Raw genomic sequence first — 51,609 nt, forward strand, 5'->3', positions numbered from 1 at the left:
AGCTGAGCTAGTGTTTGGCTAGCCCCTCCGCGTGCTTGGAGAATTCTTGCCCGAAAATCCTCCTCCCTGCTTCGATCCATCGGTGCTATCTCTCAACCCGCTTTTGCACTCGCTTCGGGTTCCTGGTCTGGTGCACCACTGCGTGCCTGACACTTTTGTTCCAAAGACTTTAGAGACTGCTAAGTTTGTTTTTGTCAGGCATGATGCCCACAGGAAACCGCTGCGGCCGCTGTATGACGGCCCATTCAGGGTTATTGAACCGGGCCAGAAACATTTTGTTTTGGATTTTGGGGGTCGAAGGGAGACTGTGTGTGTTGATAGACTTAAACCTGCACATGTTCTTCCGGACAGTAATGTCCTGCCGGCCCAGGCCCCTCGCCGTGGCCGCCCTCCTTTGATGGGGTTGACAGACTCTGGTTTTCCCCCCAGGACTACCCCCAGACCACCGGCGTTTGAGCCTCCTCCTGCCTTTCCTGCTCGCCTTCACCAGCCTCGTTCACAGAATGGACCTTCCTCTTCCTGTTCTCTCCCTCCCAGGTTCAGTCGTTCGGGTCGTTTGCTTAGGCCCAGGATCTTGGACTGAATAGTCCACTCACACCCAAGTTGAACGGAAGTGCTGGGGTGGAGATTTTGGCGCTTACTACATGTGAAGTTCTGAGAGTCAGTTAATAAAGTTGGAGTGAGACACTGAGACCCCTCCTGTCGTTATTACATACCTCCACAATGTCTACATATGGTAAATGGCCTGTATTTATATAGCGCTTTACTAGTCCCTAAGGACCCCAAAGCGCTTTACATATCCAGTCATCCACCCATTCACACACTGGTGATGGCAAGCTACATTGTAGCCACAGCCACCCTGGGGCGCACTGACAGAGGCGAGACAATATGTGGACACTAGGTCCCAAGAGGTTAAACTAATGTGGGAAAACCAAAACAGCATGTGTGACTTACTTCCCATTTCCAAAATGTTTTACCCCTTTTTGTTTACTGGAGAAAAAAAATGTTTCTTCCTCACAACAAAAGCTTAACCAAGCCTTAAAAAGTGCGTGGGAATACTTAAGGCAACTTTAAATTCATAAAACAACAAAATATATGATCACTTTACACCAACCAAACCTGCCAGGCAGCATTTCACTTCCCCTCTTTTCAAAACTGAAGATGACTACTTGTGCTTTGCATGCCATTCTGAAACTCAAGACAGTAACCACTGAAACAGCCCATTGTTGGCCCTATGACAGCCAGGATAGACTCCATTTTCCACACAACACTGAAATGGATAAGCAATTTAACTGGATGGATTCAACATTATGATAGAGAATTAACTGCATACTAGTGGAAGTGAAAGCAGTGATTACATGGATGTGCGTGTACAAAGATATAAAGCTACAAAAATATTGGTCCCAGCATGTTTCCATGGCTAAACTTTGTGTACAACAAACTCTCCTGACTTAAATGTCCAAATTGGAGTATACAAGATGATTTACTTTAACACCAGTGTTGTATTCTGATCAATGATATAAGTTATCAAAAGCAGGGATGATTTTAGTAATTTTTTTTTTCACATTTGATCAGATACTAAACTTTGGCACTAATCAATATTAAATGTTTTCAGTTTACAGGATTGTATCGGGGTAAATGAAAAAGTAGGGACAATTTAGCAGATTCATGTGTTTTTGTAGCGCCAGACTACGATGACTTGTGCTGCTGCATAAATCATTACCCATTTGGTTTAATTTAATATTAGACAGAAATAAGTCGAGTGTGTAAGTGTTTATTGTAGGAAAATGTTTGTCATTCAAATTTCTACAGCCACAATCAACATTTTTATGAACACAGAAATAAAAATAACACTGTCATCACATTATAAAACAAATTAATGATAAAAGAAATTATACACACATATGTACATAGATACATTTTATGCATTCTTATCCATAGCTGCCATCTGGAGGTCTGTAGAGTTTGGGGAAGGTGAGAAGCTGGACGCTGCTGAAGGCGAACTTCCTGCTGCCAATGTTTTTCTCCACGTTCTCCATCCTGCAGCCATCCCTGCATACATTCAATTCAATTCAATTTTATTTATATAGCGCCAAATCACAACAACAGTCGCCTCAAGGCGCTCTATATTGTACAGTATATCCTATAATAATAGATACAGAGCAAAACCCAACAATCATATGACCCCCTATGAGCAAGCACTTTGGCGACAGTGGGAAGGAAAAACTCCCTTTTAACAGGAAGAAACCTCCGTCAGAACCAGGCTCAGGGAGGGGCAGAGCCATCTGCTGCGACCGGTTGGGTTGAGAGAAGGAAAACAGGATAAAGACATGCAGTGGAAGAGAGACAGAGGTTAATAGCAGGTATAATTCAGTGAAGAGAGGTTTATTAGTTCTCACATGAGTGAGAAAGGTGATTGGAAAGGAAAAACTCAATGCATCATGGGAATCCCTTGGCAGCCTATGCCTATTGCAGCATAACTAAGAGAAGATTCAGGGTCACCTGGTCCAGCCCTAACTATATGCTTCACCAAAGCGGAAAGTTTTAAGCCTAATCTTAAAAGTAGAGATAGTGTCTGTCTCCCGAATCCAAACTGGGAGCTGGTTCCACAGAAGAGGGGCCTGAAAACTGAAGGCTCTCCCTCCCATTCTACTTTTAAATACTCTAGGAACAACAAGTAGGCCTGCAGTGCGAGAACGAAGTGCTCTAATAGGGTGATATGGTACTACAAGGTCATTAAGATAAGATGGGGCCTGATTATTTAAGACCTTGTATATGAGGAGCAGGATTTTGAATTCAATTCTGGATTTAACAGGAAGCCAATGAAGGGAAGCCAAAACAGGAGAAATATGCTCTCTCTTTCTAGTTCCTGTCAGTACTCTTGCTGCAGCATTTTGCAGCATACAGAGCAGGGCAGAAATAGACACAAATACACAAATTAACATTGAGGCATGGACATACAATGGTTTAAGATTAGCATTTTTCATAAATATCTAAAACCAGTGGCAGTTTTGTTTAGTGCCGCTTATTTAAAAGATTCAAAATCAAGAGGAAAAATAAAATAAAATGTAAATCGCTGACAGATAAGAAGAATACAAATACAATACAAATTAGAAAAGTAAATAATCACTCAACCATGAATACATTTTCAGGAGAGAATAGAAACAAAGACACTGGACCACATGAAGAACCACTTCTATTCATGTGATGTTAGACATAAAAGAGATTTAGGAGACTTTCACCACTTTCCTCATCGATCTTGAAACAACTGTAACCTCATTATTTACTCAGGGATTATTAAACTATTCTGATTCTGATTCATAACGAGGTTCACACCTTGTACTCAAAGACATTCTTGGTTTTTTGTGTAAAATGTACAAGGATAGAAGTGTAAGCGGCCAAGAGCAGCAGGTATGAGAGAGGTGGAAATAACTGTGCCAAAGACAGTCGGCAGCATTAAAGATTTGAATCCAACTTGTGTGAGAGACAATCGGGGGTAGGGGGCTGATGGGGAATGGTCATAAACAGAGTTCAGCCTTCTGACAACCTGTTGAATGAAGCTGTGCAACAGTGTAGTGGAGCGAGCCTGAACGCTCCGGTACATCCTCTCTGAAGGCTGAAGAGGGAGTGTGAAGGGTATATACTGATTAGAGCAGGGCGATATGACCAAAAATATTTATCACGATATACATTTGAAAATTTGTGATAATGATATAATTGACACTAGACAAAATACTTTACAACCCCACAACTTTATTAGTGCAAAAAACAAAACAAAACAACCCATCAATGTATTTTCACTTGAACAAGCAGCTGTTTTTTTATGTGCATTAAAGTTATATAAAACTTTAACAGTGCAAATGCAAATCCTATCTGACAGTTTAACCAAAAGGCATTTCCAGTGGAAATTGTCCGACATATCCTCAGCATAACCATGTATAATATCCACAAAACTTAAACAGAGGTTATACACACACAATACGGTAATAGTATGTTGAAACACAGTACGTATCACTCCGCGAGGCTCCTGCCTACGATAGCCGTAATGCTCCGACAATCCATCAAGCGGTGCGGGTTTGTAGCTTAGCAAAGTTGAGCCCCGTGTACAACATAACATCGTTTCGAGGTCAGTAAACACAACCAGAATTCATACATAAGGCACACAGGATTATAAGGGGCACTGTTGATTTTCAGAAAAATCAAAGGATTGATTTTAAGTGTGCCGTATTTTCCAAACAACATGGTAATAACGACGGCCCGCTAGCATGCTCTACCAAAAATAGTGGTTTGTTTATCCGATGGATGAAAGCTAAACCAGTTCCACACCACTGAAGTTGCACCATTTTTACAAACCAATTCTGGTTCATCTGTTTCATTCAACGATCTGCTTTCACCCTTCTCATTCTCTGTCTCCGCCATGCTTTTTCCGCCATGTGCGTATGAAAACAAAGGCACTGCGCAAGCATGTTTTACCCATATTCTATTGCGATATTTGATTTTCTTACCGTTGCCCAACATTATACCGGTATTACCATGAACGGTATGATATGGCCCAGCCCTAATACTGATCATGTCTGAGTTAAGAAAAATAAATACATAAAATAATAAAATAGCTTAAAAATAAAATTGTTAAAAAACTTTTCTTGGCAGACCTTACTGATCTTGTGAGAGTGTGTAAGTACAACAACGAGTTTCCACAGCAAAATTGCTGGAAATACGAAAAGTACCATCAGATTTCGATTCACTGCACCCTGCGATACCATCAGCAAAGCATCTGATTGGCAACTCCTTCATTTTTCAGAATGACATTGATCCCAAACACACTACCAGTGCAGTAAAAGCAAATCTGGATAAATCAACACACTTATCAGTCATGGACCTCAAATCCAATTTGGAATAACCCAGACAGAGAATAGAACAAAAGCCAACATCCAAAGAAGAGCTTTGAATGTCCTTCAAGTAGCCTGGAGAACTATTCCTGAAGACTTTACAGAAATTACAAGAAAGCTGCCTAAATGAGTTCAGATTGTGCTGGTCCCGCAGTCATTTCTGGAAACCTTCTGGGCCACAGCAGAGGCATGCCAGTGGCCTGCCATGGAATGGGCACCATGGTTGCTGCTACTGCTGTCAGGAGAGGCTCAGATGGCGGCTTTGAGCCTGTCACCTGTTACGGGGCAGTTTTGAGGACATCAGCCATGTGGAGCTCAATTACTTGGGCCTCTCCCTGGAGGATCACTGCCAGCGGTTCTGGGTTTGTCAGCTGTACCTGTGTCAAGAAAGAAGCTTCCTGGGCCCACTCTGGTCAAGCGGACGCCAACCTGGTGGCCAACTAACCCGTTTGTCTCCACTCTGCCTGCCAAGGACCCAGAAGCAACCCGAACCTTTCCTGAGCCATGGACAGCAGCACAGACACTGGAGCAGAATTGCCTGAAGTGTGGACTGCCAGGACACCTGAGGCAGGAGTGTCCGCTGACTAAGGTGGCACAGGTGTTCCGCATTGCTGGGGCTCGTGAGTCGTGACACAGAGGACGAACACCCAGTTTTTGGTGCCTAAGAGCCGCTTGGAAAATGATTTCCCGGCAGCTCATTAGCTGGGCCGCCATTAGCTGTTAGCTGGCCTTCCGTGGTCACATGACAGATGGGCGATGCCGACTATGAGGTTTTTTTTGGGGGGGGGTTTTTGGCAACTATGAGGTTGTATGGTCGGATAGGGGAGGAGCCACACAGGTATATGACCTCAACCTCCATAATGCACGGAGAGAGGCTAAAAACCCATTCTCCAATGAGCCTGGTGAAGGAGAGAGATGAGTTGAGGCTGGAGGTGCCAAATTCCACCCTTCAGTGTGATAACCATTTCACACAGGCCCAGAGGGTGTTGTTGCATTGAAACAGCGTTTTGCAGATAGGTTCTCCCCGCCCGACCATTCGTCACTCATTTTAAGATGCAGCCTGGCATGATGGTGCGTTCATCGCCCTACAGATTACCTGAGTATAAACGTTAAAATTTTCAGAAGGAATTGGCCAAGATGCTGAAAATGGGGGTAATAGAAGAGTTGCACAGTGATTGGTGTAGCCCAGGGGTCAGCAACCCTGGGCACGCGTGCCAGCTGTGGCACGCAAAGGGTTAACTGATAGCACCACCATAGGTGGTGCTGGTGGTGATTTTTGGTTTTTATGGGACGATGATTTTTTTTTCTTCCCTTAACAGTATAAACAATGAAAGGTGGTGGATTGGCCAGATGATGGCCGATGTGTAAAATTAAGTCAGTTGTTTGGTGGTGGCTATGGCAGAGCTTCCACAAAGGCTAGCAGGTGGATGAGGGAGGCAGGAGGAGGAGAGACCCGAGGCGGCCGCTGGTCCGAGAGTGTCAGGTGAACTGAACTTCAGGTAAGAAGTTATGACCTGCAGTCTATCTGGGTCAGATATGAACCAAGTTTAGGTGGAGTTTATTTTTGTTGTGTTGACTTTTTACAGTCAGTTACAATAACTCGTACTGCGTGCTAGCTAGCATGACGGAGTTTCTACAGCTGGGTGGGTGCTTTGATGTTACTGATAGTGAACTTTATTTTATTCATAAGGTTAGTTAGTAGAGTTGCCAACCATCCCGTAAAAAAAGAAATCGTCCTGTATTAAGAGAAAAGATTACGCGTTTGGTATTGAGCTGAAAAGGAACAGTTTGTCCCGGACTTCAGCTAGAATGGAAAAAGACAAAGCTGGAGTTATTCTGTCTTTGAGCTGCAGCTGTTTCTTCTTCTCTCATTCTCCCCCCCTCCCTCTCCTGTTGCTACTTCAATCATGAAACTGATCAATGATCAGCTGATCGGCTTTTCTCTCTTGTTTGTTTATCGTCCACTTTGCGCCAGAAAGAGGAAACCAGCGGAGGTCGTGCTAAACAACAGCAGCACGTTTAAGCTTGATCAGCTGTTGTTAGAATTTATTTAATATTAATTTCTAGTATCAGCTGATGTTTACTGGAGCCACAGCTGTAAAGCTGCTGGTCATGATGTCGGTTTGGATATGTGGTGAGATGGAAACATGAAGATGAAACCAGGAGATGTCCTTACTGGATCATCAGAGCTGAACAGGTGATGGAGAAACAGGTTTACCTTTTAGGTCACATGAATGAGTTGAAGGGAAGTTATGAACTGTTTCTGAGAGACAAATAACACCAGGATCCTTTTCTATGTGGCTGACAGCTGGTAACTGTGTAAGGGCGGGTCTAGCAAAGTGTTGCCAGGGGGCCAGGTAGGGCATTAACAGGGAAAGGGGGGCACAAAGAAATGCTTGTCTTTTTTATTCTCATTTAAAATGTCTCACTTTTAATAAATAATTATCTGAATCTTATAATGAAAGTTTTTATCTGATGTAAAATGCAAAGAAATCCTACATATACCAACAAGACAGTGCACATCACTGTCACAACAGCGTTTGTTTTCATTCAAAGGCTTTATGGCTTTCCCTATAATACCTGGTGGGCCGGTCTCTAGCCAATGTTTTTTGTCCTAGTCCAGCCCTGGGCACGACACGCAGTGAATTAATCTGAGAAGGTGTATTAAAAAAATAAATGGCCGGGCCAGCGGTGCACATCGCAAATTAGCTCGCGTACACACATTAGTTGTGCTGCTTCTTAATGACGGTATCTTAGCTAACAACCCCAACTAGCAGATTCAACTTGTAATTGGCTAAAAATAACTTACAGAATTCACAATGCGTTTTCAGGACTTTCAGGCGTATGGACCAATGTTTTCTTTTCTGATCAAACCAGAAAGCTTTAATGAGCAGCTGGATTTGTCTCACATTAACTGGCTGAGTTAATGCCAATTAATGCGAAATCGAAATGCAGCTGATTGAAGTGAAAACCTCAACGCTGTGGGGGTCAAAATTTGCAGAACTATGAACACAGCTGGAATCTATAGCTGTGTGTGTTCATGGAGCTGCATTTTCACCTGCTGGACATCACTACCTGACAAGTTTAACTGTCTTCAGAACATTGCAGAGGCCTTATTGACAGTATTTGGCTCTACATATCTGTGTGAGTAGGGATGGGTACCGGTATTATGGTATGACATAAACGGTAGTAACCAGACCAAAAAGCAGCGCACATTTCGGTGCTTTATTTCTGTGCTTTTATTCCCTGAGATGTCCTACACTTTGAATTCTAGCCAATCGTTTTACCTTTGCAAGCGTAGTAGGCAGGTCCAGGTACGTACGTTCTTTTAGAGCAGAGCTACAGATTAAAAATTCCCAAGGTGAAGCGGTCAAAAGTCTGGCTGTACTTCAAAAGATGCAAACTCAGCTGCCTGCAACAAGTGATTCAAGCTGATACTGTAATACTGTGCAAAGGCGGTAACTCCTCGAATCTGATGAAACACCTGGTGACGCATAGCATTTTGTTAAAAGCCGAGAAATGCACCGTATTTGATAGCTTGCTGTGAGACCTCACACCGAGCACATCTACTGCGGGTGTGGTGCCTGTTACCGGACCCGGAGTTAGCAACTTCCCCGAAGAGGAGAGTCCTGGCCCCTAGCCCTGCCAGTGCAGCCGTTCTTCTCTGCGTGAGTAGCTTAATGTTGTTCGTGTGTCATTTACGTTGAGTAGGCTAACCACGTTATTAAATTAACGCATGTAAGGTGAACTAGCAAACACCGTCGTAGTTACATGCAGCGGTCTTCTTGTTTGATGGCAGATACTCCCTTCACCCTGGCCAAAAAAGCTAAAATGACCAAAGAAAAAGTGGGAAAAGGCTAAACATGAGAGGTTTTTGGACAAAGTTTGTGTTTTTTCCATTGTTTAAGCACTGCTTCCAGCCAAGAGTGATACCATATATGCCCTATAGCTGCAGAAAAGGCTAACATTGTTATCTTTTTACAAAAAAACAGCTAAACATGAGAGGTTTTTGGACAAAGTGTGTGTTCTCCATTCTTTAAGCACCGGCACCATTTCAAACGTACTGGTTTGGTACTGGTATCTGATAAAAGCTAAATGATACCCATCCCTATGTGTGAGCAGATTTTCTCTGACATGAAGAGTGTCCTCAGGTAGCCGCCTGAATGCTGGACACTCGGAGACCTGTGTCTCTGAGTGGAAGACCAGAGATCACATTAACATGTGTGTCTCTGTATTAACAAACATGCCATATTGGCCCAGTTTATTTTTCTTATAATTGTTGTGAGGAGACCATAATTAGCATTTGCATTTTCTGTTGCACAGTTCATTTGCTGTTCTTGTTATGGATAAAAAGTGTATTTTTTGTTTCAAAATAGCTGATAACTATTTGCTGATAGCTGCCAACATCTGTGAACAAATATAATTCTATAAAGTGGTTCTATGTAGTGTGTAACTGTTAATATAGAGCGTTATTAAATGTATTGCTAATGCAATCATATGGCACATTGACTGCTGAGGAAATTTTAGATGGCACCCATCATCAGAAAGGTTGCCTACCCCTGGTGTAGCCCCATAGTTCTGGTAGTGAAAAGGATGGGTATATACGGTTCTGTGTCGACTACCGCAAGGTGAACAAAGTGTCACGGTTTGATGCCTACCATTCCCAGTCACCAGTCCAGGGAAAAGATGGCCCTCCTTTCAGCTTGTTTGGAGCCCCTGACACTTTCGTCAGCGTCACATGGACCAGGTAGGGGGGCACACAGTGCACAGGCTGCCACCTTCCTGGATGATGTTATCATTCACAGTAACACCTGGGTGGAGCATGTGTGACTGCCGTAGGTGCAACCGGATATGGCCCTGACCTCAGTCTGGCAGTGCGTGTGTGTGGTGTAGGGCTGTGAATAAATGACTGAACAGTGACTGAATGCTGTGGGTCCGTGGTGTTCACACCAATCAAAAAAAAAAAAAAAAAAAGGAAAAAAAAATGTATAGTTCAAGAATTTTTCAGTAGTACAGGATATGTGACAGCATGGGATGAGCTGGCCAAACACATGTACTCAGCTGGAATTAACTGAGCTCCAGAGGGGCACTCATTTCTCATGAATGTTTCCAGAAGCAGTTTGCCTGGCTAAGTGCTCAATTTTAAACGCCTGGAAGTGATTGGAACACCCAAATTCATTGATTTGGAAGGATGAAAAGAATACTTTTAGCAATACAGAATATCTTATAATAGTCAGGGCTATGAACTGCAATTTGACTGGTTGGCAATCACAAATAGGTCCATAGGAGCAGATCATATGACCAAGCATCAGTCTTTTACAATTTGAAGGAGTGGTAAAACATTCCAGCAAAGTTCAAACTGATGATAATAAAAATGTAAAGTCATAAATGCTGCTAAAGTTCAAACTGCACCCTGTTCTGTAGTCTAAATGAAACAACCTGTCTGACAGCTTCTTTCTTATTAAAATATCGAGTGTTGCTGAGAGGAGAAATGGAGCAGAAAGGAGTTGAGCTGGATTCAGAGAAATTCTCTTGTTCCATCTGTTTGGATCTACTGAAGGATCCAGTGACTATTCCCTGTGGACACAGCTACTGCAGGAACTGTATTAAAACCCACTTTGATGAACAGGACAGGAAGGGAATCCACAGCTGCCCTCAGTGCATGGGGCAATTCACAACGAGGCCTGTACTGGTCAAGAGTACCATGTTAGCAGCTTTAGTGGAGCAGCTGAAGAAGACTGGACTCCAAGCTGCTCCAGCTGATCACTGCTATGCTGGACCTGAAGATGTGGCCTGTGATGTCTGCACTGGGAGGAAGCTGAAAGCCATCAAGTCCTGTTTAGTCTGTCTGATCTCCTACTGTGAGAAACACCTCCAACCTCACTATGATGCAGCTCCGTTAAAGAAACACAAACTTGTTGACCCTTACAGAAAGACCCAGGAGAACATCTGCTCTCGTCATGATGAGGTGATGAAGATTTTCTGTCGTACTGATCAGCAGAGTATCTGTTATCTCTGCTTGATGGATGAACATAAAGGCCATGAAACAGTCCCAGCTGCAGCAGAAAGGACTGAGAAGCAGAAGGAGCTCGAGGTGAGACGACTAAACATCCAGCAGAGAATCCAGGAGCGAGAGAAAGATGTGAAGCTGCTTCAACAGGAGGTGGAGGCCATCAATGGCTCTGCTGATAAAGCAGTGGAGGACAGTGAGAAGATGTTCACTGAGCTGATCCGTCTCATCCAGAAAAGAAGCTCTGATGTGAAGCAGCAGGTCAGATCCCAGCAGGAAACTGAAGTGAGTCGAGTCAAAGAGCTTCAGGAGAAGCTGGAGCAGGAGATCGCTGAGCTGAAGAGGAAAGACGGCGAGCTGGAGCAGCTCTCACACACAGAGGATCACAACCAGTTTCTACACAACTACCCCTCACTGTCAGCACTCAGTGAGTCTACACACTCATCCAGCATCAATATTCATCCTCTGAGCTACTTTGAGGATGTGACAGCAGCTGTGTCAGAGACCAGAGATAAACTACAGGACATCCTGAGAGAGGAATGGACAAACATCTCACTGACAGTCACTGAAGTGGATGTTTTACTGTCACCACCAGAGCCAAAGACCAGAGCTGGATTCTTACAATATTCACGTGAAATCACACTGGATCCAAACACAGCAAACACACATCTGTTATTATCTGAGGGGAACAGAAAAGCAACAGTAAAAAGACAAAAGCAGTCCTATTCTAATCACCCAGACAGATTCACTTTCTATTATCAGGTAATGAGTAAAGAGAGTTTGACTGGGCGTTGTTACTGGGAGGTGGAGTGGACAGGGAGAGGAGTTTGTGTAGCAGTGGCATACAAGGATATCGGGAGAGCATGGTACTCAGATGAATGTGTTTATGGAGGAAATGACAAATCTTGGGCATTACGTTGTGACACACATAGCTATGATTTTCACTTCAAGAATCTCTCAACTCCTGTCTCAGGTCCTCGGTCCTCCAGAGTAGGAGTGTACCTGGATCACAGAGCAGGTATTCTGTCTTTCTACAGCGTGTCTGAAACCATGACTCTCCTCCACAGAGTCCAGACCACATTCACTCAGCCGCTCTATGCTGGACTTTGCCTTTTAGACTACAAAGTCACTGCAGACTTTATTAAACTGCAATAAACAAAAGTCATTGAGGGACAATTGGTTAAAATGTGTGATTTAGTTTCCAGTTTCTTCGGTCTCCATTGTTGTTGCTGTGAACTCTGTGTCGTGCTACTTCTCTGCACAGAGATCATCTGTCAGTCACACTTCATGTGCGCTACTTTGATGTCTTATCATGTTTCATTTAGATAATGATTGACTTTGTCTGGATGGCTCTACTTCCAGTGTCTCTAACCATTAAGACTCCCCAAGCTCATGGTGAGTTTTTTTCAGCTACACTGAATGAAACCACATACATATGTGAACTTCTCTCTTCTCGAAATGTTTCAGGAATATTTTGGCTAATGTATATTTTTTAAATTCAATTCAATTTATTCATGGACCGTAATAGAAAAACCAGCAGATTCATTAATTCATTGCACAGAATTTGTTCTCATTTTGTAAAACAAACAAAAAAAACATTTAGAATTACATTCACATTTATTTTTAGATTTTGTTGTTCACTGTGATCGTCTCTCGTCATTACTTGATTATTCACAGCTCATATCCTGAGTCATACACACTGATTGTGTGAATGTTGAAGTCTTGAAGTGACTGTTCTGATTTGGTGTTATATAAATAAAAACTGTTTTGACTTTAAACCAAATTGAATGACGTGAATCTAAAAGTTTACTCCATGTAAACATCACATGATGTCAGAGTGAACCATAGGATACAGACGACTTCATGTTAAAGGATGATTCTGCTTTATTTTAGCCTGCTGTATTTCCCATCATGCGTCTGTTGTGATTTAATGAGTCATGAACTTCATCCTCCACCTGTGCTGTGCAGTTACATAAAACAATGAAAGGCCAAGAAATAATAATCATTTTTAATATGAATCATTTTAATGAATTTATTATGACTGAAAACACACACAAATAAAAGGGTTTAAAATGAGGTGTATGAGCCTAAAATATGGAGATGATATGTGTCAGGCACTTTATTCATTGCATTCTGTGTATTTTTATGCATTCGTTTTTTACTAACACTTACCACCCGCAGGGGGTTTACAGGACTTTTTAAATAGAGTGAGGAGGACCCGCAGGGCATCACAATATTTGATTAGTAAAGACAGACGTATTACAATGTGTTACATTGTTGCACAACAGAAATTTCTATTAAATTATTGTTTTGCAAAATAAGTTCACACATAGATCTTAACTATGATTAGTTGTGCTGAATAAATCTTACTCAAGTATGTATACTAAGGTTTTAGGATCAAAATATAAAGTACTCATTAGATTACAGTAACTGATCATCAGTAAGTATGATCACCTCTATAAAAGCAGAAGCTTCGGCAGTGTGCTGCTCACAAACATTCGTGTTTGTGCTGAATGAAAGCACAATGCCACAATCTTCCCAGCAGTGAATGTTTCAGTAAATTCACAGCAATGTCAGACCATCCAAAAAACAGAGAGCTACTCTACAGGCCTCAGTTAGCATGTTAAATCTCTGAGTTGCCAAGTGGCAGCCAAGAAACCTGAAGTATTTAGAGCATTTCTGTAAAGAGGAGTACAAACATCTTACTGCTGAACTTGCCAACAAGGGTTTCGCCACCAAGTAGGAAGTCCTGTTTTGCATGTTCTCAAATACTTGTTTCACTCAGTGACATGAAAATTAATTTATAACTTTTATGTTGTGGTTGTTATGCTGCCTCTCTCCATTAAAATTACAGACTGTTCATGTCTTTGCACTTCAGTAAAGTACTAGAGTAAACGTTTGTGCTACAAATTAATTGTATCCTAATCCTCGCTATAAATTGAAGGGTTAAAAAAAAAAGCATTATCAACCTTGTGTCAGTCACAAACTGTGGTCTGGTAATAATAAAGTCAAATTTCAGATTGCAAAGCCATAACAAATAACCGTCTGCTTTTCATTCAAACTTGTTCCTCTGTTGGTCTCTAAACAGAATGAGCAGCATAGCAGAGAAATGATGTGCGACAGGGAAGAAGAGTGGGGTGGACTTTGAAGAGGGGTGCACATTATTGAGTGAACACTTGAGCACCATCTAAAAATTTTACTTTATCAAGATTTGTAACTTTATATTTTATTAAAGTGAATCTAATTTACTCTTTTTTTTGTAGACATATGGTTCCTATGACTGTATATATACACATATACAGCTATAAATAAGCAAGAACATTTCCCTAAAAATGTAAATACCCCCCCAAACTCTAAAACACGTCCAGATTTACATTAGAGGATACTTACTGACTGACATATTGTTTTAGTCTTTGGTATCATTCTTGTGAATAAAACTTTCCAACAAATGAAAGAGAAAAATAAAGAAAGCCGCCTCTCGTCTCCTTAAGCTGAATTAAATCTCATGAACACGCTTCGTCTGAACAAACCTGACAGAAAATAGTAAGAGTGATAGTGATGCAGTCCACTTCCCAGTGTTCCCAGTCTGTGCTGCTCTACTGGTATTTTGCCAGCAGTATAACGAGGCTGAGGATGAGCCAAAGAACCAGGAGGTGAGAGGTCACCAGGAGAAAGGCCACTGGGTAAAGGTGCCGTCTGGGGGCTTTGGGGGCCAAACACTGTGGGAGTTCTGAGGGAGTCTCCCCTGGATCTAACCCAGAGACAGGGAACCCTGACTGGGTGTAACAGCCAAGCATCTGCCCCCAGGACAGACGAGATCTGGAGGATGAGCAGGGGTGTTTGTGTGCAAGTGTGAATGAAAGCCAGGGGGGGCAGAGAAGGAAGAGATGTGAAGAGAAAGAGAGGGAATTGATGGCATGAAGTAAAAGAACAAAGAGAGAAAAAGATTAAACTGAAAAAGTTTTGCAACATTTACAATAAGTGGAGAACAAAACGGGGAAACAGGAAAAACAAACGAGGCGAACAAACAGAAATAAAGGAAGGCAAGAGGAAGAGGATTGTTGTGTTTTTCAGGAGAAACAAAAACACACCTTCTCATCCAGTCCAGTGCGGTGCTGAAGTGCTGCTGGCTGAGTGTGTGTCGCTCCCGCAGTAAGGCGCACTGCTCCAGCGTCACCGACATCGCAGTGCGGTCCTTCGCACTCTTACAGCTCGTCAGCCGCACACCGTTCACCTTACGACACACCTGCACGTGACAAAAACACTTTGTTCAAAGGCCCAAAGCAGAGAAAACACATTAATATTATGGGAAGTGTTGTAGCAGAGGTCCTAGTGTAAATGCCCCTTGAGTAAGTTCAACATTGACAGTCAGCTGAGCTCTTTCTGTGCGGCTTGGACATTCTTCGCCTGTACAAGTATATTATTGCTTGTGAGGTTAATTAGTGTTTCTAAACTGGTTACATGGAGTAAAGGAGTCCCCATCGGGAGCACTGGGATATTTGCCGGTGGTTCCCACCAGGTGATCCCCACAGAGTCAGGTCTTAAAAATCTTACATGAGTAAGTCTGTTTCAGGTGCTTACCTTAGCAGCGATCCACAGAACCTCCACGTTCTTCCTCTTCTTGGCCTCAATGCTGCGTTCCAGAGAAGACAACAAGTCTGCCAGCGACTGGATACCAGCTGACAGAAGAAGAAGGAAGTTCAGTTCAGTCATTGTTTCACTGTTAGCGATCAGACAACCCTCTGTGAGCAAGCAATTAGCAAGAGTGGGAAGGAAAGCACCCTTTTAACAGGAAGAAACCGCAGTAGTGATAAAAAAGCCTTACCTATGTCCGGCAGTCTGTCCCTCAGTGTGTTACAATAAGCTTTGAGACGCTCACAGCTCTGCTGGTTTATTCTCTCCTGCAACGAACAGTCACCAAACCTGAAAACAAACATCAGCTTCTGAGTATTTTTACCAAAAATGGAGAGAAATTTCGCAGCTTACAGGAAGCAACCTTCTATTTTTTGTTGTTGTGATATTATAATGTTTAATGTTCATAATAAAAGTTGGCTAAAGTTTCAAATAATGAGGGAAATGTCAAAAGCCAGGTATGAACAGTAAATGTTGTTTTCAAAGCCTTTTCTCTACCTAAACTTGATCTCTACCTGCAGATTTTCTCACAAAATTCAACCACTACATCTTGAAACTCCTCTGGGTTCTTATTTGGGCTTTTAATTTGAAGCATTCCAGACGCCGGCCAATCAGAAAAGAGTGGACTTTTAAAAAGGTGTGCCTTAAAAGGGCTGCTTGTTTCAAATGGAGGATGAGCTAAGCGCCTACAGAGAAGGACAAAGTAACTAAAGCTAGTCGAATCCTAAAAGACGAATGTGCAGCTTGAGATAGCTTAAAGTCATCTGATTAATAATCTCTAATGAAGATTAAGCTGTCGATGAAGATGTGCACCAACAGCAGACACATTAATATTTTTTTCCTATAAGACCTCTACTTCCAGCAATTTTATTCAGAGGTAGAAAAATATATTGATGTTCACAAGAGTTTTAATTTTGCTCATTAAAGAGTGAAAAGCGGTTTGTTTACCTCTCAGCGTAACTCTGATGCTGGTTGATTCCAATGTTAAACAGAACAGGATCGACTCGAATCAACAGTCCATCTTTCAGTTCCTGTGGAAGTGAGCTGAAGGTCTCCGGGGGCAACGGCACTTCAACAATAAAACTGCCCCTAGTTGGAGATGAACGCACAAAGTGAGGAAGCTGCACACTCACTGCGTGTATAGATGTGTGTGTGTGTGTATTCCCACCATGTTCCACTGAGTGTTGGCAGCAGGTCGTCTGGTTGTTCCGTTTTGGCCTCGGTGATGGTGAACGCTACTCTCTTTAGGTCAGCCACGCCCACTTCCATGTCTTCCAGCATCCCAATCTCATCACCTGACACACAAACACACCTTAAATGTGTAAGCACTGCATGTGTCACACTAAAATAAAGGACAGCAGCTTCCTTGAGAGTGGCTGCCCCGTGATTGCACTAAAACTTTCACTTTCAGTGAAGGCCTGACACACACCTTACTGCAATCACTCTCAGACAGAGTGGCGAAGATTTCCAAATCACAGACAGACGGCCAACACACTGCCATCAGTCTCAGTCAGTCTGCACCAATAACTTATTTGCAACACATTTTGCAACAAGAAACTCGAATGAACTGGTTGACAACTCTTTGTTTTTTGGGTACTTTCCCAAATAAATCTGTGGAATTTTCCCAGATTAATCACAGTTAATCACTGTATCATCACAAACAGATTGTACGTACCATATTTTTCAGACTATAAGGCACACTTAAAATCCTTTAATTTTCTCAAAGATCGACAATGCGCCTTATGTATGAATTTTGGTTGTGCTTACTGAGCTCGAACCGATTTTATGTGGTACGTGGCTTTATCGGAGCATTATGGCTACCATAGTCAGGAGCCTCGCGGAGAAATCTGGGTCCAAAACTCCGTCTGCTTCAGGTCCCAAAGTCAAACGAACACTGCAGCATCACTGAGAGTTAAAAATTATCTAAATTCTTTCATCTTTAATAAAATGATCAGCGTTGCTGCTTTAACAGGTGTAACAATTAAGTTTAACATTCAGAAGACATGAAGACAGGAAACTAAACAGCAGTGAGGTTTGTCGGGTTACTGAAGTTTGGCTAGCTGGAATATAATGATGTGCTACATGATCGCTAGCGACACAGCTATGTTAGCATAACATTAGCACAGTGAAGCTGGAGGATGAACGCCAACTTTTTCCCCTTAACCCTTAACGCGAGGGTTCCTGATGGTCAGGGACAAATGCAATTGCATGGCAGGATGCTGTAAATGGATCAAACTTCAGTCAGGAGAACAACTGAGATAATCCATCCACAATACAAGGTTAGTCATTAATATACTGCAACAACACGGGAATAGAGCAGCTGCCAGAGAATTCAACATTAATGAATCAATGGTAGGGAAGTGGAGGAAGCAAGAAGAATGAGTTGAATAAAGTTTGACTCATCTGACTGTTTTGTTTTGCTTAATTCACCTTATGGACCGAAAAATACATTAATTGCAGACTGATAGCCGAATAACTCCACAATTGCCATTTTAACACATCAATCACTCAATCATGAGACCTGGTCCCCGTCTTTAAGGCAACCATGTCAAAGGCAAAAAGATCACAGGTTCTTCAAACATGGTAACAACAATTTGGTCTCACCAATGACTGTTTTCCATAGTGTGACTGTGTGTGACTAGTGTGTATTTACCGTGGGTGCTCAACAGGCTTTCAAATTGAGCCAATACTCCTACAGTGTGAAGTTGCCGTAGAAAGTCAGGATCCTCCAGGCCTCTGTAAAGCTTCAGCATGACACCACAAACTACTGCTGAGAGCTGGAAGACGAACACAGTTTCTTTAATACAGAAAACTACAAACTCCCACTAAAATTCCCCCCCCCCCAATAAAAAAAAAAACAGAACATGTTCCCTTTTAAATCTCTGTCATCCTCACCGCCTGGCTGAAGACGGCGTGACGTCTCTGGGCTATGTGTGCAGGGCCCTGAGCGACCGTCACATCCACTGCCTCCTGCAGGACCACAAAGGTCATTGCTACCTGGGCCTTCCCCACTGCCTCACGCACGCAGTCCCTAAGAGTGACCACCAGAGGGAGAAGGTGCTCTTGCCAGGTGCACCCAGAGAAGGAGGAGCAGGAGGAACGAGAGGCTGGAGGGAGAGCGTGAGAAAGTTTGGTGTTTTAATCAGAAATTTACTTTAAGAAAACAAAAAACAGATATCTGAAAATGAGATATCTAAGAAGAAGAAGAACTAGCAAATCTAAGTTAACAGGAAATGCAGCACTGATGAGTGAGATGAAGTGATCTTTCAAACAGAAAGAAAACAGTGAAGCATTAAAAATTGTTATTCAAACGTGCTCTGTGCATGTATTAAACCCTGTTCACTGTCAAAGTCTGATCGGAATTTAAAAACGGAGGTATTCTCCGACTGTCTCAGCACATGGACTGATTTTGATTTAAAGGACTCGAGATGAAATAATCCCGAGGTTAAATTAACCATCACAAGATTCATACACAGCCAAGATGCACATCGCTGAAAAACTGTATCGAGCTTATTAACGTTATTGCAAGCATAATCTCAGTGAGAACGCTGCCTGCCAGATTATCAGCTAGCATAATCCATGATATTAACACGTGCACAATGTCAGGTAATACTTCAAGACTTCCTCCTCCAGAGTAAATACACGTGGACACACAGCATACTGACAGCCAAGGTAACTATGGACTGAACAGCTGAATCTACTAAAACCTTTTGCAAAATAATCAATTGACAAATTTGTTTTTTTATCGCTAATTTAGTGCTAAATGTAGAATTTTTCAAATATATTAAAACATATAAAAATGATTTTATACACAAACAGGAGCAGAAACATGCACTTGTCTGAATAAGAACTCTGAGACGTGATTTACCGTCACCTGTGTTCTGAGAGTTTGTGTCCCCTTCCTGCGGCTCTGGTGACATCACCGTCTGCTCCTCTTGCTGCTGCAGTCGGTCGACCATGGCAACAATGCAGTTGATGCTCTTTCCGACATTCACCCACACCCTGTCCTACACAAAAACAAGCACATATAAAAACTGGAATCATACAACGCTGTCGGAAACACGCAGACATCACACACACTCCAACTTGCCCACTCCTCGTCGTCGTACTCCGTGTCGTGTCGGCCAACATCCTGCTCCTGATCGGCGGGACAGTTCTCACACAGCAGCCCGTTGCTGTGCACGTGGCTGCTGTTGGCGTTTGCGATGCACTGGTTATGGATCTCCAGCAGGGCGCATTTTACCAACTCCTCTTTGAGCGCGTGCACAAACTGCTCGGTCTGGTAGACGACAAAGTATGAGGAAACGTCAGATTTCTTGGTGTCCAAACGACTGCCGGTTAGCTGTATTCTTCTTATTCCTTCCTCACCTGTTCCGTCAGGCTGCCCAGGACCTGCCGCAGCCGGGCGGCGTTCAGCTCCTGCGCGACGGAGAGCAGCTCCTCTGCGAGCCCGAAGACCAACGGCTGCAGCTGGGCCATCCTTGCCAGCAGCTCCTTGGCTCTAGAGCTCTCCTCCTGGGAGTAAGAGACACATCTGGAGAGGAAAGAAAGGAGGACGAGGAAAACTTTACCAACAAGCTAAACTGAAAGAGACTGAAGAGTCCAACAAGTCCACCTGTGTAGATTACACACTGTTGTATCTGTTATACAACAGATAACAACATGAATTTGTATTGAATCCTTGACTGCAACATTTTGGCTTTTTAAAACCAGATGTGAAGGACATGGGTTACATCCAAGACTACTGCGCGCTCGTAATCTAGCAGCTTTAGCCTGGGCGGTCGATTTAACTCTAGGTGGGGCCATTATTTCCAAACGAAACATGTTGTAATCAGAAAGATGATTGATGCTATAAACTCATCACAGAGTTTACTGGGGTCAAAGTGAGAAGTAGGATTATTTCTGCCTGAAAACGTGCTCAGCCGACGAGCACCGTGATGTCCCCCTGTGGTCAGGACATTTCTGTTCTTAAACCTCAAGCTGAGCATTTAGAGTTAAAGTTCACCTTTAAGTATTTATCCTTCATGACAAGCTTGTTGGACACAACAGTGACTGATATTAAACCTCAATGCAGAAAAAACAGCAAATTTGATTTGATTGGTTTGCACAGTCTCCAGTTTTCACATGTGGACACACAAATCTGTTTTTATCTCTGAGATGCCTCTTTATGCAATACAGTGATGCCTCACAGTAACGCAGATCACTTTTCGGTGATTTTTTTGTGTTTGTGTGCAATTTTGCTTTTTTGGGGGGTTTTTTGTTAGCACATTATGTTCTGCGTCCTGATTGGCTCTAGACCACTGTCAATCAATCTCATGTCGTGTCTCCTGCACAGTACAGAGTGTGAATGTGTTCACTTTGTCAAATTTATCGAAATCTTTGATCGCTAGCAGTGTGACTCTGAAGTGCTGTACTGTATGTTTGTAAGTTTTCTCCCCAACAAACACAACAATGTCCACAAACCTTTGCAGCGTCAAAGACACCTGCAGGTTCCTTTAGTTCATAATACTGGACGTATTTTTCTACAAAGGTTTGAACTTTGAGGGTGTTTAAACAAGAGAGAAGAGTGTGAAAATGTTCGAGCCTGTCTGAGAAAAGTGTATAACGGGTGTAGTGAGGGGTTTTACAGCTACTTCGCAGATTTCACCTACCGCTGGTTATTTTTGGAACGCAACTCGTGATAAACGAGGGGCCGCTGAATAACACTGACTAACACGTTCTTATATTTGATCTCTCTACAGCAATGGACAAAAGTTTTGTTAGTGGCACAAATTAGGTGTTTGACACACTAAATCACATTAAGATCTGGGGATGAATCCAAAATGTTAATCCGATGATCTGTGTGTCCCTTGGTTGGACCTTCTGCCTCGTTACAATCTTACATTGTGCTGGAAAATCACTCGTAGAAGTTTTTAGTGTCACACAGTGTGATTTACTTAATGCAGGAACGATCGTCACCAATTATTTGCGATAAATTGTCACCAATTTGTGGCAATGAGAAAACTTTTTATTCATGAGTTCATGTTTATAGATATTAACTTGTGTTCAGCTCAATTTAATTTACAGCGAGCGCTTACAATCTCTTTAACTCTTCATCCCTCTGCTGTGTGCAGACTGAGATAATTCCATAAAAATTAAAGCATCAGTGCGCCGACTCCACGATGCAGCAACGCTAATCCCGACAGAGTCGAGATTATAGAGATTAACCGACAGCAGCCAACAATATTATGTTTGAGTGTGACGCTGTTGGAGGAAGGAGGAGGAAGAGAAAATAAAGGGTGGAGACGTTACCTTTCCCTGAGGTTTGTATGTTTCCTGAGGAGTTTCTTCAGCCCTCCGTGTTTAAAGGCCTGGTGATGATCGGCCGGAGCACCAAAGGTTATAACATCATACCAAACACCTGAGGACAGAGATGAGTGAGTGAGAGAGCTTTGTAGCGTCTAAAGCACAGAGAGAGAGAGAAAGGTGAAGATGGGAAACAAAACACTTTATAATAACATCATCAGTGAATCATAATGTGGTGTTTACAGCTGCTACATGATACATGATAATGCCTACAAACTGGTAAACAATTCCAATTAAACCAGTTTAACCAGCCACATAAGGTTAATAGATGATGTTTAGGAATGTTTAAGTAAGCCGGTGGAGTGGCAGAAGTACCAGTCTGTGAACCTTTGTACCCCGTTTCATTTTTACTTTTGCTTTCACCTTTACTTTAGGAAAACCTGTGGTGTGAGTTACTATAAAACAGCCTCGACTGAGCGCTGTCTCGCTGTTCATACCACACACGCACCACAGGCCTGAAGAAGAAGGAAGCCGCAGACTGAGACAACAGCCGCGTTGACATAAAATGTTATTTTCTGCTTTTATTCACACAACCAACATAAAGGGGAATTACACCACTACTAATGATGGCAAACATCATTTATTATTAACAGTAAAATAACTACTTGATAAAGTTTAAACCACGATTGTTTGCTTACATGTATGTCTGATGGTTATTGTAAAGTGTCGTCAAAAGTCGATAAAAAATACACAACAGAAATAAGAAGCAGTTAAAGAAAGTTCGGTTATGATTTAGAAACAAATAATATTTAAATATTTGAGCATTTTTAATTTATGTCAACATAGCAAATACATCTTTTTATTCTTATTTATCAGCATCGACTGGGATGCAACAAAAACCTGCAGTAATTTACCTGCAAGCTGTTCACAAAACACCACTGAAATTAGAGGGAGACACTTGTAACTGCTGCAAACGGGAGCAGGAAAGCGTGCTGCGCTGTGAGACGCTTCATACCGTGCAAACAGGACACAGCATCAAAGATGGCTACCGCTGTCAGAAAGTCCTGTACGGTACTCTGCAGGGCAAATCTGCTACGTAACGCTAGAATGATACAGTTCTGCCACAGTTAACCACAGTCAGTGTGGAGCGGTTACCACCGAATACTGTTACGACTTGACTCGTAAGCCACAACTACAATTAGAGACTGATGCTACAGCTTTTAAACCAACAACAGTCTTATTGAAACCTCTAGATGTTCAGTTTTACAGGTAACGTTTATAGCTTAAGCTATGATTAGATACATTCATGGGGTGCACTTTGGTCCGAGTCTGTGCAGATGTCCACATGTTTTTGTAACCTGTGACCTCATCTGCAGAGAATTTAAATCACAATCCAAATACGTAGCTCCAACCTTTACACCAGGGGTGTCAAACACGAGGCCCAGGAGCCAGAATAGGCCTTGAAAAGACTTAAAGCTGGCCCACTGGATGACTTTGAAAATAAGCTAGCTTTTTTACTTTTAACTGCATTTTCATTGGTTTTACAGCTTTTTCTATTGATAAGGGACCGCACCCCTGGGGTAGTATGAATTCATACCACACACTACAGCAGAGTAATTAAGTAATCGATAAACAAGGAAATGACAGTAAAGTTCCTGTTTTTTTATTATTTACCACAGAAATGTCTTTTTTTATTCTTAATATTGAGTCAACAGGGGGAAAACAACCTTTTCTGTGAATTAATTTAAATTCTTTAATTAAAGGACAATCTGGATGAGCCGCTATCAGAACATTTTCTGTAACTTTAAATATTTCTCATGTAGTTTCACTGAGCTGTATGAGCCCATGATTTAAAATGAGTTCGACTTCCCTGCATTAAACAGTCTCTGTGAGGCCAGCGGTGGTTTCAGACACCAAATCACACGTTAGCTTTGAAATGCTCATCTCTAAGAAGCAGGAGGCTCCCGGGTGTACCTGTGCTGTCGGGACTGGTGACCTCCATCCTCTGCGTGTGTAGGTTGGTCGGAACAAACTGAAGGTGTCTGTCTGACTTACTGGTGCTCGACTTAAAACAGGATGAAGCTGCGGATATATCAGGATATATCAGTTCTGTGTACTTCCAGATAGTATCTGTGGAAAAAGCTAAAATCCGCGTGAAGATCACGTGACCTCACCTGAGACTTTTTCGAGCTCAGCGAGCAGTTCCTGATAGCAGCCGGTCACGTGGTTACAGTGGCTGACGACATCATGGCGAAGGCCATCCCAGTGGGGTGAAAGGTCACCGAGTTCCTTCACTTCCTGAATTCTAACAGGAAAAAAAAAACTTCAGGCTGAAAGAAAAGTTTTTTCTACTCTTGGATTTTTATGATGTCATAGGCAGGTGATATCCTTGACGATCTCACAGAAGCCCCGCCCAGCTGCTGTTGTCAGGGGTAGCTGAAAACAGTGGTTGTCTAACTTTTGTTGCGTGTAATAACATTACACCCACACGTATGTCCCTCCACACGTTTTCCCTGCTTGTTCATCTTGTATGTGCAGTTGCTCTGCGCCCTCTGGATAAAATGAGGGAGGTCCACAAAGGGAGGAGCTAAAACATCTTGTTCCTTACAGAGGATGACCTGGGGTGCTGCACCAACGCCCAGAATAAGATAAACAAGGAAGAGTTTGAACTACTAAAGAATAAACTGCAGTTTCAAGGTGATTTTGATCTGGTACCTGAGTTCAGGTTATTGAGATAATAGATTAGTTCTGAAGGGTCGTTTTCTTACAGACTTTTATTTTTGCATAGGTTGTGTTTTTTTTTATTTCTATTTACATATATATGTAAACCCAGCCAAAAATAACATCATGAACAACTTCCAGGAAGCACAGTGTGAAAACATGCACGACCACATTATCTCATCTCTGCAGGGATGCACTAATCTAACGTTAGAATCGCATATCCATCCAGTCCTGACTCAACGTGCTGGATCTGTGTCAGCATGCCGACTTATGGACACGTCTGTTTCAGTTCTGTTGTCTTGTGTTTACTTCAGCATGTAGCTAGCAGAGAGCTAACATAGCTTGGAGGAAGTTAACAACATCGTTTAGGTGATCCTGAACTAAAAACTTTTTCAAGTTGTTTAAATGTACATTTTATTTACACAAGTATAGTAAACATGTCTGCTTATGTAATCATCAGAAATGCATATACTGTCAAATAAAACAAGACTCAAATGTTAGTAATCACCCCCTGAAGGCCCAGTCTGAGCAAAGAACAAGCCCTGCATACCTGTTTGTATGTTCCTGTGTGAGCAAGCTCAGCAACTGTTTGGGTAAAGAGAAAGAAAGCGGCGTCTCTGACATCTGTTCCCTGACCAGCAGCCACCTCTGATCTTCTGTCTTAAACCTGTTCACCTTAGAGACCTGAGCACACAGCACTGCACACACACACACACACACACACACACACACACACACACACACACACACACACACACACACACACACACACACACACACACACACACACAGGTTAAGGAAGGAAAACTGATATAAAAGCAGAAAACCATATCCTGTAAACTGTGTGCCTCACATGCTCTCATCATTGGACTGTTGTCTTTGTCGTGGACAGAGCCGTGAATACTGTCGCACAGCGTGGAACACTGGGGCAGGAAAACGGAAAGAGAGAAAGTAGGTCAAACATAATTTGTTATTATTTATCTCTTTTCTTGCACTTTAAAATGAAAGCTAGACTGGACAGTGCTAAAGCAGCTTCACTGTGACTCATCTACCAACCTAGACCTCAAATGTGCCAGAAAGAAAACCACAGAGCCAATTGTCGACTTGAGACGAGTTCACGGTGCATCAAACAAGCACCACTGAAAGAGAAAGACAACTTTGTGCTACCTTGTGTTCAGAAGGAGTTTGACTCTCGCCGTCTCCCTCCATCTGCACGCGGGACACCCGCACCTCCCCCACCTCGTTCACGCCATCCATCGTCCTGATGAAGAAAGAGTGGACACTTCATATTCAAAGAAAAAAAATCACTAAAATGTAAAGACTGAGCGGTAAGGGTACCATGAGTAGGGCATTTGATGCTAATTAATTCAACAGAATTCATGAACATATCAGAAATATGGGAAGTACAGCGCTGTGGGAACACAGACTCTGCTCGTATGTGGATTTGCTCACATGGACAGTCACTCCTGAGAGGCCCACTGTGAGCCAAGAAAACCTGATTCACTTTTCAGTTCCTCTTCATAGTTTAAATTCATAATTTGGAACGGACCAGTGAACACAGGGGGACATATTAAAATATTTCAAACCAAGCTTTCTGAGAAACAAGACAGCAGAGCGACTAGTGGGAAAAGTTAGAGAGACTGAATGAAAAGCTAACTAAAAATACAACGACTAGCAAGACAAAGCTTCAATCACCTGCTACCTGATTCACCAACGAAACAAACGGGAAGAAAGAAATAGAAAGTTAGGTATACAAGGCTAACCTGAGCCACAATCAGCTAACGAGAAAGACGAAGCAACTACAGAGAAGACAAAAGTTACTCAAAACAAGATTACTAGACAACTTAAGGTGGTCAGAAACCAGAGAACCAACAATCCAACACTAACCATAAACAAACTAACTAACAAAAAGAAGCTAGTGAAAAAAACAAACATACTAGAAACATAAGAAAAGTTCAGGAGGGAACATGTTTAAGACGATAGTAACAATTAGCTGGAAATGAAAAGTTAGTTAAACAAAATAACTGACTAGATGGTAAAAACAGAAACAATAAATGAAAATACAGATGGAGGTAAAGACTAATTATTAACTAGAGAACTGAAGCTCACTAGAAACAATTACAAGCAATACACGGCTAAACAGAACAACGAGGCAATGCTAAAGAGCAAGAGAACTGGAGTAGAAATAGATGCTGCACACTTTTATGGCCTCCAGGCGTTAATTTTCCTGTTGTTTTTCCCCACTGATGCTTCAGAAAATTCTTATTTAAAGAGTTTTAAACATTGAATCAACCCAGAGACTGACTGGATAACATCTGGCAACAAGCAACATGAGGGGGGAAAATGTGTATTCCCTTACTGGTTGAGGTCATTCACATGACACTTGTCGCAGTAAGGCGCACGGTGCTGCACCAGGATTAGCTTTTTGCAGGGTTGCATCACAGTTTTTCAAGCTGAGTTTTTGAGAGTGTTTGCAAACAAGTTGCCATCTTCAATGCAAACTAGAACAACCAAAGCAACGACAAGTAGGTCATTGCAAGCTCTTTGTGACCAGTTTCAATTAGACAATTTCATGGTACATGTGCAAAGACAATAACGGACTATTCTTTTCTAGATAAGCCGTATTCACCAGCAACCGCTTGCCAATATACATCCTTCCTTAAGCTTCAGCTACACAGGACTAGGGACCAGTCAGGGACCTCCTGACCCCCTGATAACCCTAAAAATAAAGCTAAATATTAACAACAGAAAGACAAAAAAAAGGTACTAAGAAACAAATCACCATTAAGGTAATCAGGAACCAACATAAATATGAAGTAATGGCTACCAATTACACAATAAGCACCAGGAAAAGTTAACTAAAGACAAAATAGCACCTCTAAATGATAGAAGAACCAACAAACACACGTCTGAAAGACTAGCTAAGAAATTCCATTAAGGTGGTAACAAATATTTCTGGATAAAGATGCCTTGCTTTTGTAAGTTTATTTGAAATGCTTCTTTATGAAGTCACAAAAATTTGCAGTTCTGCCAGCCTGCATGAGGTATGCGTTAGTAGTGAGGCACACCTGGATACAACATGCCAGCACAGACACACCTACTGCACTCCGCCTGCTCATGCCTGGACCGCGCTCTGGATCTATGCCTCTCTCTCCTCGTCTTCATTCTTCCTGTCCTCCTTCGATCTCTCGGAATTTGCTTTTTCATCTAATCTAGTCTTTACGGCTGCTCGTCTGTCTCTCTAAAGATGCTGTGGTGACAAAACAGGAAGGAGCTGCCTTTTTCTACTTTCTACAGAGGTGGAGCCCCACGCTCTCTCCTCACTTCCTCTTGTGGTCTACAGTATCTAAGCAACGGACAATCCTGGAAGCTTTTTATGACGTGCAATTCGTTGACTTCAAAACATTTCTATGATAGGAAATGGGGTAAAGCTGGGAGAGAGCATGCATGGTGAGGAAAAGAGTGTGTGCAGAGCAGGTAAACTTAAAATGAACTTCGGATGCCTGCAGGGTGGTGGGCGGGGAAAGTTGTTGATGAGTTAAACCATGCAGAATAGTGACGAAAGGTTAGTAAAACTGGATAAGGGGGACACAGAGTAATTATAAACTTTATTTTAAGAGAAGATGTGCTGAATATGGTTAAAAGGGGAAGATTTAAGTGTGTTTACCTGAGGCTAAGAGAGACGTGAGGCTCCTTGACCCTGAGCACATCTCTGATAGAGAACGAGGTAAAACCCAGGAAGCTCCTCTGAGACAGAAACAGAGCAAGACAGTTGTTTCATCTCACATCAAACTGCTTTTTCATTGTTTAAATTTTCTTTGTGGCTCACATCATAGCCATATAAATATATCCAATTTCCACTGACAACAAGCTCTATGTGAAAACATCAGCTTTAAAGTAGATTATGATGATAAGACGCGTTTCAACTTGTGTTTTTTAGAATCAGGTCAAAAACATCGACTACACAGTTTCACATTTCAAACCATGTATAACATCAACACTTAACCATAACGTGAACTCTAATAGCCTCATCTGACAGTGTGGCTGCAGTCTGAGAGACTCAAGGACAAAACCTTCTTCTTTTAGAGGCCTGATGGTTTTCCTTAATAACAAATAAGAAGCAGCACTACTTGTATATCTCAAGTCACTGGAGATTGAAGCTTATCGTGGCAAACACTGGGTGAGAGCCAGCGTGAACCAGAGTAAAAATACTCACAGTTTGGTTCAAAACTCGACTTTTAGGCACAGTTTTGGTTTGACACGCTGACTCCACAGCTTCCAACAGACCAGCAGGCCTTTACCAGGCATTACAAGCTACAGTAATACCACAAAGAGGACCTTTGTAGTGCGGTCACGATCTCAGTTTCAGAACTCTTACACCCTAGAAAGCTTCCACAGGTCAGTTTGGAATCAGCACGTAACCGTGGGAAGAAGCCAGAGCACACGGGGAATTTCACAAACTGGTTTTGTGAGCAAAATATAGTCACTGACTAAAAGCTTCTTCCAGCTGCCCCGTCTTTCACGAGGGGTCATCTCCTTGTGTTTGACTGGGCAGATTTTTACACAGAATGGCCCCAAAGGGATCTGGATTGTAAACCACTACACTATGGAGCCAGACACTGACAGAGCCAGAGAGTAGCACCAGTGCTATGGTTTCACTGTGCATTTCTTCTGCACCTAAAAATGAAACAGACCTGTACAGCACCATCATGTTTGGCCTATTTTAGCTCTTGAACTTTCCAAAGTAGGCTACTTATTGAAAGCCTCTCTTTCCTCTGTGACTACATACTCTTACTGCTGGGTGGATTCAAACACCAAAATCAAGATAAAATCTACACTCGATAAAGATGTGAGGTACTCAGTCTTCTCAGCTGAGACTATGTGCGTACAGCATCTTTCCTTTTAATTGAATTCTGTGTTAGGCAGCTTGTGCCCGTCACTACACGAACCACAGCTGCAACTGCACATGCCAAAGTTTATTAAGAACTTAAAGCGATGTTCAGGCCAGATTAAAGCTGTACAACACGTGCCCTACGATGTCAGAGCCAGGCTATAATCAGGCTGATATCATGCAGTCTGAACCCGACGTAACAGCCCTCACAGGGAAGACGTATTCCACTCCAAGGTATGTACAGAGCTGTCACACCAATTAATAAAGGACCAAATACACATCCAAACTCATCATCTCCACAAGGTCACGGCCCTGTTATCAAAAATCCCCACGGCAACGACACTGAAATCATTCGGCTGCCATGACGATAATCGGAAACTCAGAGGATTACCTTGACGAGTGAAAAGCACTCAAATCACCCAAAACACACACAAACACACACCACAGTGAAGACAAAGTGAATGAAGCTGCATTTACTTCAGTTGTCTGATATCTTTTATCACATCAAACATGCATTCATTTCACTGAGTCTGAGACTTTAAGCTGATATTCAACAGAGGCAACCATCAAAAAACTAAAAATACACAAATAAATAAAAACAGCAGATATAAAAAGACACCAACCCACACAGAAAGTAGCTCCCACGTGAGGATTCATTCATCTGAGTGATGTTTGTACAAACATCTAATGAATTTGGATATCTGGCCAAACATTTTGTGACAGGTTTTCATTTCTGTGTGTAATGTAAGGCCGATAGCTTCAGATGCATCTGGTCCACTGCGAGCAGCAGTGCAGGCGTACTGATGCATCAACTTGCATCAATTTTGGCCGCCTAGCCGAGAGACATAGGAGGAGGTTTAACCTTTTCATTTTTTAAACATGCTGATTTGCTTTTTAAGTTTCTTACTCAGTTCTTACCTTCCTTTTATTTGCTGGTTAGTTCTGGATCAAATGAATTCGTCTGTGAGTTTGTGCAGTGAAAACTGGTCGGTCAGAATAAGGCAGTCATTTTTTAAAAGTTCTGAATGTTAATTGTTTAGAAAAAACAACAACACTTATTTGTGTGATTACTATATTTAAATTATCACAATGCAGGACATGTTACAGCAGACACGCTATGACGTGTCCTCATTGCTTCCCAAGAGCAGAGCCAGCCTGCAAACAAACTTCTCCGAAAGCCTTAAAACGTTCTTCATAAGTAGAAATTCATCTTTGTCAGAGACCCTTGTAGGACGCTGAAAAGAGAAAACCACTTGAAGACAGACAGAAGGAAACCGGATATTGATGGGTTAACTTCAGTCATGCAAACAGTTGCCTCATTTCCTCGTTTGCAGCTCAAGGTTAGGGTTACAACACGCAAACATGCAAACACACACCGAGCTAATCTGTCTCACTCAGTTCTTGGGAAAAGCAAGAGGCTTTTAAGATTAAATGCAAATCACCATCAAACCTTGACAATAAAACATCTCTATTGTGTTATTTCCACAACAATGACATTGAACTGATGCATCATCTGCACCACCAGCTTATCAGGAAACAGCATCAGGGTTATGCAGCGATCACAAACAGCAAAACCCTGTATTGCAGAGTGTGAAAGACGAGGAAGTTAAGGTTCACATATAAACCTGAATAAGCATCAGCTGCGAGACCAAACATGTATCAGTGTTTTATCAAAAAAAGTCCCCTGTCTAAAACCAATTTCCTCTGGAATATCCCTTAAAGTTAAAAAGCCACTCAAGACTGTCAACCTTCCTCTACACATACAGAGCATGTTTCCATTCACTTAGCGTGGTCTTAGCCGCTGTGTAAGTGTGCTGAGGGCTACTTTTGAAAATTTCCGGTCTCTAAACTCAGCTGAAGGCTCGTAGAAGGCTTTGATCTCTGCCTCAAAGACCATCGTCGGAAACCTGCGATAAATTTTTGCTTCTATTTTCTAATCGTCCAGCATTTGATGCCTGGCCGGTCAGGTCTGTGGCTAAAGTAGCTGACTGTAGCTTAGGGATGGACGGCTAGCTATCAAAGCAGACACATCTCTAAACTTAAACCTTAACAAATACCAAAATAAATAAAGTTATATTTAATCCCTTACAGTTGAAACTATCCACAGAGACTGAAGCAGATTTTTGTAGGGCTGTAAGCGGGCTTATTTCTGCTGCTAGTAAGGAGTTTTAAACATGGGAATCTACGGGGTTTGATGCATGTGGACTTTCCCTACCTGTCCAGCAGAGATGCTGTGGCCGTCTCCTGGCGGTCGGAGACAGTCGGTGCATGCCTTCATGGCCCTCTGCATCCTCAGAAAGTTGGTTTTTTAAAAAGTGACTTCCTGTTTCTGCTCTGACTCTCACTATTTCAGTCTATATTTCTTTCTAGGATTTCCTGCTTTCTAACATCAGCTGAAGATTTGATTAACCAGCTGAATCTATACAATGACACACAAAGGAAATGAGTCACAGGTACACATCCCAATACATTAAGCATGTGAACTTTTAAAACAATCAAACTTTTCTTTATTCTTAATATCAAACTGACTTTTTAAATAAGCTTCTGTCAGCTGCTGCCACCTCACCTGTGTCTGCTCATCAGTCTTTAAGGACATTTATTAATAGTTTAATGTCACTTTTCTAATGTAATGATTCCATATTGCCAGGTGCTCACTCCGTGCAGGCAGCTTTTACTGCAGTTTCATGCATTTAGATATACCCAGGTCCTACTGCCAGTACAATGCTGCGATTTGGTTGCAATCTCAAAACTGTACGCTCATTATTAACAAATATATTTGAAATGAATGTGAACCCAAAACAAAAGCAGGTAAAGTTTTACAAATCTAAACTGAAGCTGCTGCACAGACACACTGCTGGACAATCAGAAATACAGCCCAGCTACAGCACCTGCAACACTCATCTACACCTGAACGCATCCTCGATGTTAAAGACTATTTGATATTTTAACGCTGACTTTGGCAGCAGCTGTACGAGCAGATTTCTCCTGCTCGTGATGCATTTCCAAGCAGGCGTTCAACAAAACTGTGGATAAAACAAGAGAAACGTGAAGCAGAAGGAGAGCGGGTTCATCCATTGGTCCAGGAATTAAGCGTCTCAGAAAACATCGAACACAAAAAATAAACTCAGTGTCGGCTTTGGTTGTCCCTTCTGATCCGTCTCCAGCTGAAAAGACCAACACACACCGGCCGAGTATCCTCCCGCTCCCTCCGCCTCCTATTTCGTCATGGCCGACTGGATTAAAAACACACGCCCCTGAGCATCATGGGAAACAATTGAACTGGCTGGCAGCTTGGAGTTTGGAAAAGAGGACGGAGGGAAAAGAGCTGAAAACGGAAATATTTGCTTTTCTGTAATCTCACTTTCTCTCTCGTGTTACTCTTTCAACCAGCTGTGTGTGTGTGTGTGTGTGTGTGTGTGTGTGTGTGAGAGAGAGAGAGAGACAGATTAAGTGACCCAAAAGAGAAAATGAGTGTGCTGAAAAGCTACCACTGCTGGTATCACACATGCACATAACCGCACCACTAATCCTCTTAAACACACAATTTTTCAGACACACAGGAAAAACACACACCTGGAAACACACACTCACATATATACACACACTCACTGTTGTGGAGTCGTCGCCATGGTAAATGGTGACTTTGATCCTGCAGTGTCGGTATAGCGGGAAGTCATCACAAAAGCACACTGATGTCAGAAACACACCATCATCTGATCCCTGAAACACAAACACACACACACACACACACACAAAATGCAGTTTGATCAATTCAGAGGAAAATAATAAGCCTAACTTGAGCTTAGCCTTAATATAACGCAGCTCATGTGCCATAAATGGTGTGTGAAAGAGGTTCTCACAAAAATAGCAATAAAAGCGAAGAACAGGACTTGGCAGTCTGTGTGTGTGTCTGTGTGTACCTCTGCTATCTCTGCGCTGCAGTGCTTCCTGACTGTGTGAGTGTGTGTGTCGATGACAGAGATGTGAATCTGGATTTTGTCTCTGATGATATCCAAGCCGTGACACTCTGAGAGAAGAAGGGCCGTGGGAAAGACGTAAGGAACAAAAACACACGGTATGACACAGAAAATCAGCAGTGTTATAAATGAAAGCTTTAACGGTGTGTGTGTGTGAGTGTGTGTGTGGACATACCCACTGTCAGGTGCAGCGGAGATACTGTAGCAGCAGTTTCTGCTCCACCTGGTGGCCACAGAACAGCATTACATCAGCTGTGAACTATTCAAACCTGTTAGTTTAACACACATCCATGTGCTATTTTTATAAACCCTGTGGCAGCTGGGATAGGCTCCAGCCCAACCACAACCCTGATAAGGATTAGTGGACGAGGATGGATGGATGGATTTGTCCACTGCTTATTTGGGTTCAGGTCATGTGGGCAGCAATAAATAAAATAAATAAAATAAAAAGTATAACGTCTCTTTGACACTGAATTAAAACAACAAAAACTTCTTTGACCGACATGCTCACCTGCACCTCCATCATTGTCAGGGCTATCCGTGGTGGTTTGTGTGTGTTCCTGCGTGTGTGTGTTAATGAGCGTGCGCAGGTGTGTGATGCGTCTCCTCAGCTCCTCGATGTTGGCGTCTCTCAGGCTGATGAGCCATGACGTGCACTCTGCAGAGCTGCTCGACTGCAGGAACACGGGAGGGTCGCCGCTCTCAAAGCCTGAACACACACACACACTAACACATTTTACTGTGCTCACATAGTATGCGAAAAGGTTCGTTAATGTGTGTTTGTGTGCGTGTTACGTACTGACAGCCAGCCGTCTGCTATTGTGTGGAAGCTTCATGACGTTACATCTCTCCAGCAGCAACACCTCCTCCAGCTCACCAGCCTGTGTTAAAGTTTCACGTTTTCTCTTTAATAAAGAACAAAAAGACACGTTTCCTGGTTTTCTTGGTGTCTCTATGTTGACTCTCACCTGCTTCTTCAGGATGAACAGCAGGTTTCCTCTCAGACGGCAGAACCGCTCTGTGAGACCTGTGAAAGCACAGAACGGCTCACAGATTTCTGAACACTAAGATGGAAAAATCTGTCTAAAGGGAGCTCTGCAGAGCGTGTTAAATAACAGCGTTTTCTTTCATGACCTTTAGATTGTGAGTCAGGAAACTGCTCTGCCGGTGGAGACTCAGAGGTTCCACTCAGGCAGGAGATGGAAACAGACGAAGATGACTGCAGAGCAGAAGAGAAAAGAGATACAAAACAAAGGAGAAGAAAACGACAGAAACATGAGAGAGCAGGATACAAAAAACAGAACTAAAGATCAAAAAAGAGAACTAGTAAAAAAATAAAGACGATAATTAAAGAGAAAAAATAAGAAAATGAAGATGAGAGGCAAAAGATAAAAGAGAACAAAATAGAACAGAAGATAACAAGAAGCATAAATATTAGGACAAATAAGGGAGAAGAAAATAGCAAAGAAGACAACGACAAAGGAGAGAAAACACTGCAGTGAAAGTAAAGTTAAATAAATAAAAAAGAGAACAAATGAAAAAAATAAAGATTATTTCCATCAGCCTAATAGAGGTTATGATAAAGGAGAATAGAACTGCTCATACCTGCCTCCTGCCGTCCGACCTGCAGCGTCCCTTCTTTCTGGAAGCTCCCAGATGTTTCTTCTTTGGACAGAGACAGCAGCTGGCTGCGGTTCACTCTCAGCTTCATCCTCCTCATCATCATCATCATCTGCCTGCTGACCCCGCCATTATGATCTTCTTCTTCATCACTATCCTCAGCATCATCAGGGTTCCGTGAGCGTCACTGCTTTCTAAACAGAAACACACAGAACGAATCAATCAGTCTTTATTTATAAAGCACTTTTCATACAAAAAAATGTAGCACCAAGTGCTTTACATGGTTAAAAGCAGCCCACCCCACCCTCCAGCTCACTCCCCACACTCTCATTAACATGTTTAAAGTTTGCACTACAAAAACAACTGGAATATTCTGAGTACTGTGGCTATATTATTTACGTAGTAATAGTACCGCACACGGTTTACATACTTACATCCTTAAGCTAAGGCTTTGTGAAAACAAATACATGAACATAAAGCGGAACAAGTGCACCTGCACGGTGCCACACCAAGTTAATGCTTGACATTAGTTGTTGACATGACGGGAAAATGTTTATAAAAACAACCGAAAACTCGACTAAATATCCGCACGTGAGATAAAGTGATTCACAAGTGTTTTCCGCTTTTTCCGTGTCTCTTACCGGCACAGAAAGTGGGTTTTGGAGGGGTAATGACCAACTTTACCAGCCGCGGTGTGTTTGGATAGACTTAGCCAACGCCACAGCGAAATAACGTTTGATCGAATCAAGTATCGCGAGAGTTGTCTGTCTTCCCAGATGCGCTACTAACGTGGAACTGAAATATGTCGCGAGAAAAACATCATTAGTCAGTTGAATTATATCCCATCGATTTACTGTTAAAATGTGAAAGCTTGTGCTTCTGAACGTTAGAGCGTTAACACTGGCTGTGCTAATATGGCTGTAGACGATGTGCTCTAGGACGTTGAGGACTATTTAGAAATTCTCTAATACCTCATATTGCTATCACCGCCCCTCCAGGTGAGGACAGGAGGTTAACGCAAGCATCCCCTACAGAAAAACGAAAAAACTTCCGGGTGTGTGTGACTTTTTTTCCTCGTTCTTGATTTTGCTTCACAACTTTTTAATTAGTCCAGTTTTCAGCTTGTAAGGTTTAAATATGCGGAGCTGACGGCAGGGGAAAAAGCAGAAGCCCGGAAGAAGAAAAAGCAGAGTTTCTTTCAAAGCTGTGAAGGTAAAAACTGTCTGCAGTGTCTCGAATGGGCGCTGTCTGTTTCTGTTTAACTTATTTGATGTCAAGAGGGACTTAAACACTCTTTAATCCGCCTTTAACGCGCATAAACTGATGTAAAAACTGGATTTAGTTACTTTGTCATGTGTGAAAATACTTCGGAAGTTTCTTGCAAAACCTTTAAAAAACTCTACTTGTATGAGGCTTTCAACTTCCAGCTCGATGTAGCAATAAACTGGAAACTGAGTGAATACAGCAGGAAACTATTACTACACATACAGGCTATTACTAAGATTAATGTCGTAAAATGATGCAGAAATTCATTCTCTTTTTCTGTTTTTTGTTTGTTTGCTTTTTACCTAATCGTTGTTAGCTTAGGTTTCCTCTCTATTTTTAACCTGCAAACTTTTCACTAATCCAGCTGCAGAAAATCTTTAGAATTAAATAATAAAAATTACGAAGAACTAAAAAAGATGTAAACAAAGCACCTAGGCATTTGGTGTGTGTGTGTGTTTTAATACAGTTTTAATTGATTTCTTTATTTTTTTTTTATATTAGTGTCATTGTTATTTTTTATTGAAGATTTCATTATTAAAAATGTAAACATTTTTAAGTAAAGCATATGATGTTGTGCGGTAAATGGGTAAATATGGCTACATTTTATTCATTCTAATTTTTAATTAACTCTAATTGTTTCATGAATTTCTTTTTCGAGGTTTTGTAAAACTTAAAATGAATTTAAAAATAATGTATATGCGTAACAGTAGTTTAAACAAATGTTTTACATTTCTGGCTTTTATTTGGCTCTACTCTGAGCAACAAAAACGATAATTTTGTGTTCACCGACTTGTTGGTGGAAGTAAAGCATATTTCCCTTTTAATAAGCAGACGTTTAGATTAGCTTAATTTTTCCTGTTGCATTGTTTATTTTTTAAATGCGGCCTTTTATATCACGTTTGCATAATAACTTTGTCTGGATCATTTCTGCCTTGTGATATTACACGTGAGGTCAAAGGTCACCGTTTACCTGCTGATCTGTCTTATCGCACACTTATAATGAGAGGTTTGTACTTTAAGTAAAGTTAAGTAAAGTTTTAGAAGATTTAACTTTATTACTGTGTTACAGTGGCTATTACTTGTCCATGTCATAAGAGTGACTGACTCACAGGCCCCGTAAATGGCAAACACGTCCCAGCTCGTGAGTGATTCATGCAGCTTTTGGATAAAGTTGTTCAGTCAGCATGTGTTTAAACTCCCTCTGTAATGTTGTCAGTCTGTTTTAAGATGGCACGAGGTTTGTTTTGCAGGATGCAGGGTGTGTTTAAAGCATTTGGAAGTCAGATAAGCCTTCATTTGCGGACTTTCATTTTTTTAGAGCTGTGCACTTCTGTGACCAATAGGTGGCGTTAGATTCTAGACTGAAAGAGATGCTGATCCTGTTTGTGCTTTTATTCTACCATGTTTTCCTTTAACTAAAGTAATCTTAGAAGCAAGTCTCACACTGCATGGCATTTATTTTGACCGTTATTTTAAAGCAATATTGAATATATAAGCAATACATACACACATTTTGTTTAAGAGGCCACCCAGGCATAAAAACCAGTCATATTCACACTGGCTTAAACAAAAGGTGTACAGTTGCATCACGTCAGTGTTGTCCTGGTTAAACATCCAAAGATAGTTTGACTTTAAACGAGTTCACTTACTTTTTTTTGTTTATTTTATGGAACACGATGAATAACAGCATTTTTACTGATAATAATAATTAATCAATAATCAAGTAATAGTCAGGTGTAGCTTAGCTTCTATTAAAGAGCTCATTCTGGTGAAATGATTGGGTAGAAACACCACTCTGAAAAACTTTTCATAACAATCACGTGAACAAGTTTTTTAACAGCACAGATGATTGTTTTCTGTTTGTCTAGTAAAAGAGGAGCGAGGGAGGAAGAGGAGGATGGCCGTGGTGGAGCAGAGAGGAAGTGTCACCGTGGCGTCCGCTGTCACAGAGGAAGAAATTCCTCCAAAGGTGAGCCTGTTCGATGGCACGAGCAATAAGAGTTTAGTAGGACCTGCTTTTTGTGAAGAAGGGGGGAAATATTGTTGTGCAGATGGTGGTAGGAGGCAGAAACATGGACATGTGTATATATACATGCAGATAATGGCACATAATGCTGGATCTGAAAATTTTAGTAGATGCCTTTTAACAGAGGATTTCACTGAATTTAAATATAATTAAAATAGAAAAAAAAGACAAGTTTAGAGACAAAATTGGTTAAGATGATGGAGGACAAACAGTGAGTGTAAAGGCTGTATTGTGAGGTCTTGTTGGGAGAGCGATGGCAATTTGAAGTGGCACTAACATATCACATCACTATCAAAAAAAGTGTTAGGGAGATGGATGTTAACAAGCCTTCTTCAGGTTCCCCCAAAGAGGCATTTTCAGACTGGTACTTGTACTAGCTGGATCTTGTTGACCAATTTGTCCTTTTTGTATTGAGCTGAACTAAACAGCGAGTGAGTCAGGGCTTTTAGAAAGTACAGAAAATACGCTGCTGTTAACAGAAGGTCTGTGCTTGATTTAAAACCCATAACAAACAAGAGCTTTGTGCTGAAAATGAACGGAAAGAAGTAGAAAATTATAAGTGTTTCATAATCATTGGAAAAAAGTGTTCAGTTTATCAACTCATGTAAGCTGTAGCCATCCTGAATAACTGATTGTACTCGTCTTTAACAGGGCAGGCTGTGGTTGAAAGACCACACCCCAATGCTGCTGGTTTCCAGTAGAGTAAACATCAGCTCATTTGTATAATCCACAAACAGCACTGTGGACGCTTTTCATTGGAACTAAAAATGTCCAGTGTACAAACTAGCACGTTCTACTTTAAAGCCCTCAATTAAAATACTGGAAAATCTTAAACGACCAGTAAAAGTTTCATGTGAAGGACAACAAACGACATGCCGTTGCTCCTGCCGCCGCTCAGCAGCAAAGCATCAGAGCGATGTGTAGATTTAAAACAGACCTGTGGTTAGTGCACTTGTTTTTACATCTAATGCATGTGGCTGTGCAACCTGGCAGGTAAAAACAAAAGCGGGCAGATTCTGTAATCTTATTAGCTGCTGCCATGACAACAAAGGCAAACTGGTGCGATGAACATTCACAGTGAGCAGATGAATCAGTGATTCGAAGACCGTTGTTGTGGTTAATATTAAGTGTGTGACAGCGGGAGGCAGGAGTGGTGCTCCTTGCATCTACATGTAGTTGCTTTTTGTAAACTGAAACGTTTCAGCTGCTGCTCGTGAATATCCAACAGCTTGTTGTTTTGCTTTTTTGTTTTCACGACCGGTGACTGACTGAAATAAAACAATGGTTCTTTTTTTCATGCTTTCAGTGGTCACATGAGAAGGTTGACGCCACACACGTTACACTTTAATACGAGTAAACTTGTGAAACCTTTTCTTTTCATACTCTTTACATTCCACTAAAAATGAACCTTTGCTAGACAGACCTCAGGGTTTATGCGTGTGTGGAGAAAATGTAGGCTGTAGAGCACAATTAAAAAATACAATTTTGCAAAGCGTCTGAATAAAAGCTTACATTACACATAAGTGTTCAAACATACGGTCTTACATTCTCTCCTGCATACACACAAACACAAGAATAATGGGAGAAAGGTTCATCTATAAAACTCTGTTCTCAGGGGGGCTGATGTGATGTTACCTCATTTGAGATGTTATGAGGGCCAAACACAAACGTTTCTTCTATTGCCACCGCCACAGCTCAATAAATGAAAAGAACACAGAAGTCCCAAAAATGGTGGATCCTCCATTTCACTCAAACCTGGAATACAAACTTGTTGGATGGTCTGTACCATACAACAATCCATGCATCACATAAATCCATTCTCCACAAAAAACCCACCATTAACATGGTCAGGAGGTCCAGTTCAGTGACTAAGAGATGATGGATTACCACAGCTCTGTATCTGACTGCACTCCTAACTTTATGCCTTAGAGGTTTCCAAATGGATGACTTATAAAAACATGAGTCTTTGTGCAGTTATGATGGAGGGAACCATCCATAGAGGCCAAAACAGCTTTTTATTTGCAAACATGTTTATTTTGGATATAAAGTTGGGGAGCACTTTGGAGCCAACCTCAAGTGAACATTTTGTGCTTCAGTCCCAGTGGTTGTTGTGCTGGTTAATCATATTCATTCCACATTAAACTGTCTCTTTAATCTCTCATTTTTCTTTCCATGTATAAATTAGTTCGATTAATTTGATAACAACACTGTAAAATATATTAACTAGATTGATGGTTTGAGTTGTTGTCTAAAAACAACATAGAATCTGGTGGGTCACCAGTCATGGAAACTTTGATGGCTCAAGCCACCTGTGAAACCTCAGATTTGAAAATCTGCTGTTCGATTCAAATGTTATACACATAAATGGAGACCATTGGTAGCACCAGAGTTCTTCAGGAATAAACATTAAACATGGTGAAAAGAATAAATGAAATGCCTCCATCCATCTTCACTTATCCAATTCAGTGTCATGTCATGTGTTAACTTTATTTACCAAACATTGGTAGAAACTACTACAGACTCCATTAGTAAAAGAAGGAAAGTATTTCAGAAAAGGTATGAACCATTGAACCCAGATCTCTTCACAGCTTAAATCACAAAAAATAACAGCATGTCTGGCCTATAGTTAATAGATAGAGAGGATATCTATAGAGGACTGATAAGTGGAGAAACAATTTCTCGATAAACCTCTGTTATTGGACCTTTAATAACTCTCCACAGAAATCCGGACCCTTACAGTCACATATAAGCTCCTCTAACCTTTGGAAAAATCCAAGGTGGGCACTGAGAGGCTTGATTTGCGTCACTGTGTGCCTCGCTGTCACTTCAATGTGGCACGAAACCTTTGAGCTAATTTCCTGCAGCACGGTGAGCCTTCCAGGTGTGTGTGTGTGTGTGTGTGTGTGCGTGTGAGTGAGTTTTGGGAAAGTGAGTCATTATTCCATTAGAAAACATATGTAAGATATGCTTACTGGTACAGTAACTTAGAATCTACACCCTGGCACTTTGTCAAAGTTAGGAGACCACACTAAACGACTGCCCCTTGTATGTTAGTCAGTTGCCTCTGTTTTGGCAGATAAGGGTGACCAGTGTGAAATTAGTCAAAAGAAATGCTTTACTTTCCAGGGGTGGCATGTCTGTAGCTCACTGGATAATTATTTAATCGTGCAGTTTATAGCAAACCTACTGAAAAGTTTCAATTAATTGATTTTTGGTAGCTAATTATGAGCCGTGTCATTTCCTTTCGTTGCTGTTGGGTGCTACTGGTTAATGGAGATTGTTAGAAGTGACAACACTGGGCCTTTGGCTTAAGCTAGTCTATGGGGTAAGGTGCATGTTATTCATAGACATGCCAAAACCTCGCATCAAGGAGGTGATCGATTGCTAGCAAAAACAATTGTTTGAAACTGCTTGATTTGCATTAATTTGCGAGTATAACTGAGACCAGTCTAACCCCACAGACCAGTCAAAATTTGAATTTTGAGAAGGTCAAAGAGATCTGCAAGTAACTTTTAGATACAACAAGCTGCTTGGGCACATCATGTCCTCAGTAGACCGTATAATGATAGAAGCCGTTAATTAAACAGTGATGTTTTTTACAGGAAGCAAACGGTAATGGCAGCCACGCCAGCAACGATGTTACTGCCCCCACAGCTGAGACCACTCCAGATGTTCCAGAGGAACAGAAGCAGAGCAAAGGTAAAGAAGTGAAGGACTTACAGCTGAACACCACCCACCTCTAATGCCAGTGGTGTAGGATATTCCAGTCCATTGGTAGACTATAATTTGGCCCGTTTATTCAAGTACCTTGCATAAAGTTTTAATGTACTTTTATTGTGCTTTGTACCTCATCTCACGTATTTTAAATCTTTAGTTACTATTATTTAGCGTTTTTTAAATACAACTCTCCCAATAAATTGGGAAGAAATATTATTAGACATAAATGTACCCAGCACAGTACAGGTAATTCAAATCCTCTCTAGCTGCAATATTCAAGTGATATACATGTTGCCTAGTCAATAATAATAATAATCATCCAGTAATGTAATGTATATGATTCCATGTACAGAATATTTTTACTTGAGGTATTTTAAGGATATTTTGATGCTCAGCTTTGTCCACTAGAGGGCGCTCCAGAGTGTGAAAACTGCAGCAAAGTCATTAGACTCCTGTTGCATCCAATCAAATGCACTGTTATTGCTGCTGATACAAGTATCACTATACTGAAGTGTAACTGTACGCACATTTGAAGTGTTTTCATAGAGAAGTGCAATATTATTTATGTGTCTGTCCAACAAGTTAACATTTTAATAACTTTAACAGCTTTTGTAGATCCAGTCTGATCCATACATTTTAATAGTTGAAAGAGATTATTGAAATATTATGATTACTTCTTTTTCTTTGTCATGCGTTGTGTAAATGGTAGGTTCATTAAATATAATTAACATTAAAAACATCAGATGAACTCCATTGTATTTTCATTGCAAGTGAATATGACTTGATGATTATATAAATTTTTGACCCCAACTCCAGGTTTCTCACTCACACCTGAGATACCCCAAGGTGTGGTGATTCAAGGTAACAACAGCAACCCTGCCAGCGAGAAGTTCAGAAGAGTTCGCAACTGGAGCATCACCAAATATAAGGTTGGAGGATTTTGACTAGACTTCCTGTTACTGTACTTTGGTGCCAGATATAATCTTTTACTATCGATCTGGTCTCCCCACAGTATACCAGGCAGGCTCTTTCGGAGAAGCTTGGCCGTGGGTCTCGTACCGTGGATCTGGACCTGGAGCCCCGCCTCGAGCTGCTCAAAGACGACCGACAGCGCTATGAAAATATGACCAGTCTGGCTCAGACGCTTGCCAGTCAGCTCTCTCAGCTCACAGTTACCCAGAAGAACCTCGTGGATGCCTTCACAGAACTCAGCGTCAAAACCCCAACTCTGCACGTAAGTATTGGGGATACAAGCTGCTACTTTAAGTCTACCTGCTAATGCTAACAGGATTACATACAGTAACCTTTGATGTATTTAGAATTACTAGATCCAGTGCTGGTGACATGCTGAACTCTAAGTTTCTTTGTCCAAAGATTATATATAAAAATCCCCAAGTTATGCTGTAAAAACACAATCTCCTGATTGTTTACTGTTTTTGGTCGTCATATTGATTGTGACTTGCTGAAATATTTTCCCGAATGATAGATGTCAACACTCGGGTATAACTTCCACATTAGTGCCAATAAAGGAGTAAAAGTCGAACTCACAAGTAAAGACGTCAGAGTTTACCTGCTAGTGCAGACAGATTGTTTGGTTCCCCACCACAGACAGTATGAAAGACCTCACTAATTAAATAATATTAATGATAATAATAATTAAATAGTGAAATCCTGTGACGGTCGGAGAGCTTTCGTCATTAAATATCTTGGTATCTTGAAACCAAATGTAATGAGAGAGCTGTGACTTCCAAATATTCACTGGCTACATAACTAGCGTGAGCTAGCGTTATTCACTGTGGGCACTTGGAAGAAGCACAAACGTCACATAAATTAGATTTTCAGAGTCCTTCACACTGAAATCTCTCAAGCTGTTACAGGGAGAGTCAGACAAGCTTACAGCATTTTAAGAAATTGGTGATAAAAAGGCTTTAATATATGGAAAAAGCTACACAGAGTCCATGTAAACCTTAAGAAATCTTTAAGAAATGTTTTGATATCTTGTCCAGTCATAAACTGGAATCCAGAGGACGATATCGCCATTAAAGATCTCGGGTTCAACTGATTTGCCATTTTTCTGGTTGTAAACTAACCTAACAGATGATTCAGGTTCATTTAACCAGCTATAGTTCCCATTGATGTGGCTTTTATGTCTCTATGCGTCATGCTTACCTTACATTTTCTTTGTAATATAAATACCAGCTGGAGTTTGGCATAAATGCAGACGCTCAGAGGTTTCTCTCCAAGAGCGGCGAAACGCTGACGGAAGCCATCAACGCCTTCACATCTGACATGAACACACTGGTCAACAAAACCATTGAAGACACAATGATCAATGCTAAGCAGTATGAGACTGTCAGGTGGGTTAAAAAGCACACTTCCTTTTTCCCTTTCTCAATAAATTCATGTGCTGTGACAGTGACTCTGCAATCAAACTAACATCCAACCAGAAAGAAGCAGGGAGGTCAATCTCTGCACCCACGCAGCAGGAAATTGAGATCAAATGAGAGATGCCTAACCACTACAATACAACAGGGAGCTTCAGTGCACACATCCGTGTCAATTTCCTGTCTTCCAGGATCGAGTATGATGCGTTCCGAGTCGATCTGGAGGAGCTGAACATGGGCCCCCGTGATGCTGTCACCGTGCCCAAACTGGAGCAGGCCCAGAAAGACTTCCAGACTCAGAGGGAGAAGTACGAGAAGCTCCGAGACGACCTGTCAGTCAAAGTCAAGCTGCTGGAGGGGAACAAGGTGACAGTATTGGATTGATCTTTACCTTGTGCATCTGAAGTTAGGGAATAAAGATGGAGGTGACGACGTATGACTGAAACCATGTGACAAGTGAAATAGTTTTTAGCATCTTTTAAGGTTTCTCATCGTTTCCATGCATTTTTTCCCCAAATTATTCGACTATAAAATATTCTGTCACATTATTTTGTTGATATGACTACTTTTTATTAGGAGATGACGATAATAATAATGTTTATATAATAAAAACAGTTGATCAGTTTTTCCCCAGTAAAATACTCTTATTTAAATGACAATACGATGCTAAAACAAAGCGATGTGCACCGTTTTTATACCTGGTACAACAAATTCCCAATCCAGTGTCACTGTTATAGTTTAGGGTTTTAGCTAACTTTCTAATCTGCAGTGTTTCTAAGTTGGAATAACAATAACTTAAATAACCACATGTGAATTGAGTAAAATTATTGTAGTGTCATCTAACACAGTTAATAAAAAAGTGTTATTTTTTCTTTCCTATGCAGGTCAAAGTCCTCCGTAATCAGCTGTGGATGCTCCACGGCGCCTTTGCAGCTCACAGCTTGTCCTGTCAGAATTTCCTGGAGAAAAACATCCAAGAGGCCGGAGAACATCTCAACAACGTCAGCACCGATGTCCCCTCCTTCCTGGAAGAAAGTTGACACAGCAAAGCAACAACCAATAGAGCTGTAAGGCAGAATCGGAGGGAGTCAGAGGAACATTTGGCATTCATGGATTCTCCGTGAGAAAAGTTTGGGAGTACTCAGCTAGAAATGTTTAATGTGATTAATTCATTTATACCAGAGTGGAATTTAATTTGTTAGATTTGGGATGAATTTCCAGCCTCACAAAGAGCTCTGGAAACAAAGTTGAGTGTTCGCTACAGAAAATTGGGAGTTAGCAAAAATAATTTATTTGGGATGTAGAAAGGGTTTCATGGGTTCTGGTGTAACTCATGGAGGTCTGGAAAGGCCTTGAAAAGGTCTCAAAATGTGAGTCTGTAATAAGTCTTAAAAATAATTCTGATTTAAGAGAAATATCATCTCATTCATTCAGTAAAATGCATTTATTCATAGACATACAAACATTCGCACTCTCCTGGGTTTCTTACCTCTGTTTCAGTGTGTTGGGGAGTAAATCCATCTAATCCTCCAGGAGTCAGTAAGCCTTTCTTTGAACTTCCAAAATCCTCAGCCACTGCAGTCACAAGCTCACAGCTCCCGAAAGTGCCTCAACACCACTGCTGGAAAACAGTTTCATAGTCAAAAAAGGCTGCTACAGTTCTCTTGTCTCTACCAGCAACATTAAGCAAATTAAATCTGAGTGTCAAATATCTGCAGATATCAGCAGAATCTAACTGGTGTGAAAATATCAGCTAATTGTTTTGGGGGTTTTTGTCATTTTCAACTTCTGTTGATGCTGAAACCTAAACCTAAAACAAGTCAGTAACCTTTGGATTTGATGTGCGTATTTGTATATCGATAAAAACCAAAATGCCAAACTCAAATCCAGCAACTGGTTATGTGTGATTCAGATTTTGTGTTTTATTTATTTTGACTGCTGAAGAATGGCCACCTCCAAATGTAGCTATCACAGTATCACTGTTCTTGGCTGGTTGCCACTTGGTTTACATCACAAGCAACTCTGTCACCTCTAAAGGTCAGTCACAACAAAACAGTGATCGTGATGTCGATAGTGAGCGTTGGTTGTCAGTATGCCAGAGATTTAGGTTTAAACCCCTGGTCTGATTGGCTGTTGGTCATGTTCTTCGCTTGTTCACGGTGCAAAAACATGTTGGTCCAGTGGTTTGCTAATAGCCAAAAATGTTGGTGTTTATCTAGTATGTTAGCACTGCTTGTTGTTTAATATCAATCTTTCAGGCTTCACCAGTAAAAAGGTTTTCCTTTTTATTTTGGACGTTCACATTAAGAGTTGCACATTAATAACAGTTGTAGAGTTTTAAATAAATAACCACACAGGCACTGTTTTTTTTCCAGTAGGATTCATCTTGCTGTGTGTTGGTCATAATACATTGTTTGTTTGTTTTTTAGAGAAAGACAGACTTTTAGGGAACATTTGAGCAAAGTGTTTAATGGGTAAAGCTGTAAAAAAAGTTTTACTATATGTCGACCATGGTGCCTTATAAGTATAGAAATGTTGGCTAAAAACAACTTTCCAGCAATATTTAACCATCAGCCAAATATTAGAGTTGAACTAACACTCCTATTAATGTACAGGTTCCTGCACACTTCTGTTTTATTATTTTCATCTGTAAGCTACACAACCAAATAAAGACTAATGAAACCAGTTAAGTTCCAGTTTTAGGCTGTTTACTTTCTGAGCTCAAGAAATTTTTTTTGGTGAGGAAAGGTCAGCTGAAGTTAGCCTTTTCGGGGGCAACTCGGGAGCCAATGCACTACTTTTATATTCGTAGATATGCATTATTTGAGGATGATGAACACATTTGCTACCTTGTTGTTTTTGTATTTTCCCAAATGAAACCAAAAATTTGGGGACTCTTCCATTGATGGACAAAAAAGCAGATGAAATGGTAAAATTGTGTTGAAATAATATTGGGGGGTTTGATTTGCTCGTGCCTGTTCCTGTTATTTTGTCCATCTACCATATTTTCTTGCACACTTTGCACTCTATCCAAACCATAGTCTGCCATATGCATTACTCATAAGATTGTAGTAATCTTCATTGAACGACTCCCTTATGTTATGTTGGCATGTATGAATACTCTTATGTTTGTGTCTGTATACCTCAACAAGACCAAATATGCAATGACTGTAAGATGCAGTGCAATAATGTCCCAACGACCTTCTTGCATGTAAATGTGTAAACTGCCAGTGACTTGAGTTCCCCTTTCCTGATGTATCTGTGACTTTAAAGGGAATTTCCACTGGGTGTAAACTGATACTCCTGTGATGTGTTTGGTGACCAAAATCACTTTCAGGCTCGACATCTTTAAGAAATGGTTTGGTTTGACTTTAGATTGTTAGAGGAAACCGTGCAACATTCTGATTGTTTTAAATTATATTTTGAGCTTGAATCCACACTTTTGATCCAAGCTCATTACTTCTTGTTTGTGTGTGGTGAATATATTGATTGACTGCTAATTTATTTTTTGACAATTAAAAAAAAAGAGTAGTTTGAAAAGTAATCTTATCTCAAGGTCCATTTACTAGATTATTTTTCTTGAGCTTTCAGTTGCATTTGGTAGAACACCTGGTAATATTAGCTTAAAGAGAGGTTTCTGGGATTGCGCAGTCATCAGTTGTAGGAAATCTGCAAGACAAAGTTGAAAGCTAAGGAGAAAATCTAATAAGATGACCTTGAATTTGTTTTTGTGGGTTTGTATTTGATGTGTGTATATATATTTTTTTCTTTCATTAAGTCAGATGGTGGTTACACCCAACTTGCCAAATCTAATATGTCTAGAAAAGATAAGCCACAGTCTTTGAATTGACTGAATTGAGTTGACTTTGTCTGCTTGTTTTTTATTGAAGCAGAAAGAGGTTGGGGTTTTCACCAGGCAAATGAAAGTTTGGGGATTTTTCCACCAACACCACCACAGTTTGTTGTCAACTGGCTTTGTTTCAGCAGTTTGATTATCAGTCAGCTTTTTCTCAGGATTTTACCCACAGGGCTAAAGTAAAACTGAAAGTGAAAATATAAATTTTGCTTTTTATTAGACGTGAAGAAAAAGGACCAACATGTATGTAGACACAAGGCAAAATTATTTTACTCTGTATGTGTTAATAAACCTATGAAATAAAATCGATGAGTGTACAAATATAAAAGATTTTGTTCATGAATTTCTGGCTTGATTTTGACAGTTTGACTCTGTAATCATTTCAGATTTTACTCAGATTCATCAAATCTTTTCATTTTAGTTTCACAAATTCCCGGTCAGATTTTGCCAGGTGCTTTGGTTTTTCTTTCCTTTGCCAAAGTCTTTGTTTTTTTTGTTGTTGTTGTTTTTTTTTTTTTATCCTCACAGACTGAAAAGTATTTTCGGTGGCTGGCTATCATCAGGTGAAATCAGTTACAAAGAGTGACTTGATTTCTAGTAAATTTCTGCAGCCAGCTGTAGTTTTATGGAAGATACCAGCTTGACCACTGTACAAACCCTGCCCCTTTACTCTCTGAGCTGTAGTCAAACTTGAAAAAGTGCAACACAATACTGCTACGACTAGCACATATTAAAAGTTTCAAAGTTAACTTTGAAGTAGCACAATTTACATCATGCTCTTCAACATTACTACGCTTTGGCAAGCAGTTTGCAAGTGTTTGTATCTTGTAACTCGAAGTATAATTATGTATGCAAACCTCTTAAAATTGAAAATTGTTATTGAACTTAGGTTTAATATCTGAGAGACTCAATAAAAATATTCAGTTTATTAAATTAACTGAATGATTTTTAGATGCTTTCCAAAATCTCCACCTGTTGTGGAAGCGAGACTAAGCCTGCCTCCTTTGTGGATAGAAAGTCATAAATAAGGTCATGTATTTTTATCTTTATTTATGGTTATGTATTTTTATATTTACTTAAAGTTACCGATTTTTATGCTTCACATAATTATTTGAAGCATAAAAAACAGACATGGATTTTTTCCTAATCTTTGAGTTTAAGAAATGTTTAGCTATACAAACAGCTCATCCTCTGCTACATTTTTAGTCTGTGGCTTTACTTGAGTAGCTTCACATGATTTAGTTTGGCTCTTCATACAACTGCTGTCTGAAACACTCCAATTTAGTTCCCTTTTTTTTAAAATCCCTGCACTAAAAGCTCACTTTCATCTCATTGACCAGCATCTGGAAGCTTGCCGAGGGGCAGCATCCAGCACTTGTAAATTGTTAAACTACTTTCTGGATGTGCAGATAAAACATCAGCTATAGACTCAGAAAGACTCACATTTATGCATTTGTATCAAAGTATTTAAAATTTTGACCATTAAAATTTTGACCATCCATCATTTTAATATTTAATATACTGAATTCCAGAAAAAAAATGTGTATATTATGCAAGCAAAATATGTCCTTCACTCAGCAGACTCTTTAATGATGACAGATGCTGGCCTAACCTTGACTTTCCTTCAAGCTCAACTTAACACCAGCAACAAGAAACCTTAAAACATCAAATCTACGTGTCCACAGTGTCATTATAATTGTTTTCCAAGAATAAAAGGACTAGACTTGAAGCAGGGTGTATTAGTATGCAGTGTTGTGATTCTTGCTTTAAATGGAGGGGATCAGTGAAGCGATTTTAGAATAAGACCCTGGTCTGTTTGTGGTTCTGTTGCTCTGATTGCTTTAAAGAGAGGCAATTACTCACCTGGCAACACCAGCACACAAAACTGATTCTACTATTTGTCTGAGCGAGTCTGTGAATGTGTGTTCCTGCATCCAGGCTCATTTTCCCAAACATTTCACCAGCGGGATAGAGTTTCTCACAAAGACTCCCACCTCTCTTGTCTCAGCTCCAGTTTTGTTTTTTTGTTTTTTTTTAAAAGAGGTTTGTCCACAAACTCGATGATTAACTTGTCAAGACTGAAGCACGCACTGAGTAGCTTCAGCTTTGCTTTACTCGTATTTGTTTGAAGGTGTGTCTTTCTAATATAGATGTGCGTTTGTATTACTTTAATATTCGTTTAGTGATGAATTTGTCACATTGTTGTAGGGAGGGTGTCCATCTGTAGGTCACTGAAATCTCTTAACAAATCACTGTAAGTGTTTACAGGAGGAGCAGAAGACACAAATGCAGTAAACCCCTAAATCCAAAGCGCTCACAAGGAAACACTTCCTACAAGAGGCTGGCAAAGGGCAAAAATCCAAAAACAGGGAAAGGTCATACATGAGGAAAAAATTAAACAAAAAGAAGAAAGCGTCTGGAAAGTAAGGAGACAATGTACCAAGTGAGAAGTGGAAAGCTAGTAGTGTATGTAGTTGATTGGCTAACTGAACACAGGCGATGCTCTCTGTGGAACCCGAGATAAACTTTTCTCAACAGTAAGGTGAGCGTTTTAAGCGATGGCCAATGACAGTGCAGGATACCACTGATCGAGACCCAATCTGTCATTAAATACATTAGAGCTTTAAAGCTGTATTTTTTCTGCTGACCACTAGGGGCAGTTGCAGAAAGAAGTGATTGTACAGAAGTCTGTGGAGGAGCAGGCCTTCAGCTTCTTTGCTTTGGCGCCTCAGTAAACACTTTCTTAGGGAGTTTACGGTCTCAGTCACTAATTTGTAGTGTTGTTGAATCTAACATGGGGTTTACTTTGGAAATGATGGTCACTATTAGGGTCAAAAGGCACAATAAAGCATAATCATTATAGCTCCTGACTGCTACGAGGAGGTGCAAAAGGGTGGATGCTGTGTTTGCAGTGGCTTGTGGAGGTAGGACCTCATCAGCCCTCACAGAAGTTTATTTCTACACATTTGAAATTAGAAGAAATGTTACTGTCATAACACCTTCTATATAAAAACATGATGAAAATTGTCAGGAAAAAATCCCTTACCCCCAAAACGCCCCCAAAAAATAGAAATCCAAAGGTTGTAAGAAACTGAGGATTTTTCTCATAATTGTCATGTCCTATTCAATGAGACTTTAATGCAGTGATTTAAACCATAAACTCTTCAAATAAATGACAGTCTGGAGTACTCTAATTTATCCACAGACCTCTGTACACGTTTTGTAACCTAAAGAGTCTCCCCCTGTAAAAGCAGGTAAATTCAGAAAATCCAGTCATATTTTATATATTTATGGCAGAATAAATGAGCCTTAAGTAGCAATGAACTACCAAAGGT

General features: G+C 40.9%; 3 protein-coding genes across 11 annotated transcripts; 2 read left to right on the forward strand and 1 right to left on the reverse strand.

The window, feature by feature from the left end:
- Positions 1–1,758: 1,758 nt before the first annotated feature.
- On the reverse strand, positions 1,759–35,809 carry LOC146579267 (type II inositol 3,4-bisphosphate 4-phosphatase-like). Of its 8 annotated transcripts, none has more exons than XM_085262965.1 (26): positions 35,667–35,808; positions 35,011–35,219; positions 34,374–34,432; positions 34,205–34,286; positions 33,917–34,114; positions 33,581–33,628; positions 33,349–33,455; positions 33,038–33,148; positions 28,205–28,284; positions 25,705–25,798; positions 25,391–25,460; positions 25,088–25,235; positions 23,991–24,121; positions 23,791–23,898; positions 21,823–21,931; positions 19,900–20,065; positions 19,622–19,810; positions 19,400–19,538; positions 18,427–18,638; positions 18,185–18,308; positions 16,700–16,826; positions 16,480–16,620; positions 15,725–15,822; positions 15,481–15,578; positions 14,991–15,145; positions 1,759–2,052 (listed from the first exon to the last, which is right to left on the reverse strand). In XM_085262965.1, the coding sequence occupies exons 2-26, from the start codon at positions 35,135–35,137 to the stop codon at positions 1,932–1,934; spliced, it is 3,042 nt and encodes a 1,013-aa protein (XP_085119091.1). In that variant the 5' UTR covers positions 35,138–35,219; positions 35,667–35,808; the 3' UTR covers positions 1,759–1,931. The 8 variants fall into 8 exon arrangements, with proteins under 8 accessions (XP_085119091.1, XP_085119073.1, XP_085119081.1 ...); XM_085262947.1 differs by lacking the exon at positions 1,759–2,052 and adding an exon at positions 12,893–14,718 and having other exon boundaries at positions 35,667–35,809; XM_085262955.1 differs by lacking the exon at positions 1,759–2,052 and adding an exon at positions 12,893–14,718 and having other exon boundaries at positions 19,406–19,538.
- On the forward strand, positions 10,265–13,000 carry LOC146579268 (tripartite motif-containing protein 16-like). Its single transcript, XM_085263013.1, has one exon. It carries the CDS (start codon positions 10,381–10,383, stop codon positions 12,052–12,054), a length of 1,674 nt encoding a protein of 557 aa, XP_085119139.1. The 5' UTR covers positions 10,265–10,380; the 3' UTR covers positions 12,055–13,000.
- On the forward strand, positions 35,790–48,591 carry LOC146579269 (arfaptin-1-like). Of its 2 annotated transcripts, none has more exons than XM_085263035.1 (8): positions 35,790–36,079; positions 38,160–38,260; positions 41,920–42,016; positions 42,851–42,963; positions 43,047–43,268; positions 44,234–44,391; positions 44,610–44,784; positions 45,303–48,591. In XM_085263035.1, exons 2-8 carry the CDS (start codon positions 38,189–38,191, stop codon positions 45,456–45,458), a joined length of 993 nt encoding a protein of 330 aa, XP_085119161.1. In that variant the 5' UTR covers positions 35,790–36,079; positions 38,160–38,188; the 3' UTR covers positions 45,459–48,591. The 2 variants fall into 2 exon arrangements, with proteins under 2 accessions (XP_085119161.1, XP_085119152.1); XM_085263026.1 differs by having other exon boundaries at positions 35,792–36,237.
- Positions 48,592–51,609: the final 3,018 nt, after the last annotated feature.

Source organism: Mchenga conophoros, linkage group LG3, assembly GCF_057382185.1.
Source record: "Mchenga conophoros isolate Kocher_MC1m ecotype Shallow Benthic linkage group LG3, M_conophoros_male_GT1.1, whole genome shotgun sequence".
NCBI classification, from domain to species: Eukaryota; Metazoa; Chordata; class Actinopteri; order Cichliformes; family Cichlidae; genus Mchenga; species Mchenga conophoros.

Bases quoted from the DNA above. Each gene is read 5' to 3' on its own strand.
- LOC146579267 (XM_085262947.1), bottom strand. From the start codon at position 35,137: ATGATGATGATGATGAGGAGGATGAAGCTGAGAGTGAACCGCAGCCAG. The intron at 18,309-18,426 runs GTGAGGATGACA...TTCGTCTTCCAG, and splicing joins ACGCCGTCTTCAGCCAGGCG to CTCTCAGCAGTAGTTTGTGG. The intron at 14,719-14,990 runs GTGTGTTTTTGT...CTCATCCTCCAG, and splicing joins GCACTGGACTGGATGAGAAG to ATCTCGTCTGTCCTGGGGGC.
- LOC146579268 (XM_085263013.1), top strand. From the start codon at position 10,381: ATGGAGCAGAAAGGAGTTGAGCTGGATTCAGAGAAATTCTCTTGTTCC.
- LOC146579269 (XM_085263035.1), top strand. From the start codon at position 38,189: ATGGCCGTGGTGGAGCAGAGAGGAAGTGTCACCGTGGCGTCCGCTGTC. The intron at 42,017-42,850 runs GTAAAGAAGTGA...CCCCAACTCCAG, and splicing joins GGAACAGAAGCAGAGCAAAG to GTTTCTCACTCACACCTGAG. The intron at 42,964-43,046 runs GTTGGAGGATTT...GTCTCCCCACAG, and splicing joins GGAGCATCACCAAATATAAG to TATACCAGGCAGGCTCTTTC.